Source organism: Pseudonaja textilis, chromosome 1 (assembly GCF_049901715.1).
Source record: "Pseudonaja textilis isolate UNSWEBS1 chromosome 1, rPseTex1.2, whole genome shotgun sequence".
Classification (NCBI taxonomy): domain Eukaryota; kingdom Metazoa; phylum Chordata; class Lepidosauria; order Squamata; family Elapidae; genus Pseudonaja; species Pseudonaja textilis.
Window position 1 is genome coordinate 152,319,214 of NC_141990.1, and position 72,089 is coordinate 152,391,302.

The window sequence follows — 72,089 nt, forward strand, 5'->3', positions numbered from 1 at the left end:
CTCCTACATTTCTTTTAATTATCCTAGCCTTATTTATTTTTCTTTCGTTAATGCATTCTCATTTCTCTTCCATGACATCATGTCATTCAGCTATGCACACCTCTGTTTTTATCAACATGTGAGTACATGGTCCAAAGGGAAAGTAATTGGCTCTATCCTCTAATTTTTATTTTTGCTGTGCATCCAGAGAAAATTTTAAAACATGATGTCAGGATGTGGGTTTATTACTGGCAAGATTATCATGAGGATCGAGAATCATTATGTTAAAGCCATATTTAACAGTGGGTGTTCACAGACCTCTGGGTCAAATTTATCTCCAATCTCCTTCAGAGAAGCATTGAATTGAGGAACCTGCTTCTGTATGTAGCTGAACTAGAAAACGGTATGATAGGGGCAATCATTTTTGTACCCAGTCTTCCTAGGTAAAAGTCAGTTGTCCTCTCACTCTCACTGTCCTACCCACGTGGCGATGATTTTTGCCCATGTGCTGCAGCTATGTGCAAAAGCACCATGGAGAGAAGCAGTGAATATAGGTGAGAGTTTTTCAATCTCTTTCTTTGCCAAATTAACAAGATATTAGCAGCTTTGTAGCAATACTAAATGTTCATTAAAGTATGTTGCATGAATAAATGGGGCTATAATCTTCTGGAGACACAACAATATGAGAGAAAACTAGCTAAGCCTATGAAAAAACATCCTTTCCTTCTTCAAAGGACATACTGATGGAAGAGAAATTGCAAGCATAAAATCACATGGCTAATTGCATTGGCACTCGTGTTATCGCACAAATGCAGTAGGGTGTTAGAGTGGGGAGAGGAGGCAGGGTTTTAATTGATGGATTACTAGGGAGGGTGTGTTAATCCAACATGTCTTTTTAAATCAAATTTGTTAATTTCCTTTATAAGAAGGCGGGGGTGGGGGAGCAAATGGGAAGGTGAATTCTTCTTGTTAAACATTTACCAAATGCTGGGCTGTTTGAACCCTGGGGAGAAGTAAAGACATTCATTCCCCACTTAAGGTTGGGAGCATTTGGTCTTCTCAGCGGGGCATTCATTGTGGGCTGGAGCTCAATGTTTTTTCTGTACTTAGCAATGCTACCAGCTTTCATCATTAGATTCAAGGGACCACTGACTTATTAGAGCAGGACAATGGCCCACAGTTATAACTGAAGCTTTAGCAGACATCTGCACTATATTCTACCCTGTTATAGCACTGCAGGCTTTTAAAGAAAAAAATGACAATAAAATGAAACTGAATAAAGATCTTAGTCCAGAGATGCCATTCTGAAGATGGGTGGGGGAAGCAAAGGCACTAAGTCAATGATTATAAATAAGAGGCTGATCAATGTTCATTCATTCATTCATTCATTCATTCATTCATTCATTCATTCATTCATTCATTCAATATCTCACCTTTCCTCCAGAAGCGGAAAAAAGTCACCAGATGTCTTTTTATTTGTTCATTTATCATTGCATTTATGTCCGTTTTTTTCTCCTACAGCTGTGTTATATCCTAATTTTACTCTACAGTAACATTCCTACGAAGTGGGTTGAGCAGAGAGATAATGACTAGGTCAAAGTTACCCAGTGAACTTCCACGATTGAGGATGGCTTAGTAACCACTATATCACACAAATATCTAGTGTTGTATGAGCACAGAAATCGTAGACATGATCAGCTGCATTGGACAATATTTATACAACTCCCAAAACTTTCAGTGTGTGCTTTCACATCCCATGATCTTCATGTTAGTGTATCATCAAATCAAGATGTAGTGATAACCATTGGGCTAGATGGCTTTAAAGGAGATAAAGAGAAAATGTTGAATAGTGGATCTGTCTGTCAGGTCTGTTTAGTGCACATCTTCACGGACTCTCTCAGAAGCATTGGGTTCTCTATGGGTGGAAATAGAAGGCTGAATTAGATGGCTCTTTCATCTGATTGGTAGTGCTATGTTTCTATTGGTATGTTCTAGTTTCATGCTACTCAGTAGATAAAGCAATAGTGCTAGAGTATAACATAGCCCCGCTCCCATCCCTCTCTTGGCCAATGCATGCATTTCCCTGTAATCCCATTGCAAGTCCCAGCATCCGTCATCATTGGACAAGCTATCTAAAATTTCTGTGATTTGTAGTTAAACAATTTCTGATAGATTACAGGTTTCCCCACCCCATTCTAAGTATCTTAGAACATCAGGCTACAGGGTCAGTTATTATAATAAGGTATGTGGATCCCTTCCTTTCTCGGACTTCAAGAATTTTATATTATCCCAGTTCACTTAACCTTATCATTAAAATACTTTGGTCTGTGCATAAGGACTGGATAGACAGCACAAGGACTGCACAGAGATGAGGGAGCAGAATTTGTAATCGTAAGTCCCATTGTATTGTTCTAATATGGTGATGGCCCCATATTGAGTAAAAGGTACTTATAAACATGAAGACAGAAAGCAACGCAGAGATGCAAATTTGGACAGTAGTCCCCTTTCAAGTGCCATACCCTTCTACTATTTTTTTTTTAAAAAAATAGTCAAATTTCTACTCTTTTCACTATTTAAAAAACAGCAATTTTTAAAATCTGGTCATTTTTATTCTTTAGGTTATGATGATTAGCTTATTCGTTGTTTTGCTTCTTCAACAGTTTTGATTTTTAAGCACTTCCTTGGATATTTTATTGTGTTGTTCTCAAACATGATATCTCTGAGAGGAAAGGCAGTAAGTAAAAATAAGATCAAAACCAGAACAATGATGATAATATTACTGATACAACTAATAATCATAGATTCTCTGGTCTATTATTATACCTGAAAATGACTTTATGGCACTATAAAACAGAGTACCTGGTGGTCTGAGACAGTGCCTATTTTACCTGAATTGTGTCAGACATTTGGAAATTTTCTCAAATTTACAGTAACACATTTTGCCATGTAAGATCTAAATTCTTCTCCCCATTGCTAACATGCAAATCCCAGGCCTTTGTCGATGTGAGAAGCACAGATCAAAGTGAAACTTCATGTTAAGTAAAAAAAAGAAAACAGAAATATACATATAACATCTCCAGCTTGTGCAGATTGTCAGAGGTTGCATGATTCCGCCCCCGCCCCCCCAGAGCCCCCAGCTTTCTTTCCCAAGACATTAGCATCCACTGGATTGGAATGTGCATATCTAAGAAACCCAGCAGTATCTTTGGACAGGCAGGGGGAGACATCTTGAAACTTCTAAGGCTGCAACTCAATGCACATTGACCTTAAAGCATGGTCCAGTGAACACAGTCTGTGCTATTTAAAGAAAAGTATCATGAAGGAACTTGCATGAATAAATAAAACATCTTTTCCTCTCCACCCTATTGATATGTATTGAAAAAAGGAAAGTTCTGAGGAATTAGAAGGTTTAAGTTAGGGGAAAGCAATCCTGTACCTGGACCTCAATTCTCCTCATCTCCAGCTATTATGACCAACACAAAGGATTGTGGGAGTTGCGCTCTGAAACATATGGAAAGCATCAGATTGCTTAGTCCTGGTATGGAGCAAAAGAAGAGGGGGGGGGATAAGGAAATGACTGGTTTTTGTACTTGGCTGCATCCCAGGTTTATGATTTCAAACAGCAATTGTTGCTCAAAGTGTATTGGTGGTTGAAAATCCAAATAACAGTACAATACTAAATATGCCTCTACTATGGTTAGCTTCATTGGATATAAATTATTTCTGTATAGACAAGCATAGGTTTATGTGGCTAATCTAAGTAATATTGATGGGTTAATATTGAACAAAAATCTAATACAGGGAGTCCTACAGAAATAAATGCAATTGCTTTGATTCTACCACCCAATTCTGTGTAGTTTGCTGATTTAAGTCTATTCGAACAGATGGATCCAAGCATGCCAATTTTGTCATAGAATTGCAGCCTTATTCTTCTCCTTCCATGCAGTCATTTCTCTGCCCAACCCCCATTTGTAAGTATGCCTGCATCTGTCTAGGAGTTTATTTTTCTCCCACAAGACTTCCACAGAATAAGCTAGCTTGCACATCTCATCAATTTCTCATTAGTACTGACCTCATGGACGTCTGTCAGTGTCATTTGCTTGGGAGTATGCAGATTTTGAAACTTTGGGCACTGAACGAGTTAGCTGGAAATTCTTTTTTGAACAGGCTGAGTATCAGAATGACAGAGTTGGAAGGACATCTAGTCCAACCTCTTCCCAAGCTTCTGCAACAAGGCTATGCATGGAACTACCACTGAAGACTGTGTGAGAATTGCTACTAGTGGAGAGTTGTTGTTGTTTAAATATTTTATAGTGCTGGGCTGTTAATGTGTGTTGGAATGATTGCAGTTCTTCCAGGAGGCACACTTCTGTTCAAAACAGTACAGAAATATTTTAAATTAATAAATACAATTATTTGTAGGACCCCTCTGTCACTATCAAAACATGTGAGTTAGAGAATTCTCATCACAACTAAAATGGAATTAAATTTAAGAATAATTTAGTTCAAATCTGTGGGGGTTGTATTAATCTTAAGTATAACCCTAGTGATTTCTGTACATTTATTCCAAGTACCTCTAAGAATTTGTTTACCAGAGAAGAGACAACTTTTTTTTTTTTTTGGTTAAAGGCTGTATTGGTTTATTTTATAAGTTCTCTTGGGCTTCTCAGGGTTTAACAGAATTAGTGATGAAATTCCCAAAGGGGAATGAAGCAAAAATTCTGTCTTTTATGAGGGACTGGGAAACTCTAGAATAGATGCTAGGCAGTGGTACCACTTTGGGAGAACCGGTTGTTAACTTTCTGAGCAGTTTGGCGAACTGGTTGTTGGAAGAACTCCTTAGAGCAGAGAAGTGGTTGTTAAATTATTTGAATCCTACCACTGATGCTAGGTGCTATTCTAGATTCTTTTTAAAGGAAAAAATATCATGCCCCTGAAAACCACTATTTTGCTACCAAATTCAGTGAAGTCATCTGAAGAAGGTATACAGCAGAAATAGATCTGGGAAGGCGCACACATCACTCCTATACTGTGAGTTGTCCAATCCTGACTTATAACCGCTCCTTTTAATAATAAATAGATTATTACTTGATTAGTATTCTTGCTCACTGGTGGCAGTTTAGTGAGCAAGTACATGCCCCAACTCAACTGAAAGTTCAACTGCAGCATAGATTGGGGAAATTAAGGGTGTTTTTTTAATTTACTTGAGGATAAAAGAAATGTCCAACCTTCCCTACTTCAGATTAAATGATGTTACACACCAAGAAATATAAGGAAAATGTTAAGTGCTACCTTTCTGCTCTTGCTGTCATACTAAAATGTGGACTGATGAGGAAGGGAGATCCCTCAAACCAGGTGAACTGGAGGACTTATCCACACTGCTCAATTATCCCAATTTCAGAATGAACTACCAACTATTTTTGGAGGGCAGGAACTCTTCATACCATTCCATTTCCATACATCCCATTCTCATTGCAATTGCAATTTGTGCCTGTGTTTTTTCAAGTACTTTTTCCCCTTTTTATTTTCTCAAGTATCCCTATTGCTGGTGTAGTGTTACAGGCTGACCCTAGCAATTTATAGGCTACTTCCCAGGGGCAGCTTCCCCCACTACCACAGCTGAAATCAATGATGATCATGTCTTCTAGAACTACACATTTATCACTAATGCCATAATAGCACATTATAAAACCTAAAAGTTATAAAAAATTGCCTTATAAATAGAGAGTTGCTGGTATAATTTTTAATACTACCTTTTTTTCTTTAAACTTCATGCATTCAATGTTTAAAAAATATGTTCAGTAGTGAATTGTTGCATCATCTATCATTTGATAACCCAAATGACATCTTAGAGGATAAAGAAGTTATTTTTATCTAGCCACATATATAGTGCTAAGGGCTTGGAAAACAAGATGAGATTTTAATATTTCCATACCGTAGCACATATATTGGAAAACTGCTCTAATGAGAAACTATGCAATTCTGGTTCCAAGATAATTTAATTTAATTTTTTTTATTGTATTGTAAATAACATTAAAGGGTTTCTTTTAAAAAAATTGTCTAATTTGAGCTTCTATGGGCCCAACTAGAAACACGTTTGGGAATTTTACTATAGCAAATCTATACAGTGATATGTAGAATGAAATCTATGTTATACATAAATACATAAATTATGAAAAAATGTATTTGTTTTGGTAGGTGGGAACAAAAGTGCAGCAGTACTTAGATTCTAGGTTGACCAAGACTTTCTTTTTAATCTTTTAAAAAATTGTTGAAGAGCTACTATTGTTAATTGTTAGGGTTATTCTCAGCAGAAGATTCATTAAAGAACAGAAAATTCTTCTTGTTTAGGACTACTAGAACAGTCTATATGATCACCCAACATTAACACTGATATAGCACTAGAAATAGATCAGTTTTTTTTAAAAAAAAATCCATTAAAGGTTGGGGTCAAATAGCAAAGAATGTAAAGGTTTTCTCTGTAAGAAGCTGTCAGTTCTACAAGATAGACCCGATCAAAAAACTGACTGTATAGGAATGAATTTGCCTTCATTTGTGTACAGGAATTCTCCAACTATGTTTTATTGAGACAGACTATAGTAATGCAATTTTGCAGGAACTGTATGTTTGTCTTTTACCTTCCCTCCCTCTTATACCTCACTGAATCAGGAGGGATCCAGCCTGAACTTCTTCCTGATGCTCTCTCCTTTCTCAGGGCTTAAGGAATGCTTCTGCCCTTAATGTATTGAATAGTGAATATTTTATTCAAGGCCATCTAGATGACTCACTACTGATGTCCAACATTTTAGATAGAATTGTGGGCATGGTGTTACAGTTTCAGGGTTATGTACCTGTTAGATGGTATTTTGGAATTTTCTTTGGCTATTAATGGGGAGCTGCATAGAACATCTTTGCTTCTTTGTACCCTATGACTATCATTAAGTGTTGTACCTTATGATTCTTGACAAATGTATCTTTTCTTTTTATGTACATTGAGAGCATATGGACCAAGAAAAAAATCCTTGTGTGTCTAATCACATATGGCCAATAAAGAATTCATTCATTCATTCATAATAATGTGCTTACATTTGTTATCTACAGATAGCTGTTGTTCATCATAGATATATATCTCATTTTTCATATTGACTTAGTAGTTCATTTAATTACCGTAAATTAACTATATAGGATGCTACAATGACAAATGTCATGACAATGAAATGAAAGAAAGAGAAAGAGTACGTTGTGTATCTGTGAAAGAGAAAGGGAAAGGGTGCATCAGACATGTACCTATGAAAGTGGTCTGATTTTTGTGCAGTACAGTTGATGAATTTATGTAGGAAAGTAGTGATATAAATTTAATTATATATGAATGGGCTAAACTGCATGTCAGAAAGAATAAATGGGTATCATCTAAATTGCCATAGATGTGAATGGAAGTTGGAATCCACAGGTCGTGATAGTTCATGTTAAACTTCAGCAATTGGTGATAGTGAAAGTACCAGAAGTGAATTCATGCTAAACGGTATGAATAAATGAGTGGGAATAAAATGGGTATTACATAAAATGTGATTGGATCATTCAGAGACCAAAAAAAAAAAAAAAGAATGAGACAGATGAACAGTGTCCTATCTGCTTAGGAAAAGGTGGATTTGAATACATGGTGTAAATATGCCTAACCATAAAACTCATAGAACAAAATGTACACCTGATTTATTTGATTGCTTGTGATATAACATGGAGGAAACCATTGAGGAAAACAAAAGTGACAAATGTGGGGAAAGAGGAAAGAAGAAAAGGGGGGATAAGTGAAAGAAATGAGAAGGAAATTAGAAAGAATGAAAGTATGAATTTTGTATGTAAAAGAATTAGAATATAGATGACTGTCCCAATAGAATAAAAATGAAGTGGCTATAAGGAGAGACATTGTGGAAGCTACTTGGCCCAAATTAATTATTTACATGAAGTTATGCCAATGCCAATACTGTGCTCCATTCAGAAGTATGAAAAGGGAAGCTTGGTGGAATGATAGAGAAGAAGAATCAAAATGCATTTAAAAATATTATTGGGGATAATATGAGAGAATGAGAGAAAAATATTATAAAGATAGTTATAATAAAAGAGAGCAAGCAATATTAGAGCCATATTGGGTCACAGTTTGGATTTTGATAATGAGACCCATGGATATTTACTGTTTTGGAAAAATTCTACTTTAAAAATAAATAATAAAATGTTTTGCTGGAAATACTGGGAGGAAGCTGGGATTGCAGCTTTGAATCAATTACAATGTAATGATTATTTTAAGGACTTTTTTCTTTACTTCGGACTGAATGTGGTTTTCTTAGTTCATAAAAGTAGCAGTATTTTCAATGTAAGCAGGTTTTAATGGTGCACTGTGGGACAGATTGTTTGGTCTCTTCAAAGGCATCTCATATGCTTCTTTATTTGGGGGAATTCATGACAGAAGCTAAACCCTAAAATATTTTTATCAAAAATTCAAGAACGTTTTCAAAGTAAATGTAACTGGGATATATCAAATATGAACCAATTAATTGGAATATCAGTTATTGCCACATCAATGGCTTTATGTTCTTGAGAATGCTCAAAAGATATTAGCTGATTTGAGATTAATACTGATTAATCAAAATGTATTTAGAGGTTTCCAAAATCAACATAGCGTACCAACCAGGGGTGGGATTCTACCAGTTCGTACCTACTCACTAGAACTGGTTGTTAACATTCTAAGCAGTTTGGAGAACCAGTTGTTAGAAGAAATTACTGGCCTAATCCTGTAAGGAAGGCAGGAAGGAAACATTCTGGTGTTCCTTGCAGAAACTGCCTCTCCATTAACCCTTATTAGATTCTTGGCAGGACTGAGCTTTCTGTCTCAGGAACTTCTCTGGAGTTTTTTCCCCTCCTTTGCTGGTACTTTGCTTGTGTGGAATGACCCTTCAAAGTTACACTCAGACTGAAAAAAGTGGTCCATTTTTCACACTTACGACTGTTGCAGCATCCCCACAGTCATGAGAGGCCAGGCGAGGAGATGCATGCCTCGATGTGAGTGATATTGAGTTGGCCATGCCCAGCCAATAACATGACCACCAAGCCATGTTCACCCGGTCACATGACCACCAAGCCAAACCCACCAACTAAGCCACGCCAACAGAACCAGTTGTTAAAAAATTTGAATCCCACCCCTGATACCAAGCATACCAAGTTCTCATGGACAAGACTATCTAAGAGCCTTGGTGGAACAGTGGTTAGAATTCAGAATTGCAGACTGACTCTGCATTCCCACTGCCAGCAGTTCGATCGTGATGTTCTCAAGGTTGGCTCAGCTTTTCATCCTTTTGAAGTTGTTAAAATGAGGACCCAGATAACAAACCATTTAGAGGGGGATGTAAAGCACTATTAAGCAGTATATAAGTCTAAGTACTATTACTACTACAAAGTTAATAGGAATCTGCTGGATCACTAGAATTACTGGAATTACATTTTTACCACTTACCTGATGCTATCAGTATAAGTAACGTAAAAATTCAGATGTAAAATATGTAATTCCAGGGGGGGAAATGCAGCTACAGGTGCATTACAAAATTCAAATAATGCAAAAGTTATGTTAGACAATGAAAAATGTGGTTAGCACACTTTCTGAAAGTAAAGGATCTTCAAAATCTGATCAGTTATATTATTTTGTTTTATCATCACTGGAAAGAAAAATCCTACTTATTCTGTTGCTGATTTCTTTTTCTTTTGAAAATTTTATTTGGGTTTTCACAAAAACAAACTACAAATAAAACATCTTTTTTGAAAATAGCATGGTCCCAGGTTATCACTTTTTCATACAGACACAAAACTCAATTTCATGCTCATTTTTATATTCTATTCCATATCTTATTACCATTTTATATTTTCTACATAGTTTTTCCCCTCTTCTAATTTTCTGAACTTTGTTTTAATTATCTCATCTCAATTCAAATCATTATATTTATACTTTTGTCTGTCCTGTTACAATTTCATATTATCTTTTCTTATTAAACAAATTTTTCCCTGTAGTTACCAATTAGAGTATGACACCTTTATATCCTTTAATTTTATCTATTCAAGCTGTTATTTAAGCTTCAATGTATAGCTTTAAGATTATAGCATTCAATATAATACATAACTTCCAATCGAATTCTACTTGGTACATTCTTAAAATAGACACTATATTCTTAAAAAGAAATATATATATATAAAATAAATAAATAAAACACATTCCATTCCAATTCAATAATATCATTAATATGCATTAAAACCTTAACATCTTTAACATTTCTTTTCAATTGAATATCATACTTCCTTGGGAACGCTTATAAACTTTCCATAGTTAATTCTTTTTTTCCCATATTTCTCACTTATATTTTTATAAATCATTACTAATAATTAAAAATGTTCCTTTTTAATTCTCTCAATCATTTTAATTCATTTATTTATTAACAAACATCCCACTGCATTACAATAAATATTTTATCCATCATCATATTTTCTAAAGTTATTTCTATTTGCAATATAACAAAGCTATCTTATGTACCCTTGCAGAATCCCTTTTACAATTAAATTTTCACCCATTATCTCTAAACAAATTTATGGTTACAATCCTTATATCTTTTCCCTGTTTCTCCATTTCTTGTTTCTGCGTTTACAACTTCTTTTCCTTGCCTTCTTCCCCCTCTTCTTCTCCCTCCCCTTTTTACCCCCTCATCTCTCTACTTCTAACTCTCTCATCTGTAATCCCCTCTTCTGTTGCTTTCTAATATTATACTTATCTTTCAAATTGTTCTTCTTCTTTTTGTTTGTGTTTTCTAATCTTAAACCTTTCACTCTCTTTCCCCCCTTTTCTTTTTTCCCCCCACTTAAAATTATTTAATCATTAAAGATGGCTTCTTCTTTGTCCCAATCTTCTTGTTCTGCAAGCATTTCTTGTTGCTTCTTATAGTTCCAAATCTCCATTTCTAAGAATTTCTAACACGAAACCAAAAGAACTTCTCCCTTCTTGTGCGTCTTCTTTCCATTTTTTAAGTTCCATTTTCAGTTCTTCTGAGAGTGATACCATTTTAAAAACTTTTAAACAACCACCCAGTTAATTTTAGTCATCTAGATGCAAAAACCCAAAATCACCAAGTAATCCAAATAATCGAAGGCTGTTTCTACTTGCTTCTTTTTTCCACTTTCTCTTCCTGGGGTTCTATTATTTTGTTACAAGTTTCAATTAAAATGTATCTTTGAGGAATCTTGTTAAAATTTCACTGTAAGTTCCTTTTAGTTACACTTCCATTCCTTAGTTCCAGGCAGTCTCCTCCATTTTTCCAGATCCTGCCCTTTTATTCTTTTTTTTTCTCCGTTCCAGCTTTTAAAAACTTTTAAATGTCCAGAAATCTTTATTTATCCCTTTGACTTTTATTTTCAGCTTAGATGCCTATTAATGTCAAAGTAGGTTTTTTTTTCAGTTTCTTGCTTAAGTCTCCTAGATGTCAGTATAAGGAAGGGAAGAAAAAAAACCTAATCCTTTCCCTTCTTTCTCTCCTTCGTAGCTTCAAAATCTTCTTTGGGAACAATGTTGTTAAGTTTAAATTCCAGGGTACCTTATTTGTTGCTTTTGCTGTTTGACCCAGTCAACCAAAACTTTCTCTTCTTATCTTCCTCCTGCACATTCTTTTCTGGGCAAGTTCTTCTTTGTGGTGGCCATTTCTTTCTTTTTTTAAAGACAAGTTTTATTGGTTTTTAAAGACAAACAAAAACAAACAAAACATAAAAACATCCAACTTTCTTTCATAAGTGTACAAGCAGTGTGTTGGTGGGTTTACAAATGTTTTGTGCATCCATTTTATAGTCTCAATTACAGTTACATTACATGATAACTCATATTGTCAATCAAAAATTAAATACCCTAGCATCACTATTAAACAATCATTTGACTATAATTTTATTCATTCATACTTTGCGAGATAACTATAATTTACTTAGTTTATTTTATAACAATTCATATAATCCTCCCAATCTATCCTAGAAACATTTTATAGATATAGTAACAAAAAAAGAAATACATCTTTATATATTCATTATTTTCTAAAATTCTAGATATTCTATTATTGTATTTTATTATCTAACCATTGATAGAAAAGGCCCCAAATTTTATAAAATTGTTTATCCTCTTGTTCTCTAATTTCAAATGTCAATCTACTCATTTCAGCACATTCCAATATTTTCTTAATAATTTCCTCCTGTAATGGTATTTTCTAATTTTTCCAGTTTTTAGCAAATACAATCCTAGCCGCTGTTAATACATTTACAATCAAATATTTTAAATCTTTACTGTATGTATCAGGTAAAATTCCCAATAAAAAAATCTCTGGTTTCAAATCTATATGTTTCTTTATCATTTTTTCCAACCCCATGTGGATTTTAGTCCAGTATTTTCTAGCGTCCTCACAAGTCCACCACATATGGTAATATGAGCCAGGTATCTGATGACATTTCCAACATTTTTTGGATTTATTCTTGAACATTCTTGCTATTCTTGTCAGGGGAAAATCATCTTATACAAATGTAAAACATCTTATACAAATTTTCTTTATATGCTGTTGACATTGTCATTTTATAATTTTGAGACCACAATTTTTGCCATTTCTCTAAATCAATCCCATATCCAAAATTCTTCCCCCAAGCAATCATAGTTACTTCAACTTGTTCTTCCTCTAGTTTAATTTCCAATAAATAACCATACAATTTTTTAATCACCTTTTCATCAGTACCTGTCAAAATCTTATCTAAATCAGTCAATTTGTCATAAAATCCTTCTGTTCTGAGATCATCATACCTTGAATGTACTTGTGCATATGAAAACCAATTCATCTTTATACCTTGTTCCTTTAGATTTTGCATCGATTTATGTTTACCCTTTTCATCCAATATTTCCCCATATCTAACTGTTTGTTTTGTTCCTTCTTCTATATTATAGGATAGGAAATGCTTCAATAGTCGATAACCAGACTGGAATTTTCAAATAACATTGTCTTTTAATTTTCTCCCAGTTTAACCACAAAGACTCCTGTATATGATGTCTTCTAAAATAGCCCTGTGTTTTAGTTCCTTTATACCATAGAAAAGCATGCCACCCCAACAACAAATCATGTCCTTCTAGTGTCAACAATCTAGTATTTCTTAATGTTATCCATTCCTTAGCCCACATCAAATTTGTAGCTTGGTAATACAACTCCCAATTAGGCAAACCAAATCCTCCTCTAGTTCTAGCATCTTGTAAAAGTTTTAACTTTATTCTTGCTTTCTTACCTTGCCATATATATTTCAACACAATTTTATTTAAATCTTCAAAATAGTCTTTTCCAAGCCTAATTGGTATTGTTTGAAACAGGTATAAAATTCTGGGTAGAATATTCATCTTGATTGTTGAGATTCTCCCTATTAATGACAATTGTAGATTTTCCCATTTTGTCAAATCTAACACTATCTGTTGTTTAAGTTTAATGTAATTGTTCTCTTTTAATGTACTACATCTTGCTGTCAAATGTATTCCCAAATACTTAACCTTGTTCGTGACTTGAATTTTCAATAGGTCTGCCAGTTCTTCTTTTTGTCTTAGTTGCATATTCTTTGTCAAAATCTTTGTTTTATCTTTGTTTATTTTCAAGACAGCCACCTTATCATAATCCTCTATCTTTTCCAATAATTTTGGTGCTGTTTCTAAAGGGTCTTCCAAAATAAAAGCCAAATCATCAGCAAAGGCTTGCAATTTAAATTCTTCCTTTTTAATTTTCATTCCTTTTATACTTTTGGCATCTCTAACATTTCTATTCAACACTTCCAAAGTTAATACAAATAGCAAAAGTGATAGTGGGCATCCTTGTCTTGTACTTTTTCTTATATTGATAGAATCTGTCAATTCTCCCTCTATCATTACCTTTGCCATTTGCTTATGGTATATGGTTTCTATTGCTTGTATGAATTTTCTGGCAAAACCCATCTGTTCCAATAATAGTAGCATGAATCTCCAATTTACATTATCAAATGCCTTTTGTGCATCTAAGAATATCAAAGCCATTTGCTTTTCGGGGTGTGCCTCATAATATTCCAAAGTATCCAAAATTACTCTCATATTATCTTTGATTTGTCTCTTTGGAAGAAATCCATTTTGATCAGGATGAATAAAGTTATTTAAGTATTTTTTAAGTCTTTCTGCCAAAATTGAAGCAAACATTTTATAGTCTGCATTTAGTAAAGAAATAGGTCTATAATTCTTAATTTGCTGTGGATCAGCCTCTTCTTTTGGGATAAGTGTAATATAGGCTTCTGACCATGTTTTAGGTATCTTCTTCTTTGACATAACTTTGTTCATGACTTCTAGCAATAGAAGGCTCAGTGATTCTTGTAATGTTTTATAAAATTCTGCCAGGAGCCCATCTGGACCTGGTGCTTTTCCCTTATTTTGCTTCTTAAGTGCTTCAGTTAATTCCATCATTGTTATATTGCTTTCTAACATTTTTTCAGTCTCTTTAGGTATCTTAGGTAGATTGGCATTCTGTAAGTATTGTTTTACTCTTTCCTCATCGATATTCTCATGTTTATATAGTTGCCTATAAAAGTCTTGAATAATTTCCTTTTTCTCTTTATTGCCATAGCAAACTTGACCTTGATCATCTATTAACTGCAATATTTTCCTTGATTCTTTTTCCTTTCTCAATTTGTATGCTAACCATCTACCTGGTTTGTTTGCATCTTCAAAGTAGTTCTGTTTAGCACTTCTAATTTTCTGTGCCAATTCTTCTTTCTCTATTTGACCCATTTTGTGTTTAATTATGTCCAATTTTAATTTGATGTCTTTTTTCTGTGGCGTTTTCTGTAGTTCTTTTTCAAGTCTTTTATGCTCATCTTCTAAAACTTTAGTGGCTTGCCTTTTCTTGATGTTCCTTTTCCTTGTATATTCTATTATCAAGCCTCTGGCATAGGCCTTCATTGTGTCTCAGACATTCTGAATTGAAGTATCTTCTTTTTTATTTTCTCTAAAAAAGAAGGCCAATTCTTTCTCCATCCATTGTGTAAAGTCTTTTTCCTTTAAAATAGTATTATTTAGCGTCCATCTTGATCTTCTTTTTTGTCCTTTCCATTTAATTGTCATTGGATTGTGGTCTGCCCAAGTACTTGTTTCAATGTTTGTTTATTGAATGTTAGATATTAGTTCTGTTGAGATCCAAATTATATCTATTCTGGACCATGATAAGTGTCTATTTGAATAAAAAGTATATTGTTTGGTTTTAGCATTTCTTTCTCTCCATATATCTTTTAAGTTTATTTCATCTATCATTTAAAAAAAGGATTTAGGGAGAGTCTTTCTGTTTTGCTTTGTTGTTGTTGCTATATAGTCCAGTTTATTGTCTACAATTCCATTGAAATCTCCCATCATAACTATATTGACATAGTCCAGTCCAATTATTTTCATGTGTAATTTTTTGTAGAATTCTTCTTGTTTATCATTCGGAGCATAAATTGCAATCAGGAGTGTTTTCATATTATTGTCCATTATTTCCACCATTAATACTCTTCCATCTTCATCAGTATGAATCAATTTTGCTGGGATAGTCTCTTTAATATATAAAAACCACTCCTCTTTTCTTACATTGAGTCAAAGAAGTAAATATTTTCCCTAATTTTGGCTGTACCAACAGTTGTTCATACTGTTTTTTAATATGTATTTCTTGTAGGCAAATTATATCAAATTTTAATTTCTCTAATTTATGAAAAGTTTTCCTTCTTTTAGCAGATGAATTAAGTCCATTTATATTCATTGTAATCAGTTTTTTCTCTTCCATGATTTCTGACCACCGCTACAACCGCCTTCGGAAAAGGGAGTAATGGCCAGCTGGGGAGGAGAGATGTGGCTCTCCTCAACCCTGCAGGCAGTCTCCCCCTTCTTCACCACCTCTATGGGGTGGCTTAGCCCCGAAACCAGCTGGCTTGGGGTGCTCCAGTGGTGCTCAAAGCCTAGGAGAGGTGTGGTTTCGGTCTGTCATCGAAGAAGCTCAAACCGGAAGTCCCACTCTGTTGCTGATTTCTATTGAATGGTCCTTGGGACTTCCAAGATGAAAATAAGGCCTATGCTCAGGATTGGAGCACCTGCTAGGCATGCTGAAGTCCCAAGATCAGCCCTTAGCCCCTCTTATCTACCTTGACCCAGAGGTGGTATTCAACCGGTTCACACCTACTCAGGTGAACTGGTAGCAGTTATTTGGCATGGGTCATTGAACCAGTGGTGACCCCTGGCTGGCCATGCCCCCAACCCGGTTGCCTGGTTGCTCACTTGCGATCGCTCTCCTAGCTTTCCATTCCCCACATCCTCTTTCTCCCCGGGGAAAGGAAGAAAGGCATGGACACTGCAAGTATCACTTTCCCCATGTGAATTAAAGTGCTGGAGTGAGAAGGAGTGCGATCTGACAGAGGGGGTGGGGGAATCCACTCCAGCCTTGGAGAAATTTAAAGGAGCTGCTTCCAAAATGCTTGTCTATTAAGTTCTCTCTCTCTCTCTCTCTCTCTTACACACACACACACACACACACACACACAGAGAGAGAGAGAGAGAGAGAGAGAGAGAGAGGAAGAGAGAGAAAGAAAAAATAGGAAAAGAGAGAGAGATAAAACTCTGTGCTATTATTTTTAATTGTTCCATTATTTATCATGTGTTAATATTTTACACTGTCCCTACACCTAGAGTGATTTTTCTGCCTTTCTTTTGCCCAGGGCTACCACATATTTTTCAGGGTTTACATGCATTCAATGTCAATAGTCCAGAGCATAAAATACACATGTGTTTAACAAGAGTTGAAAGGGACCTTGGAGGTCTTCTAGTCCAACCCCCAGCTCAGGCAAGAAAACTGAGGATGCCAAACTCTGAGTAGAAATCCTGGGAAAGGTGTCAGAATAATACTTAGAAGGGACCTTGGGGTGAACCCTATGCCATTTCAGAGAAATGGCTGTCCAATCTTTTCTTAAAAACTTCCAGTGATTGAGCACCCAGAACTTCTGGAGACAGGCAGTTCCACTGGTTAATTGTTCTCACAGTCAGGAAGTTTCTCCTTAGTTTTAGGTTGCTTCTCTCTGTTCAGTTTCCATCCATGGCTTCTTGTTTGCATTCTGCTTCTTTGGAAAATACATTGTCCCCCTTTCTTTGTGGCAGCCCCTTAAAAGCCTGTTGCCTGTCACACTCTTGGGTAAAGCATGTGAGCTATTTCCTCCTTTCAGTGGTCCATGAAAGTACATCTATAGTATGCAGATAATAAAGTCGAAAAAGGTGAACAACATTTTTACAGAACTATAGATAAGTTGAGGCTGGGTGACAAGGAATGGCTGGGAGGGGAGGGGCCAGGTGAGGCACCCCTTGATGTGAGTGACATTGAGTTGGCCCCACCCACCCAGTCACATGACCACCAAGCCACACCCACCAAACAAGCCACGCCCACAGAACCAGTAATAAAAAAAATTTGAATTCCACCACTGCCTTGACCTCAGAAACTCCCATCTGAAATCGCTCAAAGCTGCTGCCAGTCAGTGCAAATACCACTGAAGATTGAAAGCATCATTCAGTGCAGAATCCTGTTCTAGAAACTAGGATTATTTTCCTAATAAACTGTGTGAACTGTCAAACAAACTCAACAGCCAGTTGCATACATAGAAGGAAAAAATGGATGGACATGTTGTGCAAATTATTATCATTGTATCTTTCTTTCTAAGAAGATTCTTTTGAATGTCCACAAAAGGGCAATAGTGATGGCAAGGCAGAATAGTGGATAGAATCCTACAATTTGAAATGCCTGATAGAACTGATACTGCCCATTCAAGATAGTAAAATCAAGCAGTAAAACATGGGTTATTTCGGTGCTTTGCGTTTCTCACTTTGTCCCTTTTTCTATGGCATTGTCTTCAACAGACATAAAACAGTGGAGCAAACCTCACATAACACTCGGGCTATCAGATATAGATCCCTACAAAGATATGGATGCCCCCTAGATGGCAGCACAGAGACTGAGTTTCCTGCATCCCTTTCTGCCATCTAGAAGCTCTCTGGATTTTTGCAGACCAGATCTGATAGGTTGTCCCGAGCAGGATGCCATGAGAAGACAGTGGGGACAGGTGCTGCAATTAACTCACTGCTGGGCCTCTCAGGCTCTGCATTCCTGAATGTTTTCCGACATATTTGAAGGACAAAGATATTTCTTGCCAGCCACTTGCACTCTCGTTCCCAGATATGTAGCCCTCATTTCAGTCAAAGAGATTGGAAGGAGCAGGTGCGTGTTGCCGAACTGCTTTTAAATTCTGCTTTTCTGCAGAGACTTTCAATGAATTCTCCTCATATTAGATGAAGCATTTGTGTGTGTGTGTGTGTGTGTGTGTGTGTGTGTGTGTGTGTGTGTGCCCCAAGATGCCTATCTCCAAATTGTGTCTTGAATCTGCTGTTGATTGATGAACTCATTATAGAGCTGACCAGGAAGGTTTGAATCTGTGGCTTATTTGAAAGTTGCTTTGAGAGAACCACAACTGCATGCACTGCCAAAGCACCTGAGAAATTAAAGAAGGCTAGCATACCACTTGTTCTCCAGCATATGAAAAATAATCCCTTGTTCTTTTAAGTTTGGGTTGACAAATGGGTAAATAATAAAAACACTTTCTGCATCTTACTAGCAACTGCAAAGGTTAAATTTATTTTGGTGCTATTAGACAGGAAGAATAATTAAGAGGAAGCCGGCAAGTTTATTCTTTGAAAAGATGCGAAAAGCCAAGTTTGGGGAGGGGTGGTGATGGTTGGGCCTGAAAAATCTTTTGAATTCTAAAGAACCACCACGATAATAAATTGTGCTCTCTTTTTTTCCTGAAAACAGGAAGTTTGGCAGCACTGAAAAAGGACAGTTAAGTTCTGGCTGGGCAACTCAAAACATTGTGTTCCACTTTGAAAATATTTCCAGCAACAGCAGCAAACACTAGCAATGAAAGGAGAGAGAAAGAGTAAAAAAAAAAAGGAGAAAGAAAAGAAAAAAAGGCTGTCTAAAATCTAAAAAAAAGCAAAAGCATTGTCCAGGTGGCTGGCAAGTATTCACTGTCTGCCATGTTGTGTTGGATCACCAACTGGGGTTGCCAATTTTCAGTGACTTCTTGCAAACACAACTGGAAGCCTGCATCGCCGAGGCTTCAAAAGTTTGAAAGAAAGAAAGCTCCCCAGGAGTTCTTTTGTTTTGCTTTTCCTCCAACTTGAGCAGGTTACATTCAAAATAAATTATCGATCAAATGAGGGCTCCAAAATTCAGCAACCCAACGCATATTCAGCTTATGTCACTTACACGTGTTGTATCTTGCACACAGGAATGAAGCCTCAGATTAATTCTTAGGGTCAAGTGTTGCCGAGTGCCATGCTTAAAGTCTTGCATTCACAACGCCTTGCCATCCAGTATTCTGTTACATTTAAGAGTCCCCGGAATATGGAGCCAAGATTCTTTCAATGGGTTTCTACTTACAGTACTGGGGATGGGGACTTTCTAAACCTCCACATTTGTTGAACTTAATTGATGCTATTGGAAGGGAGAACATGTGAAGATCCCGTCCCCAATTTGAATCACGTTGCTGTTGTAAAGAAATTTTTGCAATAACTTCTGAACACAATCGTGATATACTTCATTATGCATTCTATTGTCCTGACAAGCAAGAAGAAATCTTCATCCCCCCACCCTTTTATGGCAGTGGGGGTGTGGTATGTGTGTATATGTGGAGAAAGTCTACAACATCACAATTCTCTGCTGGCCAAGAGAAAAGAAGTCCAGTATCTACAAATGTTAGATAAATTGGAGTTATGTAAAATGGTTGCACGCTTCAAGTTTTTCAAGAATATGTCATCAAACAGTTTGGGTACAGTTAAAAAAAAGAGGAAAGAAGGGGGGAAATGTGTGACTTTGGAGTCAAAATCTTGCAAGGAACAAGGAAGAACCACCAAATATACAAATTATGTCTTACCAGGAATTGAATAATGTTATTTTACAATAAAGGCTTTTCCAATATTTCATGGGAAGAAGAAGCAAGCTGTGTTTTTTTATTATTATTATTTCTCCATTTTTGGAAATATACACTCCAGCTGTTAGAGGCAAAATTCTTTGTGCCTTCCAGAATAGTGGAAATTCTCTCTTAACTTTTCTTACTGTGTGCACGCACGCACACACACACACACACACACACACACACACATTCAGCACCAAACTTCTTAGTTTCTAAAATAATGAAGATCACATACAGCTTGCCAATGTCGAGATGCCTATAAAACCTTTCAGACAGGCCACAGTTTTTAGTTTGTCTAGCAGGAGGAAACATCACGGAACAATGGTTTTAATTAAGCATTCTTTTTCCTTGAAATATGATTCAGCCCTCCTACTAGGAAGAGAGAATATGAGAAATAAAAGATTGAATTAATTGTGTCATATAGAGAAAGATGAAGAAGAAATAGAATTATGCATATTGCTAATATTGCATGCAGAGTGAGATCCATTACATAGTCTAAGAAATATGATGTTTTTTTTCCTCCTCCCAGTTGGCATAGGCTTATGCACTTTCTGAATATCTAGACATATAGTAAGTAGCTGGGTCAGGATGTTCCAGAGATATGCAGTCTGTGAATTTAGAGAATTCCATTCTTAAATCTTTGCATGTTACATTAAAACCCTAGTGGCTGAAGCCAAAGCTACAGCTGTTGGTTTCAGTGTGATGACTATTCTATTTGGAATGTTGTACATCAGGCACCAGTATTGGGTTTTTTTTGATAGATAGATAGATAGATGATAGATAGATAGATAGATAGATAGATAGATAGATAGATAGATAGATAGATAGATAGATAGATAGATATAGAGATAGATAAATAAAGATAGAGATAGAGAGAGAGAGAGAGAGAGAGAGAGAGAGATCTGTTTTAACTTGTCATCCACTCAGAGTCACACAAGGGAGATGGATGGCTACACAAATAGAAAGAAAGAAAGAAAGAAAGAAAGAAAGAAAGAAAGAAAGAAAGAAAGAAAGAAAGAAAGAAAGAAAGAAAGAAAGAAAGAAATCATAGTACGATTTTTCAAACTGTGTTTTGTATAACTCTAGAGTTCCAAGATGGATTTCTGGCACTGAACATTTGCTTTTGATCAAAGATTACAGGACTTTAAAAAACAAACAAACACCTTAACCGGGGCCTGAAAAAAAAAGGGAAACCTCTGCTCTATAGCACACAGTATGGCAACTAGGGACTCCTTCAGCCCCACAGCCCAGTTAAATTGGAGCAAAAGCAAAACAAGTTTAAGGAGGAGAGTAGCATCCTTATTGTTCAACCACAGGGCACAGTGAGGAAAAAACTAAAAACAAGTCATCTGACTGTCTTTGCCTTGTATACTAACTTTCCAGACAAAGACAGTAAGGATATGAAGGTTATCCCTGGTAGAGATTCTTGCAGTTTGGTATCTGAGATGCCATACAACCCTTATAATATATACTATACTGGAGACATTCAGGTGACAGTGGGAAGAAGTCTCAAGATATGTTTTCTATCCAAAGGAAAAGGCGAGAGAGGAATGCAAGGATGGCAAGTGCTAGCAATAGCAATAGTACTTAGACCTATATACCTCTTCACAGTGCTTTAGAGCCCTCTCTAAGCAGTTTACAGAGTCAGCATGTTGCCCCAACAATCTGGGTCCTTATTTTACTGACCTAGGAAAGATGGAAAGCTGAGTCACCCTTGAGCTGGTGAGAACTCATTTGGTTAGAATTAGCACTAACCAAATGAGGGTGGTTCTCATACAGAGAAGAGCTGATGGAAGCAAATGGCTGGCTTGAATACCAAAGAGTCTATCCAGTGTATGACAAAAGGAGGTATCATATTGTCCCTCACTGCAAGAATTCTACCATGCTTGGCATTAAGAGTGCCCCATGCCCCAAGGTCTTCAAATATGCCTCTTGTAGAATTCGTTTATCTTATATAATTATACCTGCTGTTATGTAAAGACCAATCCTATGAGTAGATGAAAAACAAACAAAAACATTTGAATGTTCAGAATAATTTGAAATTAACCTTCCTCTCCAAAAAAATATGTATTTTTTTCAACATCAGATTCATGCTGTAGTTGTAGTATTCTGTTGTAACCTTTCTCTATTTTGTCCATTTACATGTTAACAACTGGAACTCTCAATGTTTTTTTTTTAATCTAACTGTGAAAATGTTAATGTTATGGTTTGATTTTGAATGAAAGGATAGAATTATTATGATTAGTTGCACAGTCAACCAGATGTTTAGCCTGGATTTGGCACTTTTATCCACCTATTGAGTCCTTCCCAAGCATCTGGGATAGGCAGATGGTATTGCTTGATGGTGTTAAAGTATCGTTATACTAAGTAAGCTGTTCCAAGTAAAGTTGCCTTTTGTAACTGACTGATGGGGATTTTGTCATTGCCAATGGTGTTCAAGTAGTGCTCCAGATGTTTTGGCATCACAAACCAAGGTGCTTGTTATTGTTGGTGCTGTCTTTACTTTCTTTGGCCATAGTCATTCTACCTGTATTTTCAGGTTTTTGTATTTTGTGACTTTCTCCAGTTATTTTTCTTCTGGTACTCAGCTACTGCCATGTCCATTATTACTTTTCCATGGTTTAAATTAATAGCCACAATATTATATTAAATAATTTGGTTCTTGTTTTGTTTGAAAGAGCTTTCTGTTGGAGGTTTATTGGAATTGGTATTCTCCCCCCCCCCCACCCTCTGTTTGTTCTGCCGCTATATCATGCAACAGTGCCTTCTGAATTAAAAATACAAAGTAACTATAAAATCGCCAATGTTCTTTTCAACAAAGTCATGGAGACTATGTATAATGGCTTCCAAATGCAGGATTAATGTTCTCTATTGAATGTACGTGTCTACAGGCAAACCTATAATAGAGTATTTGTTGGTATTCTTGAAGCACGTTGAAGGCCTACTGATCTCTATTCAGCAGATCACAAAATGAATGGTACAGGAAATCACACAAAACTCTTATTACAGTAGCTAGTCATTGTTCCTTTTTGAAGTGGAAAATTAACATAAATAAATCACTAACCGAACATGGAGTTTCAAGTGCCCCTTTTCAGTGTTTTTTGCAATCAGAGTCATATTGATGGAACAGCTCAAGGAAGCTGCCACTTTGTAAGCAAACACTTGGAAGAAATAACAAGTTGGGGAATGCAAGCAGAACACAGCTTCTAGAATTCTTCCCAGCCCCTTAACAGCAACTTTGCTCTGGGTTGTGAGATTAGGAAGGAAGAGTGCAAAAGTCAACAATATTCTGAACTGCTGTTCAACCACCTCTCCCAGAGGGTTGCATTTGGGGATCTTTTCCTGCAATACTTTTCTTCAAATTTCCATCAGGATCCAGATGATTTCCAAATTTAATCTTTCTTTTGCTGGCTTCCCCCATCCCAACATCCAATTTGGCCCCAGTTTCTTAATTTTTTGGACAACCATCCTGCTGATGGACAGTAAAGCAGACAGACATTTTCCCAAAACTTATTTTGCATAATTTATTTCCAACATTCCCTTGGGTTGGAAACAATTAGAACTGTAGATTTTAGCAGGCTGGTGGTCAAGAATATCATAGTACGTATTTATAAAGAACACTTATTTCCCAGTCATTTCCCCAAACCATTATATTATTTCATATATCCCAAAATAACCTAAACTGGTAAATATTTACTAATGTGTCCCTCATGTCTATCTGATGAACAAAAGCAACATAAGGGCACATTTAAAATATTGTATCCCATTTCAGGTATCACATTTTAAGAAGTGATAAACTCGTATTTAGAGGAAGGAAATGTGCAAGTGAGGAGTGTAGCAGCCAAGACTACAAAAGAAAAAAAAACCCAAAAAACATTTCAGTGCACTTTCCAAACAAACCTAAGAGATGCTAGCACCAGAAAACAATGGTTTTTTCCCCCTCTGATTTAGCTCTTAGCTAAGATTACAGTGAAATAGCTGATGTAACTAGGAAGTCTTAACATCATTCATGAATAAAATAATTTCATCTCTTGTTCCTGTTCTGCACACCAAAACATACCCCCCCCCACATACACTAGTTAGTTTCAGTCATTTACAATATATGGATATCTATGAATGTATTCTATATATCTGTGCAATATTCATATGATTCTGTTGTTGATTAATATTCATGTAATTGGGCTCTTGATTAATAGAAATTCACAGAATCTGCATGTGCAGATTTATTGGCTGTAGGACAAATTTTTTTGGGGGGTATGAGATTTGTAGCACTAGGAGTGGACAAAAGAGAAAAAGTAGCAGTGATTTTCATTTTCTTTCTGGATTGTGACCCTAGTTATCTTGGATAGACAAAGCATGTTTCAACTTAGATTTCTCCAGATTTTTTTAATAAAAAGAGGAGAAAATTGAAAGCAAGAAAGCCACTTCATGTGGAACCATTTGGCATAGAAACTGTGTGAGTTCATTGTTCACTCGCCTTACTAGATGACTATATTCAATCAACCCATTAAGATGAACAAGAACATTATCAATCAAGATGAAGACTTCAAAAGCTCTAGGCAAACTGCTTGTCACATCAGTCTTGAGTACATAGAAACCAGTTCCTTAGACACCCCAGGTCACCGGCTCAGGACTGGCTCATGTTAATCGGCTCTTGCTTATAGGAGATTATTGTATTTACCTAAAGGACATCAACTCTGAATTCAAGAGAATTTCCCACTCTCAGAAGGAAGATTACAAAGAAAATACGTCTTGTATCTCCCTATGTTATGATATTCTCAGTGGCCCAGGGATTAAATTATTTGGGAGAAACCTTATTCTTCCTTCCTCATTTTCTGGTGACTACCTTATTGAGAAGCAAAATATAATTAGCTATTATAGCATTCTTTTTTAAATACCAGCCATTTGTGGGCTATAGACTTGGGTAATGAACTTTTGTAATATTAAAATCTCCCTCTCCCTCTCTCTCCCTCTCCCTCTCTTTCCTCCCTGAGAACTGTAGTGAGAGAAGCCTTTGATCATTTGCTGATTTTTCCTATGCTGTAAATCATCCAGATTTTTTTTTTTTTGCTTAACCCAGTTCAAGGCCATAATATATAAGGTTCGTTAAATCCCCACCTCTCTGCTTTTGGCAAAGTGCAATCCTGTGCCGAGGCCAGCCTCTAAAACTGGAAGATTTCAGAATCTTAAGAAAATATATGACCATCCTCAAAAAATTTTTCCACTGCAACCACCAGAGAGGTTATTATGTTTTATTAACCAGCCATGATATGATAAGAAATCAAAGTGCAACATTATCTTATCATCTATCTATCATCTATCTATCTATCTATCTATCTATCTATCTATCTATCTATCATCTATCTATCATTTTCTAAGATAAATTTAAATAAATGTATTAATACTATTAAACAAACACCACATACACTTGAAGCAATTAATAAAGGGTATAATAGGAGCTGCAACAATAAGAGATGCATTAAGACATCAAATTAAAAATATGAAGACATTCCAGTATATCTAGATAGACATACCGAGATGGAAAGAAAAATGAGAGTCACGCTTGGCTTCAGCATTAACTCAGCATGGTGATGAAATGGAGTGTCCACCACAATAGCAGCTAGCTTCCCACACTTTTGCCATTATGGTTAAAGCATCTGCATTTCACTCTGTTGCTGTGAATCAGAAAGATGTCAACAGTCCTTGTCATATTCTTCCTCCCTGGGCCTTCTCTTTATGATCTCTAAATGTAAGGATAATAACTGCCCTTGGCCTAGAATTGATAGTAGAAATGTTGAGTCAGGTGGCTATTCCAAAGTTCATACTGTTTGCCCACAATGCATATCAAGACCCTGGATAATAATATTAGAAGATCTCTAGAGGTGGGTAGCCCTGGGAGACTTGTTATGAGAAGATTCCTAGCTCAAGATGCTTTTAAACCTGAGGCCAGCCCTGGAGCAAATCTGACATAGGAAACATCCTTTCTGGCACCAGAACCTGTGTATTGATCAATCTGAACGTTGGAAAACAAATTGCGGGCAAGACTCAACCTGTTTATCTTATTAGATTATGTTAAACAAATGTAACATACAGGATGTCTGTTTACTTTTTCCTTAGTGACTTAACAAGTGTCAAGAAAGAAAGATGTTCTGCCCAATTTGCCTTTCATAAGAATACAAGTAAGGAATTTGGTTTCTGAGAGAGGGAGAGTTGTTGTGGTGCACTCTTTTTTTTTTTTTTTTTGTTTTGAGGACAATTCTATGGACATGAACAAATTGTGACTGAAATACAGAAGACCAGGCTCTAAATTTCTATTAATTCATAAAAACTAAAATAGAATCCATTAAGAGTAGTTTGGAATTAGTTGAAAGAAAATGTAAATTATCTACTATCGTGCTTGAAATGCAGCTCCTAATCATGTTTGGCACCAGGCCAGCTACCATTAAAGTAATTATTTTTAATTATCAGTACTTGGTGACATGAATACTCATATTTGTTGATTTACTGGGGAAAGCACTTTAAGTTGTAAATAAAAGAAGCAGAGAAAATATACATTTGGATTTTAGCATGTACAATAATAATTATTCCTATGAAAGGGGGATTGTTTTTTCAGAAGGCAATCCATTTTGCTTAAAAAATGAATCTTGAGTCCCTCTTATTATAGCTCCAACTACTCACAGTCCAAAACATAGTCAGAAGTCATAACCTACAAATAGTATCTCCAAGTACTATTGCATTATCGGGGAGCAAATGGGAAAGGTAGTTTTTGCCTCCCTCATCTGCTTGTATGACATTTCATTATGAGGTTCTTTTAAGAAGAGGGATGAGGCTATGATTTGTTCTAAAACATGCAAAACGAAGGGACATATCTGGCCAGAGAACCCAACAATGCTTTGTGGAGAAGCCTGTCTAGAACCTGAATCTTCAACTTGATACTTGAGGATACTACACATAGGTTTTATGACATCCTGGCATTCAATTACCCCATGCTCCATCTTATTTTATGTTGGATTCCATTGATTATTTTTTTTAAAGAGAATCTGAGCAAGTTTACTATGAAACTAAGCACTAACCTCAAGCACCGCTTGCTCTCCCCTCAATAATTCCTTTTTTGGTTCTACAAAAGCATCTTTGGAAAGCAGAAGTGATGTGTCACTTAAATCAGTGCTTTGTTTAGAAGGAGATCCACCTGATCCCCAAGACCCAGGGCAGCTCTAATCTATTTTATTTGCAGCTCAGTTTATCTTTGCTCAGCTGCTTCTTACTTTACTGCAGCAAGTATCATCCTGGCTTTCAGGTTCTTGTTTCATCTCCTAAACAATTCTTTTTGTCTTGCACATATCCATATAGGTACCCAACTTAATCCAAAATTTACTTGCCAGTCTCATAGATTAGACAGATAGATAGGTAGTCCATGTCTGCATCACCCTAAAAGCAAGAGCTATTACAATAAAAGAGGACTAAAAAAACCACCTGTTTGTAAACAAGGTATATAGGCTGAGTTATATGAACAGGTGCAATTTGGAAATATTTATTACAACTTAAGTTGAAATATATTGCATCTCAGTATAGAATGAGAGGACAATCAATAACTTTACTCAGTGTGTTTACTGAAAGACAACTGAAGATCCCAATTTTCTTTTCTTAAGATGCATTGTGATTAAACAGATTGCTGTTGTTACCTTATCTGTGGCTTTTATCTTAATTCCTCCTCTATTTCATACTGATTCCTCTATTTCATACTATTTCATACTGATGAAATAGAGAATGAGAATGTTCTCTATGAGAATAGCAGGAAAAAAGTGCAGAAAAAAGAATGAACATTACACTTGCCTGAACTTGCAAACCAGCTATCTTCTTGAGCAAGATGATCAGTTAACATAGGATTTGGTCAATATGTGTGAGCTATGTCTTTACTTGTGGGAATACTGAATAAACCGACTTTAAATATAAAATATTTCCATACATTATAGCTGTTAACACATCATCTATGGCTTCTAGTCAAAAAGACAACTAGAAATAAATATTAAAATGTAAGAAATTATTAATCCGAAATGTCTTTACAATACTATATACTCATTAGCTTAAACGTGCAAGATTCTGTATTTTTCCAACTTGGCAGTCATATAAAGTGCATAGCTCTAGAATCTTAGGCTGATACCACCTCTGTGTAAAAGTGCACACCTTTTCTCTGCTTGACAGGTACACATTATTATTACTTTTTTAAAAAATGCTTTGGCCTTTAAGGGCTACCAGAGGCCAGATGCAAAAAAAAATGACCTTTGTGTATGTGTGTTTGGTAGAGACTGAAGCACCAAAATAGTTGTGTTGACACTTAGTTCATGCACATTGACCTTTTATAAAACATGTATAAAGCAGCTCAGCTGGATATCAGCTATTCTGTTGCTGAATTCTCATGGCAGAAGTTGGGGATACTTCAGGGAGGGATCCAGGCATAACCCACAGCCAATTGATGTAAGTAAATCTATACTACTAAAATATGTAAGATAACTTTTTACAAAACTGCAGATGGCTCATTTTTGTAAAATGTTATCTTACCCAAAGAGTCAAGCTTTAATAATATGTTTTTATGTTGTGTCATGCCAAAGAGCAATTTCTAATCCTCCTAGGAAAATTAACTGCAAGAAAAAAGCTATAATAACAAGAGCCTAGAAAAGGAGATCTCCAGAAAACTTGTGACAAGATCAGTGGCATAACTGAAACTCATATCTAGTTGTACAGTATGTAAACTGGAACAATTGTATTGAAAACATTTGTTATGAATCAGAATGTTTTGCAAATGAGTCCTCAAGTTACAACCATTCAGATACAGATTTTGATACTAGGGATTTTAAAAATTAATATTCAATTGAAGCCAGAACTTTTCTTTTTAGGCTTAATCGATAAACAGCTAGAAAAAAGCCATGGAAGTATTGTTTTCAAGATATGATTAGTCGGGTGAGTACTTTACACACATAGATGGAAAGATTCAACATCAACCACAATGGAGGAATGGTTGATGAAGTTGACAGATTTTGCTGAAATTTATAAATTGACTTCTTTGGTTAGAGGAAAGACATTATCTGCATTTATTGGGGACAAGAAGTCTCATGTGTTTAAAAAAAGAACTTTTGATTTGTGGTTTTGCTGACTAGAAGGACAGATTATAGAAAGTAGTGTAATATGATGTAATTTAAGATTAAAATATATTTGTACCTATAACTACTATGGAGATTATTGAAAGCCACTTCATTATAATTTTTTTCTTTCTTTCCTATTATTCAATTTTTTTTTCATTTTCTTTTTGTTTTTCTTTTTTCTTCCTTACCTTATATCAGTTTGTATTAACTTTTATCTCATTTAAAAGTTTTAATATAATGTAAGGGAAATGGGCAGTTAAAATGTGAAAAATAAATAAAAATAAATAAAAATTAATTGATATCTCTCTCTCTCTCTCTCTCTCTCTCTCTCTCTCTCTCTATCTATCTATCTATCTATCTATCTATCTATCTATCATCACATAGCTATCATCTATCTTTATTGTTCAACAATTAGCAACAGTTATACTGAGATGTCACCCTGGTTCCCACTATTGGTTTGTTTTTTTGCCCTTGTATGATCATTCTGTTTCTCTGTTTAGCTAAGGAAAGAACTCTGAAATGATGACCCAACTGGACACAGGTTGTCTAGTATCTATATTAAGGCAGTAGTAGAGTAAAATATGGGCAATATATTTTATAGCACCTGTTATCATGGATGTAATTTTCATGGACTTAATTATGTCCAGTAGCAGCATAGGATTTTTTGTTTGTTTGTATCTGTCTTCCAAAACAGCTAAAGGAAGAGCATTAAATCGAGTAGTGGTGGGATTCAAATTTTTTTACTACCGGTTCTGTGGGTGTGGCTTGGTGGGCGTGGCTTGGTGGGCGTGGCAGGGGAAGGATACTTTAAAATTTCCATTCCCACCCCATTCCAGAGGAAGGATATTGCAAAATCTCCATTCCCTCCCCACTCCTGGGGGAAGGTTACTGCAAAATCCCATTCCTTCCCCACCCCACTAACCTGCTTTCCAGCTCCTTTCTCCTGTGAAGGGCAACAAAAGAAGACCCAGCCGATCAGCTGGGACTCAGGAGGCAGAGAATAGATGAGGGCGGGGCCAGTCAGAGGTGGTATTTGCCAGTTGTCTGAACTACTCAAAATTTCTGCTAGCAGTTCTCCAAAACTGGACAGAACTGGTCAGAACCTGCTGAATACCACCTCTGAAATTGAGCCAGTGTTAAAGCTCTTATCAACTTGGATACTGTAATATTAAGTATCTCGCTGGTCTAAACATATAAGATTGATGGCTCAGGAAAACATTTCCAGGCAGTAAAGCCTGGTATTTGTTTTTTCCCCCCACATCCAGAAAAGGTTGTATCAAAGCCAATATTCACAGAACTGTTTCCTGGCAAACATATTTGACTAAGTATTAGTGCACTCAGACCTTGTTTTGGGACTTCCCATTGTTATTCCCTTGATCACTATGAAATCAGAAGCCTACATTTTTAGTCTGCCCCAAAAGACTTTTCTTAGATCTTTATGTTTTAGTAAGCTAGATATCTTAGCAAAGGTTTACTGAACCAGGCGTGTAAAGTATTTGTTTCAGAAAGGTCTCTACTTGGTTCAACACTCGAAGATCATGGAAACAGAAAGTCTTATAAAATCGTACATTCAAATGTATCTTTCTTCACACACCCTCCCTTCCTCCTGTCCCCTTCCAATTTAATTTTTTATAGTAGAAAATATTTTGAATAAAAACCACACAATGCTGAACTCATTTTAACCTGTTTTTCTTTAACTCGGTTCATTGCCTCAATCTGTTGCTGGTTACAGAATTGTGGCCTCTTGAATGTTGAGTTTGTTTGGCAGATATTGCCCTTCAAAGGAACAAATCATATATACTTCTGTATATTGTTGAAACGTTGCCCTGCTGCAATTTTCTTTGTGAATGAGTGTAGATTAAAATGCCACTTATTCATGGGCCCAGCGGGTGGGGGAAGGCAGCTAAAACATCTTGGCTGAGAAGATTCCCCACTGTCAGAGAGTGCAGAGTTACTTTGGCAGTTTCCCTAGAATCAGCTCTTAAAAACTCAAAGCAGGCTGGGCGTCCTGATGCCCATTGGCAACAAAGTGTTGGAGAACCTTCTCTTGGCACCTGCCAACCTTTCTGCTGACGCTGAGTTTCATTGCTTTTCAAGGAGTGGGGAATGAGTATGCATCAAAACAAAGGACCTGCCTCTCTCTTCATTTTTATGCGTAGGCTGTCCTGCTATAGAAGAAAATACTAGTCCCAAGCATCATCTTTATTCCAGAAAATTAAAAACAACGGCTTTCTGTGCTGAGGACAATAATATCCAAGGACAAGGTGGAGGTAAGTTGTACAACATCCTGAGGTCTCGAGATCATTGTGGATAACAACCTCCCCAGTTGGTTTTCTAGAAAATGGGAATTTAAGTAGCAAACCACATTCATTCATCATGGAGCCATAGAATGAACAGGTAAGCTCTATCACAGCAGTGATGTTATAGGAGTGCCTACAACATGTGTTCCCGGTCCTTACCACACCCTTATTATATGTATATGGCCCTTCTACATCATATACATACCCCACTTGTCTAGTATAAGTGTATCAATTTGGGCTGCTGAAGTCTCTTCCTCCATGTCGAATCTGGAGGAAAACAAGAACAATTTGTTTCTCGTTAGTGGTGCCTACTCTGTGGAGCAGCTTCCCACTAAAAATCCAAATGGCACCATCTTGTTTGTCTTTTAGAAAAACTTGAATATCAGTGTTTTAATGGATTCAGAGGTGAGCCTAAAATTGTTTCCTAGGATGTGGTGCTAAAAACCAGAGTGGCATGGAAGGCCCCTGCATTTGAGAAGAAACATAACTTTGGAGTTTGGTAATCCAAACTAAGATAAAGTAAAAAAAACAAAATGTTTATCAGAATTAGCCCTTGGAAGGGAGGCACTGCCCTATTCTAGACATACAAACACAAACATACACACCTCCAAAACAGATATATCCCACTAAGTTATCTATAGATATGATTTCCAGAAGCAACCATTTCTTGATAGCACAATTCATGGAAAGATGAACCTGAATTTCTCCATGATATTTACAGGAAAGGAATTTTAAATTCCATAACCAAAACACTTCTTTTTGTAATTCATTGGGGTTTGGATTCCCCCCCCACAAGTCTAGATGGTACATGTAAACAGAAGGATGAATGTGTATAAATATAAACATACAGCCAATTTGTGCCCCCTCAGCCTCCTGTGATCATGTTATATTTAGTAATTAAGATAGTAGATTTGGGAAGAGTTGAGTGTGCAAATTGCCATAGCAGCACTGCTCTGCTGAAGGTTGGCCCAATGTTGAGGAAGGGAGGGAGCCCAGAATCTGGGAGTTGTCATCAAAGGGTATATGTTCCAGTTCTCAAACTCTGTAGAATCCTAGCATTACAAATTGACATTGGACTTCTTGTCATTTCTGTTGTACTGCAGCCGACCCAGAAGTAAATCATCCTAGATACCCATCAGCAGGGATGGGGCATGGCACTAGGTATGCCAAAGCCCCATGGGGAAATGTCCATAAAGCTGGTGCAACTCCCAGCTTAGTTTGATGCATGTCTTTCTCACTCCCGTTCCTCTATGAGCAACAGCAGCAGCAAAAAAAAAAAAAAAAAAACCTCACAGTCTTGACTGATCCAAATGAACTAGTGCCTATCATGCCAGTATATACCTTCAAACTATTTGCCAAATTGGAATGTCCTTCTGACATTCTGTGGAATGCATATTCTTTCAGCAATCTGGGTTAAAAAAAAGACAAGATAAGGTATTTATTTCTATTCAAAGACTTAAAAGGAGACTCCTACTCTTGATGGAAACTGGGAAATGATATCCCTTTCTTATTCTTTCAGTACACTAGTTCCATTTTAGTTTAATGACTCATATATAAAAAAGTATTTTTTGTTGAAATCAACATACAAAACCATTTAATTTTCCATTGAACTGTGACCTAATCTTTCCTTTGTTTCTTTCAATGTACCAAAACCTGGATTGAAGGTGCAAACAACCCCTCTTAAGATGACCAAATTTTCCTAAGCAAAAGGAAAAGGAGAGTTGATTGCAAATGGACTATGAGTTTGAATTGTAGTTAAGTTTATGTTCTTTGATGTTTTCGCTGCAGTTATTTATGTAAGAAGGGATTTACTATTCACTCAGACAATTTGCCATGTTTATCTTTCTGTAATATAAACGTTCCCACTTCAGAACAACTGACATGTGATGCCAGTTTCATGTAACAAAATGAATCACAGCCATCTTGCATTGTGTGAACCTGCTTTAGCGCTCCATACAGCTTGAATTCTTTCAGGGGGTTTTGGTTGAGAGAGCCCCTTGGTTCTAAAGGAGCCATATTACCTCCTGAAGGAATGGTGGATACCCATTTGCCTGTCATTCATTAAAGTTTTACTCTTTTCCATGTTTTCTTTGTGCAGCTTGCATTGAATAGTTCAACATTGTTTTGGGTGGGGGGTTGTCTGTGTGTATGTATTAAAAAAATATTATATTTAAAATTAAGAGGCTACACTTGGTGACTAGGCTTTCTTGCTTTGCTGTTTCAAATTAAAACAGTCCTGGAACTGATAAATACTAACAAAGTGTAACGAATGATCAAAGCTGCATTTACAATGCATTGAGCTGCAAATGATTGATCTGGATGACACAATAATGATAACCAGTGAGGTGAGGCTTGCAACATTTCCCCTCCAGGTACTTGACACAGTAAGCAGGCAGGTACGACTCTTACCTCACAAAGTTCATTCCAGTTCCCCGATGAGCAGTCTAGCTATATAAATTGAAAGAGAAGCCCTGAAATAGATTTGGTCTGGTTCTGTTTCCTTGATAGTAATCTGTTGTTTCTGTTCAAAGGAAAACTGGATTTGCCATGGAAAGAGATTGTATGCACAATAGTTAAGTCATTGTTCTGTTTTGTATTTGCTTATTTTTAAATTGAAGTTCATAAATGCAAATGGTTTGGCATTTGATAATTGATGAAGGTTTGTTCAAGTTATGAATAATGGAAAATAGAATCCCAAGGTTTTGGCCTCATTTTGTAGTAAGAATAATGTCAGAAGAAATGTTGTCCTGTGTGGGAAAAGAACTGGGACTAATCATGATAGATTATTTCTGCACAATTAATAGGAGCCTAACATGGGATGAAGAGCATGCATTTTAGCATGTATCTAGTGCTTTTTCACTTACTTGGTATGACTTCTGAAAATCTGAAGGATTTACATATGGTTCTATGTAATTTTCACATGGACAAGCCATCTATTAAGAAATTAAGTTAAGAACTGCCCTTTGATTTATTTAAATGCATCCACCACTGGAAAATTAGTGTGTAAGGTAGAGAGATGTGGATATAGAGAGCTCTGATATGATAGTCAACACAGATCACAACAACATCGTAATAATATCTCTGTTTTCACAACAAAGGATGTCACTTTATTTATTTCTTTACAACAGTTCCCCCCTCCCTATACATATGATTGAAATATCTCAGTGGCAATAAGTCTGTAGAGATTATCAGTCATTGTTGTCCCAAAGGTACTTTTTCAGGAAGCAACTGGACTTTCTTGATTTTTCTTTTGAAGATGTTTTGCTTCTCATCCAAGAAGCTTCTTCAGCTCTGACAGGATAATGGGGAATGGAAGGATTTATATTCCTTGCAAATGGCTGGTCATTTGCATCCTTTTAGAGGGTTGTTGAAGCACTTGGAGGTTTATCTGTGTCCTCAGGGTTACCTGAATAGAGCTCCTGGTTCCTGTAGTCTGCAATTATTTCCTCTGGAAATCCATTCTTACTCCCACATCATTCAAAGAGTACCCATTCCAAATTGTATAGCTAAAGATCTGTAGAGATTCTCAGTCATCCAGGTCATGGTTATCTAAAAAGCCATTTCCCCGTTATCTTGTCAGAGCTGAAGAAGCTTCTTGGAATGTCTTCAAAAGAAAAAACAAGAAAGTCCAGTTGCCTCCTGAAAAAGCACCTTGGGGATGATCTGTGGCAATAGGTAGAATCTGCATTCAATCTTTAAAATTAACTTTATATCTTTATATATATGTGGCCTAGAAGTTACATCTCCTCACCAGAGCAATAAGGCAAAGTTCTGGAGAAATGTCTACTTTCTGAAAAATGTTAACTGTAGTCATTCCTACCAACAAAAAGTTTGTAAAGTTTCTCCCAGATGCAAAGTTTGGGACTGTGATTAAGCAAGTACAGGGACCAGCAGTTAAGGTTTATCCTCAAGAAATTTGCTCATCCCCAGCATGTGTATGCTTAGAATTTATTTTTACATGAAAGGAAATTTAATTATGCAGACCCTGTCTTCATTTTCATTCTAAGATGTCACACTCCCAAAAGGGCAAAGCATCACTTTCCTTTGCTGTGTGTTTAATTCATCTGAAAGATTTGATTGTTTATGCCATATGTTGGGTTTTTGTTGGCTGCTTGCTGGTGGGCGAGAGCCACCATTCAGATGTAACACTGATGCTGCAGACTCTGCATTAGCGATTAATTCATTGTTTATTTATTTAATCAAGTTTCACAGAGCCACCCAACTCAACCAATTTTGAGCTGCTTACAATAAAAACAATCAATACCAAATCATCATCATCATCATCATCCAGTAAAATATCAAGACCAGATTAAATGACAGAAACCAAAAAGAAGTCAGACCTAATAATAACAATAAATTAAAAAAAAAAAACAATTCTTCATCCCAAGATCTGGATGACAAAAAAAAGTCAGGCCTTCAAGGCTCATTGAAAGGACATTAGGGTCAGGGCAACACATTCCCCTGAAGGGCTGTCATTCCAAGAAGCAGGTGCCATGTCAAAGAAGGCATGATAGTCTCATGGACCCAATTAAAAATGCTCCCTGCATGATTAGGCACATTGGTATCTGCAAGACCCTTTCCTTCAAATAGATGCCACCTGGCTAGTACGGGTATCTCAATTTCGGCTACTGAAGTCCCTTCCCCCATGTCAAATCCAGAGGAGAACAAGAACAGTTTGTTTCTCATTAGTGCTGCCTACTTAGGCAACTTAGAATTACGCCGCCTTCGGTCTGACCAAAGCATAGTACATAAAATTATCCATTGCAATGTCCTACCCGTCAATGTCTACTTCAACTTCAACCACAGCAATACATGAGTACATAATATATACAAACTCAAGGTAAACCAAACCAAACTCGATTGCATATGACTTCAGCAACAGACTGGTCAATGCCTGGAATACACTACCTGACTCTTTGGTTTCTTCCCCAAACCCCCAAAACTTTAACCTAAGACTGTCTACTGTTGACCTCACCCCTTTCCTAAGAGGTCCTTAAGGGGCATACATAAGTGCACCAATGTGCTTACCGTCCCTGTCCTAATGTTTCCTTTTTATTTGTATCCATTTCATGTATTAATAATCATATTTATACTTATATCTGTTATCTAATACATGCTTGACAAAATAAATAATTAAAAAATACTTTGTGGAGCAGCTTCCCAGTAGAAATCCAGATGCCACCCTCTCTTCTAACTTTTACAAAGGCCTTAGAAATTGTATCAGTTAGAAGATCATTTAAGTGCTGTCAACTGCGTACCGCTCATATTTATGATTTCTGGATGTGTCAGCTTAGGAAGTGTTGTCATGGTTTTAATTTTGATTTTATACTCCTGTTATTATTGTTTTGTTTTTATTATACACTGCTATGAGTCCATAGTAACTGTCTGTACATAAATGAAGTATGCAAGGTATTCAGTGACATTCAGTTATCATTGTCCCTTAGCCCAGGTTGTCCTTGAGGGCAGGGAAGAGATGCTGAAGGATGCCTTTGTACATCCATTGGTGAAAATTTTAGGGATGGCAAAAGGTATAACAGGAAACATAGGAAGTTCAACAGGGGATGATGGTCTGGAGCATATTTCATAGTTTAAACTACCATTGCATCACATTTTTCCAACCAAAAATTGATTGTGATTTTGGCAAAAAGTCTTACAATTAATTTAATCAAAGAGATTAAACAGACCCTACAGACTGATCTATCTCTAGAGTGTGAACTATATTCCCAGCCACAGATTAACCAGTCGGTAATTCTGCATCGCTTTCTTTTGGCCTTTCAAATTTGCAATTCTCCATTGTTCAGTATTCATTCAATGGGTACATTGCTATGATAATGATCCTATGTGATGCATTACACATAGAAAGCAAGGGAGAAATGGCCGGTTATTTCCCTGCAGTGACTGGTGGTTGAAAACTGGTCAATACAGTCTATATTCTGCAATAATACAAATAAATTTCTCCCTGCCTTTGGAATTCTCCTCCTTGTCTCGGGCTAGCAAATGTTTAAAGTGGATGAAAGAATTTTTCCTATAGGCCTCTTTGCTGTCACACAGTCAAAATATATGAGCTATCGTAAGAATGGCTTCACATGCTCTCTGCTGAAATACCAGCTGCTCTTGTACCCCACACCCTCGTTTTCATTTAGTGTGGGAAATCGCATTTTCAAAGCTTTGTGATCATCAGAATCTCTCAGTCTGGGTGGGAACTGAATTTCAGCTGCGGAAAACCTTTAACAATTTTGATAGATGTATTAATAAATCAGTAAACCTGCTTTAAAATTATTAATTTTGCTAGTAATGTCTATGCATGTTCTTTTAATTTGAGTGCGAGTCAATCAGGCAAAAGAAAATGCTGGTATCTGTCCAATCCATCCCATGGACAGTTCGTTCTCTGCTTGGCTGCTGGTTATTGTTACAAAGCAATTCATTTTTAAGATTTTCTGTGAGGAGGGAAAAATTGCTTTAATTATTTTTGACCATTACATATTGCTCAACTGCATTACATTCAAATGTACAACACAGTAGGGTGTTTTTTTCTTTCTTTCTGTGAGTAATTAATTAGTACCCTGCTTGTGCTTCATTTTAATCTGAGAATAACAATCCTACATAGTAGGATGAACTAAGATACAGCAGCAGGTACAAAGTTACACAGAGTGACCTTCAGGTTCAGATGAGGACTTAAATTGGCTTCCTTAGTCCAAATTGAATACCTAAACTCTTACATCACATTGAAATGTGAATATGAACCCACCCCCCCTCTCTCTGTCTCCTTTCTTGTCTCTCTCTGTATTTGTACATTCATGTGTATGTGTATTAAAGTAAGTAAGTAAGTAAGTAAGTAAGTAAGTAAGTAAGTAAGTAAGTGTGTGTGTTTATTGAATAGTCATAAGACCTTATCAGTAACATAACATAAATATATCATAAGACAAAATACAGATAAGTTAGATATATAAGAATACAGTAATAAAAACATGTATTAATGCATCCTAATCACCTAGATACAGTTAATAGGGTGAAAATAATACCTAAACTTATTTGTAGAATATAGTTTTTTCCCTTCCCAAATTTTGAACTAGGAGAAGATTATCTTCTCCTACAGTTATTCTCACCACGATCATCATCGTAATCATTTTTTATTGGGAGTAAGCACCACTTGAAGTTGCAGAACTTATTTTTGAATCAATACCTGTAAGATGAAACCAGTAAAAAAAAAACATAGATACAATTTTTAAAAAATATATAGTTTATTAATTTTACAATTAAAACCAAACGACAATACATACACAAATAAACTGAAGAAAGGAAAGGGGGAAAGGAAAGCAAAAAAAAAGAAAAATTTAGAGAAGAGAGAGAAAGGGAAATAGAGAGAAAAAGAACAAGAAGAGAAAGAAAAAAAAAAAGGAAAAGAAGAAAGTTAAAAGCATTCTTATTTTTTTACAGGTTGCAAGGTCTTTTTTCCATAACTTTAATTTGTGTCATGTTTTTGAATCAATACCTGTAAGATGAAACCAGTAAAGAACGTAGATACAAATATAATATTTCTTTCATTTACCTTCAAATATTGCAAATTATACTTTCAGGCTATCAACTGCAGTATGATGAATGCACATATTGTTCAGTGTGATGATTGTCATCAAAAAAGCCCTGGGACAGTGCCTTGTTATTTAATGGGCCATCTTTTTTTCTGTGGTATCTGGCATTTCTATATGATCTGAACAGTGAGCATACTTTGAGTCCTGTTTTTCAAGCAATGTCATCCGATGGGAATCAGATGTGTCTTCTCTGTCATAGAACCTGCCCTCCCCCAGAACGGCATTTTTGGGAGATCTGAACAGTCCCAGTCCTATTCTCTTTTAGATAAACCTTCAAGGCATAGTTTTGCCCACAGATGTCAGGTTAAGAAATGGCGTGGCTCCTTATATGATGCCTTTGTCTATCAACTTTCTCCGTCCCCGCCCCCTTTTATACTTTTGATTGATACTTGACTTTTTAAAAATGTTTTTAATCTGCATGCCATCCAAGTTGCTCTGAGTGGGCAGCCTATAAATGTGACAAACAAATAAATAAATAAAGTGCAAGAAGCATTTTGAAATGTCTTCGACAATGTGATGAAATTTCAAATCGTGTGCCTCCCACACGTAAAAGCACACAGACAACAAGAGAGAGAGAGAAAGAGAGAGAGAGAGAGAGAGAGAGAGAGGGAAGAAAAGTTGATATTTTATATTAATCTCAAATGAATGAAGATGGTATTTGGAAATGAACTGAAAGGTATTTTTTAACCCATTCCTAGCCTTACATGCTTTTTCTTCCTTACAAGACTACAGTTAAGACAGAAAGGTGACTTCGTGGGGTTTATTTCTCAGTGACCCACCACAACATTGTTTTGTCAAGCTGTTCCCAAAGTACAGTGTCCCTCTTCTCTTCTTTAAAAAGCCATGTGGAGAAATAATATCAAACCCTGGACCAAAGCATACCATCCAGAGGTAGTATTCAGCAGGTTCTGACCAGTTCTGGAGAACTGGTAGTGGAAATTTTGAGCAATTCAGAGAACCAGCAAATACCACCTCTGACTGGACATTTTACAGTATCCTTTTCCTGCCATGCCCACCAAGCCACACCCACAGAACCGGCAGTAAAAATATTTGAATCCCACCACTGATACCATCCTCCCACCCTTGCCCCAATTCCAACCAAACTCTCTAGTTTTTGTGTGGTTGCTATGCAAATCTAGTTTTCGGGATGTTATAAAGATTCCCTATCATTTCCCTCTATTTCATTTATTTATGTATCTATCAGTTTTATGGACCACTCAACAAGCAACAATGCTTATGATTTAGAAGATCAATCCTGATTTACAAGCTAAAACATCTTAGAAAAGATATGCATTTGAAATGGGCAGATAGCGCAGTGGTCAGAGTGCAGTATTGCAGGATACTTCTGCTGACTTGCTGCCTGCAATTTGGCAGCTTGAATCTCACCAGGCCCAAGGTTGACTCAGTCTTCCATCCTCCCAGGGTGGGTAAAATGAGGAGCCAGATTGTTGAGGGCAATATGCTGATTCTGTAAACTGCTTAGAGAGGGCTGTAAAAGCACCACGAAGTGGTATATAAGTCTAAGTGCTATTGCTACTGCTATCAGAAATGGATATAAGAAAATGCAATATCCAGCTCCCTAAAAGATTTACGCAGGAGCAAATGCCTTTCAGTTTGGTGGGAGTCACTTCTAAGTATGTTTGTACTGTACGCATGCTTTTTTTTATAAAAAATCACTTTACCCATACTATAAAGTGATAAGACCAGCTGATAATCAGGAGACTGGGTATTATTCCAACCTAGGCATGAAGCCAGGTGGGTGATCTTGTGTTAATTACTCTCTCTCAGCCCTAGAGAGAAGAAGACAAAGGCAAGCCACTTCTTGCCAAGAAAATAGCAAGGACTAGTCTAGGCATTTGCCAGGAGGCAACATTGACTCAAAGGCACAAATAACTTCAACACTAGTAAAGTCCTGAACATCCTTCAGAATAAACTTCCACAGGGTTAAAACTGCATGTGTTGCATCTTTAATAAAATGGAATGCAAAGCCTTGATGAAGCCCAGTTCCTTTATGGCTCAAATCCAATGAGAATTGCACAATATCACTTCTTGGTTAATCTAGTTATCCCATTTTCTCAGACTGGCTAATTCCTGAGCCATTTGAAAGCCAAAGCAGTTAAATGCTTAAACGGAAAGAAAGGCTGCAGCTTTGTTTCTTCATCATACTATTTTATCATAACTGAGAGTCTGTGAAAGTTTTTTTTAAAATACGATTGATGCCGTCTCTTATCACCAGAGGATTCTCTCAATATAATCAGCCTTTGACAATATTGATGATTCCACCTTCTGTACCCCTCCAATGATCGATTGATTCAAATCAATACTATTCATGCTAATGTCTCTTCATCCTCTAGATACTGAAGAAAATAGAGTGAATCCCTCCCTTCCATATTTTATAAGGCAGCAAGTTGGACATGTTAGTTCAGAAATACACTCCACATTGTATTCAATAGTGTTTAATTTCAAGCAAGTCAATCAGCAATAGGGCCCAAAATATGTGAACCTACTATATTCAGTATGTAGAACGTAACATTGGCTATGGACCAAATTGTTAGTAAAATACAATGTGCTCTTTTAAAGCTGTAGGCTTCAAAAATGATTTGCAGAACAGAACGATTGTCCTTTCTCACAGTGAAAAATAGAAAGATGGGGAAATGCAGGGGTTTTTTTTTTTCTGATGCCCACAGCCATTAGAAGGTGGGATCCCATTAGCTAAAGGGGAAAGTGTCGGCAATGGCATTGATTAAGTTAGTACAAGAGGGAGGGTTAACCTATTCTCCAAATCACTAGAAGGCAGGACAAGAAGCAAAGGATGGAAATTAATCAAGGATAGAAGCAACCTAGAACCAAGGAGAAATGTCATGAACAATTAATCAGTGGAACAATTTGCCTTCAGAAGTCGTGGGTGCTTCAGCACTGGAGTTTTTAAAGAAGAGATTGGACAACCATTTGCCTGAAATTGAATAGGGTTTCTACAGAGTTTTATTTCTCCAGAGAAAGAGCCATAGAAAAGGTCACCTGCATCTATTAGAGGCTTTTTGCCATTGCTGTAAACAATGTCTGCTGAGCTGGCCCTATGCTACTTATCATTGCTGACATACCAACAGCTTGGAAAAGGCAAAACAACTGGTCAACCACATCTCACTGCGGTGGTGCAGTGGTTAGAATGCAGTACTGCAGGCTATTTCTGCTGACTTCTGCTGCCTGCAATTTGCCAGTTCAAATCTCACTAGGCTCAAGGTTGACTTAGCCTTCCATCCTTCCAAGATCAGTAAAGTGAGGACCCAGATGGTTGGGGGCAATATGGTGTCCCTGTAAACTGATTAGAGAGGCTGTAAAGCACCGTGAAGCAGTATATAAGGCTAAGTGCTATTGCTATTGGTTAATGAAAAGTAATGAGCAAGCTCAAGAAAACAGCCAAATGCAAGGAAGAAAACATTTCAATTTTTAACATCCTACTCAATGTCTAAGAAATAGAGGAAGCAGAGCCACCAGTGACATTGTAATCCAGGAATGTGATGTAACCAGTGCAACATCATTCATCATATTTCTTGCTAGCATTCCCATAATGTTTTTTCTCTCTAGAACTGTTTAAAATAATTGTCCACATGGGAAAAGAAGAGAAACACTACTTTTTCCATAATAAATCCACTTGTTTTTAAGGTGTTGAGCCCCAATCCATGTCTCACCATACCTGGGGGCATGTGTGCTGTGGTACTTCCCCCCCCACTCAGGTCTGGCCTTGGACTTTTGAGATAAGAAGTTAGTTTTAAGCCAATACTGTAAAGCAAAATTTCACATCCATATTTTCCTTGAGAGGAGGAAAGCCTGCCTTTTGAGATTTCAAGTGTTGTTAAAACTTGATATTCTGTTACTCGTGATAAGAACTTAAGTAACAGGACAGCAAGAGCAAGCTTTGACTTTTCTTTTCTTTTTTTGCTTGTTTGGATTTCTTTTATGATTTACATTCTGAAACAAGTAGATCTGAATAAGCTGTTTCTACAAGAACCATGTAGGGTCATGGGTGAAACCACATCTGGGAGAACACATCTCTGGTATCAAATACTTTTCAGAAAATGATGACATCAATCGCTATAGAAAGCTGAAAGGAATGTGCATTTTCTGATTGGCTTCCAATTATGTAATTCTTAGACTTGTATTGCACAGTAAATGAGTTTTTCTTGCTTTTTATTTTTAAGCATACATTCCATTTACTAATAGAACCCCAAATCCAGGTATGTTTCAGGTTGATTCACACATTTCTCAGAAGCCACAATAAAACCATTAGAAAAAAGAAATATTTTTTAGAATTAGAAACTGATGACTGTTCATATCTCTGATTGTTTTTCTGTCTTAATTTCTTCTTATTTCATGTCAATGATTTTCCCCATAAACTTTGCACAAAACCTCAATGTTCATATGAACATCTCTCCTAATATATATTTTGTCTACAGTTTGGTCTAATAGAGGCATTTTCCTCCTCTAATTAAATTTTGTATGCTATATTCACTAACATACAAAGTTTGATGGGGAAATATTAGCTTAATGTTGTACATGTAGTTTTGTATGCCTTCTGAATTGGAGAATTACCATGCAAAATCCAGAGAAACATGCATTTGAAAGAATATGTGTTTCAGTTCAAGAACTGCTCCTTGCTGTTGTCAGTTGCTTACCTGCAACTCATTCTAGCAAACTGAAATTTAGTATAAAGTCCAAGCCATGTTTCACATATGCTTCAGCATGGACATCTATTTTGTGATGAAAAAAGACACAAGCATAATGAGAACATATAAGGAGTAGACAGTAACAAAAAGTGGGGGAAGCTTTTATTTCCATAAACTACAATAAGGGCATAGCAACTAAGCCAACAGTGTCTGCCAGTTTAAATTCCTAGCTAAAAAAGGAAAATACAGTGCAAAAATCCCTCCCAACAGAAGTGTAACAGGTGCCAAAACTGCAATATTTGTTAGGTGAGATCAAGAGCATTCTTGTTTGTCTGAACATCTCAACTGTTAATATTGTCAGCTCATGTTTGAGCTATTCCATATTGATGCTGTTTTATTGCTTACTGTATGTTACATAGTATATGACATTTATGATTATGCTGTTGTACTGGACATCTTGACAAATTTTAAATAAATGGAAGAAGAAAAACATTCTCTCTAGGGACATAGAGAAAACCTTTTTCACCATCTGTTCCTTCTGACATTAACTATGCATACCTATGCAGGTTTAAGATGCATAAATCAATCCGTATATATTTTATGGTGCTTGTTAGAACCCATTCCTGAGGACCTAGAGTGTGCCAATTGGTTTATCATTTTACACTACTCTTTAAGATGATGTTTCCTTGACATTCTTTAGGACTGGGAAATTCCCAAAATGGGATAATTCAATATGAGTGTGAAAATATATATCAAGTCAAACTTCAGGCAAGGTATTTCCTCTTAATTCAATTTCAGCCATTCAACCCACTTAGTTTTGGCATGGTTTCACAAATGAAGCATCAGGATTCACAAAATTATTCCAAATACTCCACAAGTGATTTTTTTTAACGTATCCTTTATTATTATGTATAGCTAAAGTTGCCTCATTAATGTAGTTATATGGAGTGAAATTCATATTCCTTCCCCTGGAATCAATGGCAAAACATTTCACTGACTTTAATAGGCTATATTGTACTCTAGATTCAATTTACTTAGGAATCAAAAACCACTCCTAAATTTATGAGAAAGTTAAATCCATTCAAGTTTTCACTTATCTACACCCATGTTTGCACAGGTGTAAAAATGGAAAGTCAACCATATATCATTAACTATGCACAAAATCTGGTTTCAGTCCTATGGAAGTAGCGACTGTCCATGTTAATAAATGCACATACACACACACACAACTGAAATACTGTCTGTTTCAGGCACCATAATAAGGTTTGAAGAAGGAATGATATGTTGATATCAACTAAAAATAAGTTTACCTAATGTTGGAGTAACATTTTTTTAAAAGAACTAAAATACCTTATCATGACAGGAAAGGGAGGGTTAAAGTGCACTATTTCAACAGTTGGACATTCCTTTTAAAAAGTTTGATCAAATTAACAGTAACAAAATTATTAAAATCCAGAAGGATATATATGAGGAATTCCTTCCAATGATGGAATGGAGAATTTCTTCTCATGCTACTTTCCAGAGTATGACAATTGATCTTTCTGAAATTCTTTGCTGTGATTCCTACTTTTCTGTGATCACACACACAAAAAACTGGGACACAGCAGACTATGTGATATATAATGCTGACCATCAAGAGAATGATCTTTCTTTGGAGTAACTGTCACAGAGGTGGAAGATTTAAATGAAGTGGACTCTAATCCAGAAGAGTTTAAACCAGTATAAATATCCCATTCTCTAAGGAATCATGAGACTTGTTGCTACACAGTTTTAATAATGTTGCAGTAGAAGAAAATCCATGGAAGGTTTCAGTATGGTTTATATCCTATTACTGATCACATAACCCTTCCCCCAACCACATGTACCTTCTTCAAATTGTACCAAATCATACTCCAGAAGTTTTAAGCCTAAATCTTTAATATTTCAAAGTGTTTTTTTGCAAAATCTCAGGCATGTCTAATCAGAAATCAGCTGGAATGAATTCAAAAAGACTCCAGGGTAAAGATGGGACCCTAATTTATCAATATGGGAATGGGCAAGACAATTTATTATCTGCTTGAAAAAGTGGGAACATACTTATAAATCTGTTCCATTCAATTGCTGCATTTACCTGTAATTCTATTTTATATTTTAATCTGCATAGAAAAGTTTGCCTAGTTATACAGTTAAACTTGTTCTACTTCAGTATACCTATTTGAGCACATGTTGATATATGCAGGGAATGGAGAATCTCTTTGCAATAGAGAAATGCAACATTTTATCAATAACTATGTTCCCATCTGCGCATGAATGGAAAACATTGAATTCACTGAGAACGAATTATTTGAGCAACCTTAATTCTTCCAAGAGGAGAATTTCTTCTTGTCAGCTAATACCTATTACAAGCTATGCTTCTGACCCCTTTAAATATTGTTGGGAAGCCATTCTTTCTCTCCTAAACATCAGCCCTGTTTTGCCTAATGTTGCGTAGAGCAAGATTTCAAAGCATTTTATGGGCTCTGTTCTACTGAGCATAGTAATGGCATCCTTTTAAAGCACCTGCAACAAGTCATGGCGTTTCTCTTCCATTTTCCACTCTGCCAGGAGATTCCAGGCAATCTCTAGTGAAAATCCATATTCCAGCATCAGGGGGCTGGAAGGACCATTTGCTATCAAATGAATCCACCTGGAAGAAATGCAACTTCTCTGGAGGTGGATTGTAAATGTCTTATCTGTGACTGTTAGAAGTCAGAATGTTTGTGTGTGGCTTATTTTTTGTGCTTTAAGTGATCAATCAAAACTGTCCCATTTCAATGGGACTTCTGGACCTAAATTGTGGTAGGTCTATGAGTCGAATAAAATTCGTTTAGTTGGTTTTTCTATTGTTTCAAGTGTTGAACAATGACATTTTATGTTACTGCTGCTTAATTTGGCATATTATTCTTGGCATTGTAATAATTACATTAATTATGTTTGGGGTGATATCTTGCACACTTCTATATTGTACATTTATGGCATTTTGCTCTTTGAGTTACCTTGAGTGGAAGAATGACAAAGGAAAGGTTCCTCTCCACCTCTTTTAGCATGATTTCTAATGCTTTTTTTGAAAGCTTACACATCACTGCTCCAAACCACTCAGAAGACTAGTGGCGCAAAGGTGACGTTTCAAAAACAAAACTTAGGATGAAAACATGACATATTAAGCAGCTAAGATAGGAAAATGAGACAAACTCAGGAGCAGATTTTTTTTTTCCATCCTAAGGGTCCTTCTCATAGGTATAATTTTGGGAAAATGGGAGTCCAAAAACATGACGATGTCTCCGGCTTGGTCCTTATGCCCTGTTTGCAGTCTCCTCTTCTCTTCTAAGTGTTTGTTGCAGAAGGCAACATGTTTCATCTCGCCAAGGAAAGGCCTTCTCTGGAATTCCTGCAAGATGACTGAATTTCTCTTTCTGAAAAAGAAAATGTTATTGTGAGCACCTTTTGTCTCATCCCCTCTAGCCAAATGACTATGAGTTGGGTGTGATGCTTCCTTGAAAAATGACCTATGATTCAAAAGTAAAGTAGCAACAACAAAACCAGGCAGCCCAACTTTCCAAACTGAGTTGGTTTATAGCACACATCTACAAAAGATGCATGTAAGAGCTTGCATAGTCATAGCCAGCTCTGGATTTGGCAAGATGTCATTCTCTCTCTGATCCCTTTAAATTTTCCTCTGGGTTACAGCATTAGAACAGAAAGGAGCAGACCCAGCAGTAGCTAGCCTGGCTCCATCAAGGTTTGGTTCTCCTGCAGCAAACCCAGCAGGCAGTGGAAGAAAGAGAGACTAAGTTCCTCATTATTATGGGGATCTCATTATTGTTATTTCCTTTTCCTGCTGTAGTCCTTGTTCCTTTTGTGTCATGGCATGCCCTTTTAAATCATAAGTCTAATGACAAATCTCTTTTAATTGGTCTGCAAGTGGTACTGGATGGATTTCCATCTAAAGTATAGAGTAGAAATGCAGAAAATATATACAGTATAATCAATCCATCAAGTGTGTATATCAAAGATATGCAAAGAGGTCTCACCAGTATAGGCTATGAGAGATCTCATTCAGCAATAATGTTCTACCTATATCTATACCAGAGGTGGGATTCAGCACGTTCTGACCAGTTCTGGAGAACCTGTAGTGGAAATTTTGAGTAGTTCAGAGAACTGGCAAATACCACCTCTCACTGACCCCGCCCCCACCTATTCTCTGTCTCCCAAGTCCCAGCTCATTGGCTGAGTCTCCTTTTGTCGCCCTGCACAGGAAAACAGAGCTGGAAAGCAGGTTAGTGGGGTGGGAAGGGAATGGGATTTTGCAGTAACCTTCCCCCAGGAGTGGGGAAGGGGAGATTTTACAGTATCCTTCCCCTGCCACACCCACCAAGCCACATCCACAGAACCAGTAGTAAAAAATATTGAATCCCACCACTGACCTATACAGTCAGTGGGGATAGGATTGGATAGGATAGAATAGGAGAGGAGGGGAGAGGAGAGGATATAGGGAAAACTGTAATAGAAGATCCAATATGTGAATGGGTAATTCATAAAATAATTAATCACACTTTACATTTCATTTTTTCTATCACACGAGGATGGCTTGCTTACATTGTTATTCTTTTCTAAAAAGGACTCATTTCAGGTGCACCAAGAGAATAATAGTACTAGAAGAAAATCGTTTCCTTAAACTTTCTTTCTTTCTTTAGGGCAAATCCAGCTGTAGGTTTGCCACCAATCAACCCCATGGCCCAGGCTACAGGACAGGGAAGGACATTAGCTCAAGCAGGTGAGTATGTGCAGGAGGTACAGGAGGAGGTGGAATTACTATTGGCCAGGGATGGGGCAGGGGGGAGGATCCTGACCAGAGATATGCAGGATTCTTTGCCAGACCAGTGCCTCCTGGGGAAAAGCTTGCAGATCTCTTTCCATTTTGAGTGGGTGCTATCACTTTAGCCATGGAAAGCTCTGTTTACAGAAAAGTAGTTCATGAGGAGCATATAGGATAATGTTATATTTAGAAACTGACACTGTGACACGGTGATTAAGGAACTCTCTCTAGGGAGACAACTGCTCACAGCCTCTATTTTAAGTTAGATTTCTGTTTTAATGAGTCCCTTGATTTACTGCACTTTTTTTAAAAAAATAAAAATAAAGCTTTTAATTGCATTTTTTGTTGTTGTTTAATTTAGACGCTTCATTTGGGAAGCCTTTTTTTTTTTTTTTCCTAAAATGATTCCTATCTCCCACCTCCCACAAAAAGTTACTAGGCAGCTAACCAAAGCAACCCGGCCTCCATTTAGCCACAAATATGGTATCACAAGCTGAGTGATGCTGCCTGAGTATCCTGGCTATTTAGAGGCCATGATCTTATCTCAGTAATTTAGGACTGGGTCCATTTTTTCCCCCAGAAAGTGCTATTTGGGCTTTGGCTGGCCAACATGTTGACATTCCAAAGAAAGGGGGGGGGGGAAGTGCAAGAAGGGGGAGGGAACTGCTTCCATAAGATTCCTCAAGGACTTGTTCCTGCAAGCAAAGGAGGCTGTGAAACGCCCCGCCTGTTCGTGGGAGACGAGGCCCTGCGTGCAGAGGTATATGTTCACCCTGCCCACAGGCTTCTGAATGCTCTTCACTTCATGGGCTCTGCCCAATTTTTAATCCCTGCTCTCCACAATTCCCTTGAAATCAGCCATTGATCAAACCCCATCCTCTACACCTGCTTTCACAACCATCCCTCAATCCCAAGGCAGCTCCACCCCATGGGAGAAAAACATTTGACAAGACACTGGAATCCAAGAAGCCACGCAGTCATAAATTACTTTAAAATGGAATTTAGCAATAACTGGTTCATACATCTCCATGCAGAAATGGCACACCAGAGCTTTCCCCCATACAATATAAATCTTCCCTTTGTGTCAGGCGAGCTACCATGTGAAACCAATGTCCTATTTATGTATAAAAATAAACGGCAATAAAAAGGGTCTGCGTGCAACAGCATGCCTAGGTAAACCCAACTCTTAGGAGCTCTGGGTCTACGCATGTATTCCTTGAACTCTAGTAAAGTAGAATAAAACCTATTTCAAATATATTATTTGATGAAAGCAGATGTCAACAGATACTGCCTATGTAATTGATATTTGATTTATTCAAGATTTATGCATGCTGTGCCTTAGATTTATTAATGATAATCCTCTGCTCTTGTGTTTAATATAGTGGAACCAAAACATAATTTGCTGGGATCAGTCAGAAATGCATCAAAGTGATTAACTCTACATGCAAACCATTATCCAGTGACATCCCTACTGTGCATAGTGCAAAGGAGGCAATAATACAATAATTGGCTTCACTTAAGCAAGTTGGGTATTTGTAATGTTTGCTGGTGAAATTGGTCCCTTTAATCTCTGTGACTCTGTAGCTTGTCAGCCTCCATCCTCAAGCCTTCTTTCTCTGCTTCCCCAGAGTCACTGACTCTAACGCTGATACCAATACTGAAAACAGAGAGGGTGAAGCAAGGCTCAAAACATATAGGCTGGATTAATGCAGTACATGCTGCACCTTGAATACAGTTCGGGAAAGTGGGCAGTTCTTGGTTCAAGCTCCCTGAACACCTCCCACCTCCCTACCCCAATCAATTATCTTTGCTAAGTATGTGTGACCTGCTATGCAATCTCCTTTCTATTTACACAGAAAGTGATTGTGAGCTAACAAATCCTGCACTGGCTTACTTGGTTGAGAAGCTAGCATGAAAGGAAGAAAACATCCTATCTTTGGCAAGATCAAAGACCTTGGGTTTGCTCCTCCTTACCAGAAATCTTGTCGTATAATAAAATAGCAGAGATCCATACACGGGGCAGCGGGTAGATAATTTCTCTTTCTGGACAAGGGAATGAGGTGTGACTAAAACACACAGAGAAATGTCTTCCTTGTGCTGTCAAGGCTTTTGTTTCAGAGTAATAAATCTGGGACAGCAACTTTTGGTTCCTTTGTCTACTACCAATAGACCTTTTCCTTAACACCTTTTCTTTTTTAATTTTTTAATTTTTAATATAAATAGAAAGAGCAACATATTCAATATCCATATAAAGAGTGTGTTGTCTGGTTACAATTATTTTGAGTAATACTCAACATAGTAATGATAATAGTAATCATCATCATCATCATCATCATCATCATCATCTCTAGTAGTAATTGTGTAATAGTACTTTTCCTTAATAATATTAATACATATTAATACTAATCAAAATTAATGTTACAATAATCAACCCTAATAATGAAATTAATTCTTCCTCTTGTGATTTTAGTAGTTCTAACTTCTGTTTCTCTTATTTAACCATCGATAGAACAGATCCCACACCTCAAAATATTCAGTGTCTTCCTTTTCTTTAATTTCAAGTGTTAGTTTATTCATTTCTGCACATTCTAAGACATGACACCTTTTCTTGCTTGCCTATTTCTAGCACTAAGGTTAATTCTCTTCTTTAGCCTGATTAATCTCTCGCTAGGGAAGAACCTGACAAAACTTTCACTCAGTTGGCAAACAGGACTGGCTGTTGAAATTTGGGCATGATGCTGATTTTCTAAGCACCACGAGTACATTTTTCACTGAAATAAGCAGGTGTTTGTTTTCTTTTTCAAAGAAAATTATTTATAGAAATGTTAAAAATAGGAATGGTTGCAAAGAATAGGCAGAGGGAGGTAGCCACTTGAGAAGGCTGGTGCTGATAGTCAAAGAAGGTCATTTATAGGTGGGAGATGTTGTTTTTATTGATAGAGAAAATCTAGGGAAGGCACAGTAATCCTGGAATTTATGCTTTGTGAATGAAAATGCCAGTTCCGATATTGAAAAAGCCGCTGAAGGGAGAGGGTGAGGAAGCCTCTTTCCACATGTCTGTCTCCTTCCATTTAGCTGCAGCCTGTGTGGGCTACTCTGTACTTTCTGCTGTGACAAAATAGCAGTGGAAAATATCACGGAAGCCACAGAATTCATAGCTCAAGCTGGAGACAACCCATGACAAATGGAAATAGAAAGACATGCTTGAGGCCATGAAGAAAGAAGACCAGAAGACTCTTCCAGCCAAGTCCAGACAACAAACGAACATGATCTAAAAACTAAACAATTTGTTGACATCAAAGCACTAGTTACTGGAGACTGACGAGAAGTCTGTTTATGTCTCTCTTGCTGGTTCCTTTGGCTATAGCAAGCCAGCTCTTAATTGACAGCTCTGTTCCCTTGGGATCATTCAGTTTTGACTACATTATAGTTGGCCAGGCAACCAGACATGTACCTTCAAGCAGTTGTCTTGCTGCCTTTATGGCTCCCTAAAGCCCTTGGCATTGGTGCATTATGCTATTAGACCTTAATGTCATGGAAACTCCTTTTCTTTTAGGGACCATCAAAGCAGGAGATTTCTCCTGAAGAATGTATTAAAACAACAGCAATAACTCCCCCTGTCAACGACACCATTTACAGCTCAAAGGCATCTCAGGTTTGAAAAAAACACATTGCTACCAAGCTCATCATTAACTATAATTAAGCTTAACTGAAGCAAGATTACATAGGAACTCTGGATGTTTGTTTGAATGCAGCTGGGAGCAACCAAAAATGTCATAAGGAAAATCTGGCCCAGCTAGAAGGAAGCCCCATTTATATCATAAGACTGTGTAATGCAGAGAATGCCATCATTTTTCCAAGAACTATGCTCGGTTTATTAATGCCATATGACAAATGACCACTAGTCTCTAGAGACTGGCACATGAGGAAGACATCTGTAGTAGGAATGTTACATCATTTCAACATGGAGCATGTCCACTAAAAAGAAAATGGAACTATACAATTGCATGGTATTTGGTCTCAAAGACTAATAACATATTGCAGGTTGGATCCAGGCTTAATTAAGCTTTCCATAGATCCACTGAAGCCAATAAAACTTAATTAAGTTAGGGCCTGCTTAAGGGCTGCTGATTCTATTAGATCTGTTCTAAGTACTGTAAATCTTCATTTTCAGCTGACTATTTTTGTTCTTGTCTGCTTCCTGCTGCTTGGTAGAGATATGCCTGGCATCCACCACTGAGATTACGAAGACCCTAGCAGAGGCTAGTCTATTCAGCAGATGGAGCTCCTGTCCAAGTTGACATGACTGTTTATGAACATTCGTAACTTTATATCCTAGGGGTTTTGGGCAGAGCTATCTTAACTGGCACACATTTTAAAAACAATAATATAATATATATAAAAACAAACTTTATAGCTTTATGGAAGTAAAGCTGCAAAGGATAACAGTCAAAAATATGTAAAATCTGCACTAAAGAAAACCCCTTGCAAAATTAAGCTTCATCCAAATGACTATTTTAAAAAGTTTGTTCCAATAAAAAGAGAAAGCACGTTTCAGTTCCTTCCCTCCACCCACGAGATGTGTCACTGGGAGGATTTCATTAATTTAGGGAACTTTGAACTAATTTGGGGATATTGGATTTGGAAGACATAACAGGAACAGAGCTGTTCCCTAAAATATGTAGGATCTTAGCCATTTTTGCCTCTACTTTATTATCCCCCCCCCCAAAAAAATCTGATATCTTCCTCAATTTGTCCTGAACTGAACTGCAGTCACTAATAGGATCGTCCAGTATTATTGAAAAACAAAGCTAATGAATGCTGTCTGAGTTGCCGCCCAGAAAGAAAGCATTTCGCAGTTCCAGAACATATTTTTAAAAAACAATATTAGAGCTGCTCATTTTTGAAATTAAAAAGTCATGGATAGCGGTAGTTCCCAATTCCACTTTTGCCGATAAAATTAGAAGAAAAATACACAGAGGAAAGTTTCAGTTCTCCAATTCTCCAGTTCCGATTTGTCTGAAATGGTATAGGGTTTCCTACTTGAGAAGAGGGGTGGATTAGAAGACCTCCAAGGATTAGAAGACCTTCTAAGGTCCCTTATTCTATTAATCTGTTAATTCAGCAGGAGATGCAACTTTTTAAGTGTCCTTCCTTTATCTCTGTATCATTAAGGTTTTGGGTTGGGAACTGCCGTATTAATAGCTAGTAAATGTCCCAATATTGACTGAAAAGTGAAACAGTTGATCTTAGGGCATCTGGGTCATGGTATAAACAGCATAGGCACTTACCCCTCATACTCTTCCTTTTCTGGGAAAATAGTACGAAGTATGGAAAATGAGTAAGCAGTAGTAAACCAAATATTAAAAGCAGGAAACAAAAGAAAATTTAGTTTACAGTAATTCTATTAATCATACCTCTCCATTCTTTTCTTGCTATGCATCCTTGGCTCTAATATATACATATACCAATCATCTTTCAATATGATAAGATAACCTTTATTGTCATTTTTTAAGTTGTGAGCACCCTGCCAACATTAAAAATGAAATTCTGTTGCCTGCTCTCCAAAGAAAATCCATATCTACCCATATACATGCTATATACATACATACCTATACATGCATACATTTATTTATTTATTATTTATTTATTGATTGGATTGGATTTGTCAATCGCTTACCAGATAATAGGTATAAGTATAAACATAATTATGAATACATGGAATGGATACATATAAGAAAAATAAAAGAAACAATAGGACAGGGACAGTAGGCATGTTGGTGCCCTTATGAGGTCAATAGTAGACAGTTTAAGGTTAAGTTTTGGGTTTGGGAAGAAACCACAGACCTCTCTGTTGAAAGTCGTTTCCTGCAACAGGTGAGGTCAATAGTTTGACAGTTTGCTCTTGTATTGGTTAAAAATATTCATTGTTTTGGGGATTGGACCAAGCGGCCTTTGCTTTCTAGGTCTATAATTTGAGTCTGGTGGCAGAAACCACAGAGGACTTTCTCAACTGTGTTAATATCAGATACTAATGTGGGTTCCAGACTGATGAGCTATATTCGAGTATTGGTCTAGCAAATGTTTTATATGCTCCAGTTAGTAGTGTGATATTACCAGAGAAAAAGCTATGTAGGATTAGGTTAAAAACTCTTAATGCCTTCTTGGCTATGTAGTTACATTATATATATATATATATATATATATATATATATATATATATATATATATATATATATATATATATGAATATGAATGAATGAGGGCCTATCATGTGTGCGAGGGCTAAATTGGTTAATGTTATATAAAGGCCAACATCTCTGTAATGGTAGCTTAAAACTCTGACGATGTCAGCAGAGGCTGACAAAAGCTCAGTAACTGTAAATTTTAAGTTCTGGAGATCACAGGATGTCTGTTTCTTCTTTTACAAATATACCTGGAACTTGTATTTTAAGAATAGTTTGATATATATGCAGCTCAGCCAACCAGCCCAGTGCACCAGCCCCCCCCCCCCTATTTATAGAGAGACGGCAGCTCCGATCACACACTACTTGCACTGGCACGAAGCCGAAAGCACCAGCCTGGGGGATGGCGAGTGGGACCTCACCGAAATGTCGCCAAGATACTCTTAATCTTACATGGGAAAAGACCTGAACACACCTAGACCTACATATATATATTCGTAGATTTTCACAGGTACAGGAATGCAGGTCTTGGCTTTTCCCGTGTAAGATTGAATCTTACATGGGAAAAGACCCAAACATGCCAAGACCTGCATATATATATATCATTTTGAATATAAAGTGGAAAGAGGTAGCTTGAGAGTTCACAAGGTTGATGCTATATGGAACAAAACTGTTATTGCATCTGTAGGTTCTGCTTTGGATACCAGGAAGCCTGTCTTTGAGGTTCTCTGTAACTCAATCCAGCCATGGTTTTCTCCATCTTGTCCTCAATCCATTCACTTGCCTTCTAGCATTTGTTTGTTGTTTGATCCTCACTCATTCTTTCTGTGTAGCCAAACTATCCTAATGCACTGCTGTTACATTGGCCACTGTCTTTGACATTCAATCTACATACCTTCATCACTCATCCTTGAATTGATTGCTTCTTGTTTTACCACATACATTGTTTAAGTAGCTCACTTCCACTGCATTCAACTTAGGTTTTATGTTTCTCCTGATATACCCAGCTCTTACTTTCATATAATAAAGTGGGCAAAAGCACACTCTTACACATAGCAATTTTCACAGCCTATGACAATTTTTTCATTCCTCCTGACAATCTACATATTATCCGTTACCTTTCTAGCAACATTTGCACATCTTAAAAGTTGTCTTTTTTTCTTTAGTAAATATTCTATCAAGATATAAACATTCATTTATTTGCTCTATTTTTTTCAGCAATTATATATAACTTGCACTTATGCACTCTGTTTTCCCTGCAAAACATATTCATCTTTGTCTCCAGTGCATTAATTTTCAGATACATAGTTTTCATAATATCATTCAATCTAATATTCACTAGAAATCAATCAGGTTTTGGCATCATCTGCATACCGAAGTGCTTATATATTCTTGTCCTTAACAGACATAACTTCTTGCTATTATAGGCAAACCTTATCCACAAATGCATTTTAAAAAGCCAGTGAGACATCTTATATACAAATCTGATTTTCTACTCAGGATTGAACTCTTCAGCAGTAGAATTCTAAGAGGGAAAAGGTCGACTCTATGCAATATATTAGAAGTTGGAACATCTGCATATTTCTCCTTTATCCGGAAAAAGGGTACTGGCCCACTGCAGCAGCGAGATTCTGCCTTTTAATAATTCCAGTGATGAAATATGCTGGGAATAAGTCTTCTTCAATTGATTTATTTGTTTACTTTATTTGTACCCTGTCTTTCTTTATTTTTACAAACTACCTAAGGAGGCAAACATATTCAACATGACTTCCTCCTCCTATATTCCCCACAAAAACAATCTTGTGAGATGTGTTGGGCCAAGAGAGAAAGGGAGGGAGGGAGGGAGGGAGGGAGAGAGAGAGAGAGAGAGAGAGGGAGGGAGGGAGAGAGGGGGAGAGAGAGAGGGAGGGAGGGAGGGAGAGAGTGGGGGGAGAGAGAGAGAGACTGGTCCAAAATCACCCAGCTGGCTTTCATAGCTAAGGCAGAACTTGAATTCATGGTCTCCTGCTTTCTATCTTGACACCTTAACCATTAAATCAAGTTGGCTCTTTTATTAAAAGTTTTGCAAAAAACATTAAAAAATAACACAAACTAACTAAGAGTAAAGAGAGAAAGAGAGAAAGAAAGAAAGGAAGAAAGAGAGAAAGAAAGAAAGAAAGGAAGAAAGAAAGGAGGGAGGGAGGGAGAAAGAAAATAGAGAAAAAGAAAGAATACAGAAAGAGAGATAAAGAAAGAAGAAACTTCCAATTTCTTCTGCAGCAAATACAGGTACATTTACATTTACAAATTAACTTTATGATTACAAAGAAGGGAAAGTACAACTTTCTGCTTTTGTGCTTACATAATCTACCATTCAAAATATTGTCTTGATCTTTTATTTTATTTTTATTTATTTTATTTTGTCAAGCGATTATAAGGTAACGGGTATAAGTATAAACATAGTTATGAATACATGAAATAGATACATATCAGAAAAATAAAAAGAAACAATAGGACAGGGACGGTAGGCACATTGGTGCGCTTATGAACGCCCCCTACAGACCTCTTAGGAAAGGGGTGAAGTGAATAGTAAACAGTCTAAGGTTAAAGTTTTTGGGGTTTGGTAAAGGTAAATTGGAAGTATTTGCTGGAAGGGGCAGTGTTCTGAAAATGCAACAATGTGTTTGTTTCATGCGTCTATAGCATGGGATTTTCATTCATGGCAATATCACTATTTCATACCTGTACACCGTTAATCATCTTGCATTATTCAATTCATACATTACTGAATTACCATTCTTGTTGCCTTGCTTCCTTGGCTCAAGGAAGGGAATGGGCATGCTTCCTTGGCTCAAGCTAAAGCAGTGTGGCCTTATTTGAATAAAACTACATTCCTGCTCTGCCAGGCTTAATTGTCAGAAAACTCCATTAGGCAGGTAGCGCCGTACGAATGAAAAGTAATGAAACGGGACTTTCCAGCCAGACGTTTGTTCCCCTGACTGCTTTTCATGACAGCAGACTTCCTCTTTGGCATTGATAAGACAACAGCAAATGTAGATAGCAACCCGAGAGCAAAATCATTCTTTCTAATAGGTTCCACCTGTGCCGACTGCGGCTCATTTACATGGGCTGCAGAAAAATTAGAAATCATGCAGCAATTAGCCTGTTCTAGATTATGCACTCTGTCAACTGATACCACTCCAGAGAGCAGTAGTGCTAAAATGGTTTCAGAAGATAAATCTACCAGCCTATACAAACATTTTTAATTACCTGGAAAACTGAATTGCCTGTTTAGAAACCTCCACTGTGAACCTAGGCTGCCCAAACAGCCCTGGCATCAGATGTCAGAACATCCAAATGTTTATAGAATTGACTTTTACAATGTTTGATGACTTGTTGAAACTGAAATTATGTCTCCAATTCTGCTGCTTTTGTACAGCTGAGTAGTTAAAAGAAATGCCTGTTCAGGGACATGGAGGTGCAATATGTTAGAAAGACACCCCTACCCTTTCTCCCCTCTCCTGGCCTAAATATGTTTATTCCTTGTAGTCCTGGACTTGAAAACCTAATCAGGGCATTCTGATTATTTATTGTAAAATGATCCCTTCCATCCCAAAGCTCTATGTTGCCCAATGGCAGACAATATCAATTAAAGTCTCTGTTCTCTTTGGGAAATAATTCCTCATCTAAACAGGGCAGCCCAACCGAAGGAGAGCAAACTAGGAAGGCCGCTTGGGGCATTTGTGCAGAGAATAGAGGGGATCCTATCGTGCCGCAGACCAAAAATCAATCTTGAATGTGGCTACCAGGATTTCTACAAGCCATCATCTAGGAGGATGAGGAGGGCATCAGATAGAGAATGAGCTTGAAGGAGAGAAAAAAGAAGGGAGAAATGGAGGTAGGAGAAAGAATAACAGGGCTATCAGTTATCCCCTTGGTTATGATTCCACTCAGTGCTGGGATTCAATTTTTTTTTACTACTGGTTCTGTGGGCGTGGCTTCGTAGGCATGGCAGGGGAAGGATACTATAAAATCTCCACTCAGAGGTGGTATTTGCTGGTTCTCCAAACTACTCAATATTTCCGCTACCGGTTCTCCAGAACTGGTCAGAACCTGCTGAATACCACCTCTGGTTCCACTCCTTATTTATTTTAGCCCAGTCAGTACACAGTACACACAAAGAGGAAATCTGGTCTTAACAAGTAGAAATGGCTGCCAAAGGCTGTTTCTAAACTGGACAACAGGTCTGTTTATTCAATTAGTCCTTTCTACCAGACCCTTTTTCTCCCCAGTTCAAAAATGACTTTCCCCCCAGAGTGAGTGTCACAATTACATGCTGTAATTTTGGATTTGATGGCAATATAGCTTTGACTACATGGGTGTTCACTAAGGTGTGTGTGTATGGAAGGGGAAAAATAATGAAGGCCTGAGTCAAACACCATGGCTTGCATTACATCTCAGTGTATCCTCATCCACATATAGCCTTTTTGGAATTGCTTTAATATTAATCCTATCAAAATAAATTTATTGATCTCATGATTTATTTGCAGACTTGGTTGGACTTTCCCCTGCCTGACAGTTAGACCTTAACTGAATGCAGTAAGGGCCCTATGACCTTTTCCCCTAGATCTTTGCTATTTTCCTTTCACTGAAATCATAGAGTCGTCCTGTTCTGTGAATATAGTAAGGAAGTGAATCAGCCAAAATCCAGTTCAGATTTGAAATTCAAAGCTGGCAAGATTCAATTTGAACTTATTCATGATTTGGTTTGAGAAATGATTTTAGCACAGGCTGAAATGGAGAAGCATCTGCAGCAACTTCATATTTATGGTGGATTGCGATGAAAACAGAAGGAATGATAGACATATTCACATTTTTTTAACCCGCTGACTGCAATAATATTTTGAATTAGTTCCTTTTTGCCTCTTTAAAGGCAAAGATGACAAGGATGAGAAAAAGAACAGAAGAAAATCTATAAACTCTCCAAAATATAACCATTAGGGAAGCTACACTCCAGTTTAGAACTAAACATTTAACAAAAAACTGTTCATAGAGTAAAATTTTACAAAAGATCAACATTTCCAATTACTCATTTTGGGGGATAGCAGATTGTTGTTGTACTGATACCATAGCAGATACAATTTATTGATAGCACTAACGTTTTCTAAAACGATGCATGTAATTGACAAGGATTTTTTTTTAAAAAAATAATCTGACAAGTATGTGTGTTATCACTACTGCACATGTAACAAAATGATATAATGCAATATCAAAAGTATATGCAACTACTTAAAAGTAAGCATATTTATCTCAAAACTACTCATGCAGTGAAGATGGTACACACAGTACAAGATAAGACTGAAATTGACAAGCTGGTGAAAGAAAACAGGAATGAAGAGGGAATGAAAGGCAAAATTGAAAGAGCTAAAGATATGCAAAATAAAGACATTAAGAATTGTTGAATAAATCAAATAGCCTGAGAGTTAAGGAAGGATTAGGATAAAAGGGAATGATTTGGGGTAAGATAGCCACAGATAGATACTATTAAGAATAAATCAGGCTTTCAAAATTCAGCAGAATAAATCCAAGCCTCTCTTTCTCTTTTTTCTCTTCAAGTATATCTGGCTCAGAAAATTCTGTTGGACAAGTGAGATATATGTATCCTCAAACTGTTTCAGGTTTATTAAAAACTGGAAGTTTTTGATTGAATCACCTTTCATTTTAAATAGCCCTCAGAATTTTGCACAGTTTCATGTAAAAGAAACACTGAGCAAATATCACCCTTTTGCACCACAACTTCAGGCTTGTTTTTGAGATCAGTCAGTAAGGGTGGTTGAAGCTGGTGAGGAAGGAGCACCCTGATTGACACGCCTAGGACCAATGCAAAGAGTTTCCTGGAATGAAAAGGAATGGGCAAAAATCAGTTAAATTGATACAGCCAGAGGAAGAGGCTCAGAGTTTGAACCTTTGGGTTAACTGAGCGATAGAGGGAGGAAAGCAGGATCCCCGTGTAGTTCTTTGTGTGTAATGGATCCCTTTTTCTTGCAATACAACTATGTATCTCTCAGACTTGAGTTATAGAAATCCAGTCACAAGATGAGCGAGACATGAGTGACCATCATCAATGCCTCCTCATCTAGGTAAGGCTGCAACTGGATCTGAGCAAAGTCTCATAGCTAGTCTCACATGTCTTCAATGAGCTGAGAGTTCAGGAGAACCCCAAGTTGTGGGCTTATTCTCTTCTGGAATACAGTCCTTCCAAGAGTGAATGCTGGTATTACAATGGGTGGGCTTTATTTATTATGCACTTATAACTAAGCACAGTACAGACAGAATAAAATAACAATTGGTACGGTAATATATTGCAATCAATTATAACATCAAACAGGCTTTTGGATCATTGCTAAGTTAATTGACAATTATAGTACACTAAAGTCTGCCATTCAAAATTCAGAATCAAAAGATTCTAAATGAACAGCTGCCCCATCTTGCTTGGATTGAGCCTGTTTTTCCTCAGAAGCTCTGTCACCTCTCCCTTTGGCTTGGGATACAGATCCCTAGCTGGACATCACCAGCATATTGATATACCTTACTCTGAATAGTAAATGTTTGTTGCCAGTTATTAAACTGGGTTGGTAATAGGACCAATGGGGTCCTATATCCTATGGGGCATCCGCTGATGAAATGCCTGGGGTGTGGATACCTTACCGTTGCTACCATCTATGGAAACCATTCATTTCCAGGCAGAATAACCACAAAAGGGTGTCTCCAACTTCCAACTGCCACAAGTGGCCCAACACGCCTCTTTGCTTGTCAATATATGAATATTGCTAAGAGATCCCAGATCTATGACAGCAATTTCTGCCCAGACCTGAATCCTGCTTGCCAAAAGTTAAAATAATCCATACCCTCACACACCCCCAACTTTGTATTTGCACCCCCCCCCCCGTTACCACTTTCTCAACAACCTGCCACAGAAGAGGGAAATTGGAGATAGGACAGTCATTGTGAAGTAAAAATGGAGATGGCTTACCTGTTCACTCATTGATGTTTTCTAGAACCATGATTTTCCAAATGATTTCATCCTGGATAGAGACCAAGAACTCATGATGTATATTTTGGAAAATTATTTCATATGTTAGATGTATGACTCATTCCCAATTGGATGGCAAATCAAAGGGAAAAAAATACTACTTTGGAGCAATACCTTCATTGCTACATTATTTAGTAACAAGACAATTGGTTTAATCTTCCATCTCTCTCTCTCTCTCTCTCTCTCTCTCTCTCTCTCTCTCTCTATATATATATATATATATATGTGTGTGTGTGTGTGTGTGTGTGTGTGTGTGTGTGTGTATATATATATATATATATATATATATATATATATATATATATATATATATATATATATATATATATATATATATATATATGTTTTCTGAGGTTCTCGCGGGTATTTGTATGTGGATCTTTGGTTTTTCAGGTTTTCTCCCGCATAAGATTCGAAGTATCTAGGCAACGTTTCGATGAAGTCTCATTCATCATCTTCAGGCTTCTGTCTCCGGCTCTGTGCTTCTCAGAGTAATGTGAGATTGCAGCTGCTTCCTCCTTTTAACTGCCAGTTGGGGTGGGACTTGATTGGGTGGGGGCTTGGCTGTGTTCTGATTGGGTGGGGGTGTGTTCTCATTGGTAGGGGTTTGGCTGTGTTCTGATTGGTTGGGGGGTTAGCCGTGTTCTGATTGGTTGGAGGCATGTTCTGTTCAGGTGGGGGCTTGGTTGTGCTCAGGTTAGACTTAGTTGCTGGGGGATTTGAGTTGGTGAGCTGTGATCTTGCTGTTTGGCTTCGAGTTCGTGGTCGTGTGTCATCTTCTGAGTGGGTGTGAGTCTGTTTTCTACATGGAAGTGTGGTGGTGGCATCTTGTGTGGCTCTCATGGGTGTGGGTCTGGTGTCCTTCTTCATGTTAGGTACTCGTCTGTTCATGAGGGCGGGTTTCCAAATGGCTGGAAGGCGGGAGGTGTCATCTCGTTTGTTCATGCTGTGTGGGCGTTTTTCTATCTCTATGGCTTCTCTGATTATTCTGCTGTTGAAGTGTTCGGTTTTGGCGATGGTTCTGGTATTTTTAAATCAAGTCCCACCCCCACTGGCAGTTAAAAGGAGGAAGCAGCTGCAATCTCACATTACTCTGAGAAGCACAGAGCCGGAGACAGAAGCCTGAAGATGATGAATGAGACTTCATCGAAACGTTGCCTAGATACTTCGAATCTTACGCGGGAAAAAACCCGAACAACCAAAGATCCACATATATATATATATATATATATATATATATATATATATATATATATATATATATATCCCCAAGTTGGCTTATAATAACTCAGAGAGAAAGCAATTGCGCAGGAAGCATTTTAGTTTGAACATACAGAATTGCAAGATAGCATAGATAAAATACAATAACTTATCCATACAAATATTAATAAAACATAACATAAAATTATGAACATTAAATCTATGTTATAACCCAGTGCAAGAATTTATTTCAAGGCATGTATGGTTATCGCCTGCACTTGTTCCCTAATGCTTGCCAGCCTTTCTCCATGCTTAGAAGCCTCCTGTTATCTCCAAAAATTGCAGACTGCACACCAACTTCTCAAAGCTCCTAATTGCTAAGCCTCCTACAAATATTCTGCTGACCTATTCTTCCAGGAGAGCATTGCTCTTGTAGACCACATTGTGTTTCTTATCATTATATCCCTTAAGAAGCTGGATCACTGTAATATATCCTCTAGTTGCCTTTTGTCTGCAGTTTCCACCCAAACTGAAGTTACATCCTCTTTTCCCAGGATGTAGCTATGCTTTTTGGACATTCAGGAATATCCAGTGAATTGGAACAATACCCAAGAAACAGATCATAAGAAGCAGCAGATGAGATACAAACCTATGGCACTTTTAGTAATTTCATTTGGAGTATCCTTACAAGACCAAATCATGTTCAGATTTCAACTGATAGTTTTGATTCTGAGAGGATTGATTAAAATGGAGGGTTGAGATATCACAGTGAATACAAATGGGAACTAGAGGAAGTATATTTGGGAATATAGAAAAGACTATAAGGGGAGATTCTCCAACCAGATAAGAAACTGCTGTTCAGTCCTGAGATTTCAACCAAGGAGAAAAAAGGGTTGGAAGAGATGAAGGGTGGAAATTGTGAGCAACCTTTCTTATTGAAGCCAGAAAAGAAATCAACATTTCATGCCATCTAAGATGTATAGCTGGGAGCGGGGGACACTTTGTCAGCTTCAGTTGATTGTCTCCAATGGATAAAGGGAGAGAGAGGCAGATATTCCTGGACAAAATGCTTCTATCTCCAAAAGAGGAGTGGGAGATAAAGATAGAGAGATCCATGGGATCAAACTTAGAGATGGTGAGACAAGTGCCCTTGATTCTCATGCCAGAGAGCTTTTTTTTTTTCCTGCTCCAAACAAGAGACAGCTGAGCAAAGATATTAGGCTTGGAAAAATGCAGCCAAATGTCCTTTAACTTAAAAATACAGGAAGCGGCCTAGAATTTAAACCTTGGGACTGACAGGGGACTTCATGTTTCTGACTTTTTATATTTATTTAGCGTATGGCACACAGAGTCAGGGGAAATCTGTACATGGTAGACACCCAATGCAGTGCTGACAGCCTAGAATGCTAGTTTATTCTGTTCTGCATTTACACGCCCATCCTTAGTGCAGGCAGCAAATGACTTTTACACCAATTAACTTGTGGTGCTCGGGTTGTTTCTCTCTGCTTGTCTCGCCTCACCTTGCCAACTGTTGTGATGCCTCATGTCCAGCCAAGTCCAGCACCATGTTCCACTCTCCACACACACAAACATAGCTAGGTTTTCCCCACTAAACTGATACCCATTTATCTATTCACAATATTGCATACTTTCAAACTGCTGAGTAAGAAGAAGCTAAGGGGTCAAGTGATGGGAACTCACTTTGTCTCACAGATCATGCTTTCAAACTTCTGGAGTGCAGACCATTTTGGCCAGCGGTTCCAGCATCGTTAAGCCTCTGCACTACCACGTGCTCTGAGTTTCTGACTGGGAACATGGCACTGAGAAATGGTATTTATCACTGTACTGACTAGTATGGAGACTTGACTCCTAATCTTCCAGGTTCTTATGCTAATCTCAAAAATTTAAATGTGTGAAGAAGGAGGACCGATCCAGTGAAGTGCATCCCATTCTTTTCCACTCAAGCTATTGATCATGAGACTGAGACGTCATAATCTCAGATAATACTTGCATTATCTGTTAGACCTGGTGGTAAGTAGGGTAAATTGCTGCCATAACATTCACCTGGCTCCCTAACAGTAATCTTTCTTGAGCCCCTGGATCTCATAGCTCAGATGGTGTTGGAATCATCTACTCTTTGGGGTAGAATATTGATCATGAGAGCAAAATTAAGTTCTTGAAATAAATTTGATCGTTTACATCAACAAATGATGTAATCCAATGGGTTTTTAATAGTTCCTTATTGGTAAGAAGTTTTAATGGTCTCCTGAGTTGTACAGTTACCTGATATAATTGACACCCCTGCAAATAAAATTGATTCATCCAATGCATAATATACAAGCATCTTGTAAAAGACAAATTTTCTTAGGTAGGACAGAGAAAATATTCAAACATATCCTCATCTTTTCAAAGAGACAGAATATTCTATCTTTTTAAAGAAAGTGATATCTTCATTCGAAAAATTCTCTTTTTATAGGCTTTCATAGAATTTCCACTATATTCCAGACTTTGTTATATCCTAAGAATAGTACAATGCAAACTGATGCCAGTTCATGCTCTGGAAAAGCTGTTGACTCCAAGCAATCTTAGCAGTCCTTTCTTCCTGTCAAATCTGATATCCATTGTTACAATGCAGAGGAGGGAGTACATGAACTAAAGTCCAGATGTTATTCTCTAACAACCTCGTATATTACACTAGATAAGACTGAATCATCTGTATTTTTTCTATACCAACAATTGATCAAATTAATAGGGCATCATGACACTGATATGCTAGATAGATACAAAATAATATTTAGACAAAATACTTGCATATCTGTTAGACTTCAAGGTAAACAAGGGCAATTGATGGCATAGCAACCACCTAACTCCCTATCAGCAATCTTTCTTGTGCCCCTGGCTCTCATAGCTCAGCTGGGGTTGGAATCTTCTACTCTTTGGTGACTCCAATTTCCATGCTGTGGAGTAAGGTTTGGGGATGTTGTTCCCTTCATGGCAAGTGTAGATGGTCCCAGGTAATCTTAGAAACTGCATGCATAAAGAGTCACATGCTAGACCTGATTTGCTGATGAAAGAGCAGAAGAGATGCATTGAGGAACAATGGCAGAGAACAATATTGAAGATGATCATACATGACTGCAATGGCGACAGGATGCAATGCTGATTAGAAGAAGGCTTCATTATTACATTTTTGCACTTATTGTGTATCTACAGATTCTTGTCCAATGGTCTTATTCAGTTTTAGGGGGGTGGGGAATCTATATCTGCAGAATATCAGCCTTAGAATTTGAAACTGACTCCACCAGCTATGATCAGAAGCAGGTGTAGGAAATGTCAGCTTTCAAAGATCCTGATTCCAAACCACAGCCTAAGAGAAGTCCAGACAGCTGAGCAGAGATACTTTTCTCAGGTTCTTGAGAATGGCAGTGGCCTTCATTGGCCTACAGTACATCATGCTAAAACAACCACTGGTTGTTGACTTCTCCAGTGGGAACAACTATTGCAATCTTAGCAATGTGCTCTTAGATCTATAAATCTTATGGACTTCTTGAATCTTGGTACCTTGAACTCAGAATAGATTAATTACATCTACATTCTCGGACTCTTTCTGGACTATGCTACCCATATAAAGATTCTGTTTAGACTATATTTGCTCAGGCAAACTCTTATTTTCTTTGGAGTGTTTTTGGTGTAGGCTTGGAATGCATGCCAGTGCTTTGCTTGCCCTTGTAACTGCTTGCAATCCAAAATTGCTGCACAACTTTGCATACAAATGGGACGAACTGTATCTTCTGAGAAAGTGGAGATAAAGATATTCCAATGGTCACTATCACATGTGAGATTATTCTGAGACCTATAGGGAGATTCACAGAGCTCCCAATCTGATTAATATTTCAAAGATTGCAGAGACCATTTGTTATAGCTGTAAGTTAGAAGATGGATGTCCCTTTAATATGTTTTGGTTTTCTTTTTTAAAAGAGTCAATCCATTTTACATTGAATTGATTTTATTTTTATTTTTTTTATTGTTTATTGTTTTGGTACATATGTGTTTTATGCTAATTGTAAAAATGTCTTTGCCTTGGAATTTGATGTTATATAATTGTTATTTAAAGAAGCAAAATTTACATAACCTTTTAAGAACGTTACATAAAAACAAGAGCATCTAAAATTATATATGGTAATACATAAACAATGATATTTTCTTAAATAAAGAGCACAAATAAAATGAATTAAAAGACTCTTGCAGGCTGAATCTTACAATATTAATATATAACTCACTAAAGCCTTTCATAAGATTGATACAATATTTATTTTACTATTGAGTTGATCCTCAATGGTCATTTTTTTATGCTGAGATTTATTTTGAAGCAAGATGGTGATTGGAATATAGGAAGCCTAAAAATTAAATACAAGCTTGGACATTTTCATGGCAGCACCTTAAGTGACATTATCTCATGGGATAGATCTAATTTAGTATCTTCCCTGCTCAGCTTCTGGAGGGTCATAGAAATATTATTCTTTCTTTTTTTAATAAATAAACTTTATTAATTTTACAATTAAAACAAACTGACAACACACATACAAATGAAAGAAAAGAAAAGAAAAGAAAAGAAGGAGAAGCAAATAGAAAGAAAAAATAGAAAGCAGTTAAAAACATTCTCCTCTTCAACAGTTCGTAAGATCTCTTTTTTTATATATAACCCTTAATTTATGCCATATACACACACCTAATGTTTACATATATCTGTATGTCACTGCTATGGGTTTATCCTGTCCTCTTTTGCCTTATAGTGTAAAATCTATCTTTGGTCTATCCATTTGTACCAGCAATTCCAGCTATTGTAGTAAATTGAGGTGTCTTTATTTTTTAGTGCCAAAGTTAGTTTGTCCATTTTTGCACAACTTGAGATTTTTTGAATGATCATTTCTTCTGATGGAACCTGAGGCTGCTTCCAACATTGGGCGAAGGCAAATCTGGCCGCTGTCAAAATGTGTATTATTATGTATTTTGCTTTTTTTTATATTTGTTTGTCAAAGATCCCTAACAAAAAGGACTCTGGTTTGTATTTGATCTGCTCTTTTGTCATTTCTTCTAGCCAAATTTTAATTTTCTGCCAATATTTTTGAGCCTCTGTACAGGACCACCACATATGGAAAAAAGTTCCTTCTTTTTTTTTTGCATTTCCAGCAATTCGGACTCATATTGGGGTGCATCTTTGCTAACCTCGAAGGAGGAAGGTGCCATCTATAAAACATTTTATAGGCATTTTCTTTATATGCTACTGATTTTGTAATCTTATTGTTTCTACCTCAGACCTTTTCCCATTCTTTTAAGGTGATGCTACGTCCTACATTCCTACTCCAAGAAATCATGTTCCCTTTTACAATTTCTTCTTCTAATTCAACTTCTAATAAATAATTATAAAATTTGGTTATATTTTTTTTTGTCTGATCCTAATAAAATTTTATCTAATTGCTGGAGTTTATTGTTGATTCCAAATTCTTTCTTGTCCTGTTTGTATCTACTTTGAGTTTGAATGCATGCCCACTGATCAATTTTTTGTCCTCGCTCTTGGAGTTCTTGCCTTGATTTCAAATTTCCTTGTATATCCAATAGGTCCTTATATTTAATCATTTTAGTGATATCCAGATTATTTGGATGGATCATCGCCTCCATTGTTGAAATCCAGTTTAGTACTTTTATATAGTGTTTTTTCCGTATTTTCTTCCAATTAGTTAATAATGAGAATCTGATTAGATGTCTATGGAAATAGTTTTGACTAGTTTTCCCTACATCCCATAAAAAAGCGTGCCATCCCCTCTGCAGATCATGGCCTTCTAAAAATAATATTCTCTTGTTAGTTAAATTCACCCATTCCTTCAACCATACTAAAGAGGCAGCAATATAATACAACTCCCAATTTGGAAGTGCCAGTCCTCCCCTGCTCTTCATATCCTGCATTGCCTTTAAATTTATTCTAGGTTTTTTCCCTTGCCAAATAAATGTAACAGTTATTTTGTTGAGTTCTTCCCAAAAAAATTTGTGTAATTTAATTGGGATTGTCTGAAATAAATATAGAAATTTTGGAAGAATATTCATTTTGATGGCAGAGATCCTGCCTAATAATGATAGTTGCAGCTTACCCCATGATTCTAAATCCTTCTTTACCTGTTGCATCAATTTATTATAATTATTTTCTTTGAGTGTCTTACAATGTGCTGTCAACCATATTTCTAAGTATTTAACTTTCTTTGTCACTTCTATTTCCATAACTTCTAACTCTATTTTCTGTTTTTCTGTTAAATTTTTAGTCATTAATTTAGTTTTCTTCCTAATAATTTTGAGTCCTGCTATTGCTCTGAATTGTTCTAATTCATTCATCAATTTTTGTCCTCTTTCTATTGGTTCCTCAATGAAAAAAAATCATATCGTCCGCGAATGCTTGCAACTTATATTCTTCTTTCTTAACCTTTAATCCTTTTATATCTGAGTTCTGTCTAATTTGCATTAATAATGTCTCTAATGATAATATGAAGAGCAGGGGTGAGAGTGGGCAGGCTTGTCTAACTCCTTTTTCTATTTTTATTGGGTGGGTATATTCCCCGTTTATTATAATATTAGCTTGTTGTGTATCATAAATAGTTATAATATTTTCGAGTTTGGTGCCTAGGTTCATATTATAATTTTTTTGGATTAAAAATTGCCAATTTAAATTGTCAAAGTCCTTCTCTGCATCTAGAAACATAAGTGCAATTTGTTTTTTTGGGGTGAGCTTCATAATATTCTAAGACATCTAGTACTGTTCTTAAATTGTTCCTGATTTGTCTAGTCGGGAGAAATCCATTTTGGTCTTCATGTATATGCGCGTTTAGCATTCTTTTTAATCTGCTTGCTATAATAGAAGTAAATATTTTGTAGTCAGTGTTTAACAATAAAATTGGCCTATAATTGTTTATATATCGGGTTTCCGAATCCTCCTTCGGGATCAGTAAAATCAATGCCCCCACCCCCCATGAGTCCGGCATCCTGGCTGCCAATAAAACATCATTAAAAACTTCTACCATAAGAGGTCCAATTTGTTCTGCAATTGCCTTGTACAGCTCCCCTGGGATCCCATCTGGGTCCGGGGTTTTGTTGTTTTTCTGGTTCTCTATTGCTGATTTCAATTCCACCCAAGTAATGTCTTTGTTTAATAGTTCTACCATTTCTTCCCCGATTGCTTTAGCCTTCACTTCATCTAAATAGTTTCTTATTCTATCCTCATTAACATCTTCCTTTTTATATAAATCTTCAAAATACTTATGAGCAATTTCTTTTTTCTGTTCTATCTCCTGCTGTATATCCCCCTTACCATCTATTAGCTGATATATCAATCTCTTTTCTTTTCTCTTTTTAGTTTATAAGATAGCTATCTTCCTGGCTTATTAGCATGCTCAAAATAAGTTTGTCTGGTCAAATTCAAATTTATAATCATTTTCTCTTGTTCAATTAAATTCAATTTATGTTTAGCTATCATTATCTGATTTTGCAATTTTGAATCCTTTGGGGTACTGTGTAATTGAATTTCTAGTTCCTTAATTTTTTGTTGTAATTTATTTTGCTGGGCATATTTTTCCTTATTCCTCTTGGCATTATAAGAGATTGTTATACCTCTTATTACTGCCTTAACTTAACTTAACTTAGATTTGATATTTGATTCTTTTCTCATAGAGATTCTGATCTAATCTTCTCATGGAGATCCATTTGTTTTGCTCTTTACTTTTGTGTTAATGTACTACTTGAAGCTTGTTTAGGACAAAAAGAGAGGTTACAACTATTTAAACAAGGGGAAGCAAAGATAAATAAAGTTTCATTAAGCAGGATATAGAGAACAAGTTTGATGTAGCGGTTAAGCCACAATAATTCTAGCCCCTCATTCACCACAAAGCCATCTAGTAACCTTGGGCTAGTCCGTCTCTTTCATCTCTAGGATGGAGGCAAGGGCAAATCATTTCTGAAATCTTGTCAACAAATTTCAGGGACTAGTCCAGCTCGTCATCAGGAGTCAATCATGACTTTTAAAAAAAAAAGTAGGATCAGACCTATGTTTCCTGAGGCTAGAGAACAAGCTAAAAGCTCATTCATCTGTGGGCCATTGTGTTGAAAATTAGTTAGCGCCCATTTTAGAAAACAGTTTTGTTCATCTTAACAAATATTTCTAGAGCCCTTAAAACATTTTTTTAAAGCTGAAGGGTTAATCAAATTGGTAGCACAATCCAACTTTATATAATTCCCTTCAAAGAGTTAAAGGCCTTCATGGTTATAGCAATGAAGAAGAGAGCAGAGATACAGAAAAACAGCTGAATATAAAACTGAGAGCAACTACCCTCAGTTCAGTAGAGATTAAAGGCACTGAGAAATTGAGCAAGCTATGTGATAACAACATCATCAACAACAACAGAATGTGACATTATTGAAGAAAGAAGTCAGAAACAAATAATGTTATATAGAAATAATCCTTTAAAGATTTATATCTCAGAACTTCTATTTAAAGGGAAGTGTCCTATCTGCAGTCAATGTCAGTTTCATTAGACAGACCATATCCATAAACAGATGCCATGGAAGACTAAAACCTACTTTTACTTTTACTTAGTAAGAGAATCAGGCAAGTTTGATTTCGCCTCCCCTCTTCCATACTGATGTGAATTAAGGAAGAGTCTGCCCGAGAGCTTTCACAAACCTTAATTCTTTAGATTTAAGCCATGTTTAGCTCCTTGTCACTTTGACAACAATCTTGCTTATCTCCCTCAAGGTCATCTTCTTACCTCTCAATAGGCAGACTGTTATTTGTCACTAAAGAAATTGAAAATGAAATTATGACACAACTACATGTAATAGAAAGTGTCATAAAGCATAAGTTATGTTGCACTGCACATTGGACTCTTATTATATCTCTATATTTTACCTCTTAGTGTCTTAGTAGTTGAAAGATGAGAAGGAAGAAGAGGAAATCATAACATAATTAATATGAATAGTACATGCAAAATCCTGTGAAGTGA

The 72,089-nt window shown here is 36.8% G+C and overlaps 1 long non-coding RNA gene across 3 annotated transcripts; it reads left to right on the forward strand.

The window, feature by feature from the left end:
- Positions 1 to 28,439: 28,439 nt before the first annotated feature.
- Positions 28,440 to 53,636, forward strand: LOC148127873 (uncharacterized). 3 transcript variants are annotated; one of them, XR_015741171.1, is made up of 5 exons: positions 28,440 to 28,539; positions 28,959 to 29,022; positions 31,364 to 31,474; positions 48,470 to 48,549; positions 52,766 to 53,636. It is a non-coding gene; the product is annotated as an uncharacterized LOC148127873 (long non-coding RNA). The 3 variants fall into 3 exon arrangements; XR_015741170.1 differs by lacking the exon at positions 52,766 to 53,636 and adding an exon at positions 52,148 to 52,453; XR_015741172.1 differs by lacking the exon at positions 52,766 to 53,636 and adding an exon at positions 50,448 to 50,607.
- The last annotated feature ends 18,453 nt before the right edge of the window (positions 53,637 to 72,089 follow it).